This window comes from Symphalangus syndactylus, chromosome 7 (genome assembly GCF_028878055.3).
Source record: "Symphalangus syndactylus isolate Jambi chromosome 7, NHGRI_mSymSyn1-v2.1_pri, whole genome shotgun sequence".
NCBI classification, from domain to species: Eukaryota; Metazoa; Chordata; class Mammalia; order Primates; family Hylobatidae; genus Symphalangus; species Symphalangus syndactylus.
In genome coordinates this window covers 145740578-145812666 of record NC_072429.2, presented here as the reverse complement: position 1 = coordinate 145812666, position 72089 = coordinate 145740578, and positions in this window count along the sequence as shown.

Here is a 72089-nt window from a genome sequence, read left to right as displayed (position 1 = left end):
TCACACAATGCTTCTGTGTAGTTTTTATTTGAAGACATTATTTTTCCCAATAGAGGCCTCTTAGCGCTCAGAATGTCCAATTGCAGTTTCTACAGAAAGAGTGTTTCAGAAAGGCTCAATCAAAAGTAAGGTTCACCTCTGTTAGTTGAATGCACAGAACAGAAAGAAGTTTCATACAATGATTCTGTGTAGTTCATATTTGAACATATTCTTTTTTCCACTATTACCCACTTAGCGCTACGAATGTCCAGTTGCATTTTCTACAGACAGAGTGTTTCAAAACTGCTCAATCAAAAGTATGGTTTAACTCTGTTAGCTGAATGCTCAGATCAGAAAGAAGTTTCACAGAATGCTTCTGTGTCGTTTATATTTGAATATATTCCTTTTTCCACTATTACTCTCTTAGCGCTCCAAATGTCCAGTTGCATTTTCTACAGAAAGAGTGTTCAGATCTGCTCAATCAAAAGTATGGTTTAACTCTGTTAGCTGAATGCACAGATCAGAAAGAAGTTTCACAGAATGATTCTGTGTAGTTTATATTTGGAGACATTCCTTTTTCCACTATTACCCTCTTAGCGCTCCGAATCTCCACTTGCATTTTCTACAGAAAGAGTGTTTCAGAACGGCTCAATCAAAACTAAGGTTCAACTCTTTTAGTTGAACAAACAGAACAGAAAGAAGTTTCACACAATTCTTCTGTGTAGTTTTTATTTGTAGACATTCTTTTTCCCAATATAGGCCTCTTAGCGCTCAGAATGTCCAATTGCAGTTTCTACAGAAAGAGTGTTTCAGAACGGCTCAATCAAAAGTAAGGTTCAACTCTGTTAGTTGAATGCACAGAACAGAAAGAAGTTTCATACAATGCTTCTGTGTAGTTCATATTTGAACATATTCTTTTTTCCACTATTACCCACTTAGCGCTACGAATGTCCAGTTGCATTTTCTACAGACAGAGTGTTTCAAAACTGCTCAATCAAAAGTATGGTTTAATTCTGTTAGCTGAATGCTCAGATCAGAAAGAAGTTTCACAGAATGCTTCTGTGTAGTTTATATTTGAATATATTCCTTTTTCCACTACTACGCTCTTAGCGCTCCAAATGTCCAGTTGCATTTTCTACAGAAAGAGTGTTCAGATCTGCTCAATCAAAAGTATGGTTTAACACTGTTAGCTGAATGCACAGATCACAAAGAAGTTTCACCGAATGATTCTGTGTAGTTTATATTTGAAGACATTCCTTTTTCCACTATTACCCTCTTAGCGCTCCGAATCTCCACTTGCATTTTCTACAGAAAGAGTGTTTCAGAACGGCTCAATCAAAACTAAGGTTTAACTCTTTTAGTTGAACAAACAGAACAGAAAGAAGTTTCACGCAATTCTTCTGTGTAGTTTTTATTTGTAGACATTCTTTTTCCCAATATAGGCCTCTTAGCGCTCAGAATGTCCAATTGCAGTTTCTACAGAAAGAGTGTTTCAGAATGGCTCAATCAAAAGTAAGGTTCAACTCTGTTAGTTGAATGCACAGAACAGAAAGAAGTTTCATACAATGCTTCTGTGTAGTTCATATTTGAACATATTCTTTTTTCCACTATTACCCACTTAGCGCTACGAATGTCCAGTTGCATTTTCTTCAGACAGAGTGTTTCAAAACTGCTCAATCAAAAGTATGGTTTAACTCTGTTAGCTGAATGCTCAGATCAGAAAGAAGTTTCACAGAATGCTTCTGTGTAGTTTATATTTGAATATATTCCTTTTTCCACTACTACGCTCTTAGCGCTCCAAATGTCCAGTTGCATTTTCTACAGAAAGAGTGTTCAGATCTGCTCAATCAAAAGTATGGTTTAACTCTGTTAGCTTAATGCACAGATCAGAAGGAAGTTTCACCGAATGATTCTCTGTAGTTTATATTTGAAGACATTCCTTTTTCCACTATTACCCTCTTAGCGCTCCGAATCTCCACTTGCATTTTCTACAAAAAGAGTGTTTCATAACTGCTCAATCAAAAATATGTTTTATCTCTGTTAACTGAATTTACAGATCAGAAATAAGTTTCACAGAATGCATCTGTGTAGTTTTTATTTGAAGATATTCTTTTTCCCAATGTAGGCCTCTTAGCGCTTAGCATGTCCAAATGCAGTTTCTACAGAAAGAGTGTTTCAGAACGGCTCAATCAAAAGTAAGGTTCAACTCTGTTAGTTGAATGCACAGAACAGAAAGAATTTTCACAGAATGCTACTGTGTAGTTTATATTTGAATATATTCCTTTTTCCACTATTACCCTCTTAGCGCTCCGAATGTCCACTTGCATTTTCTACTGAAAGAGTGTTCAGAACTGTGCAATCCAAAGTATGGTTTAACTCTGTTAGCTTAATGAACATATCAGAAATAATTTTCACACAATGCTTCTGTGTAGTTTTTATCTGAAGATATTTTTTTTCCCAATAGAGGCCTCTTAGCGCTCAGAATGTCCAATTGCAGTTTCTACAGAAAGAGTGTTTCAGAAAGGCTCAATCAAAAGTAAGGTTCAACTCTGTTAGTTGAATGCACAGAACAGAAAGAAGTTTCATACAATGCTTCTGTGTAGTTTATATTTGAACATATTATTTTTTCCACTATTACCCACTTAGCGCTACGAATGTCCAGTTGCATTTTCTACAGACAGAGTGTTTCAAAACTGCTCAATCAAAAGTATGGTTTAACTCTGTTAGCTGAATGCTCAGATCAGAAAGAAGTTTCACAGAATGCTTCTGTGTAGTTTATATTTGAATATATTCCTTTTTCCACTACTACGCTCTTAGCACTCCAAATGTCCAGTTGCATTTTCTACAGAAAGAGTGTTCAGATCTGCTCAATCAAAAGTATGGTTTAACTCTGTTAGCTGAATGCACAGATCAGAAAGAAGTTTCACCGAATGATTCTGTGTAGTTTATATTTGAAGACATCCCTTTTTCCACTATTACTCTCTTAGCGCTCCGAATCTCCACTTGCATTTTCTACAAAAAGAGTGTTTCATAACTGCTCAATCAAAAATATGTTTTATCTCTGTTAACTGAATTTACAGATCAGAAATAAGTTTCACAGAATGCATCTGTGTAGTTTTTATTTGAAGATATTATTTTTCCCAATGTAGGCCTCTTAGCGCTTAGCATGTGCAATTGCAGTTTCTACAGAAAGAGTGTTTCAGAACGGCTCAATCAAAAGTAGGGTTCAACTCTGTTAGTTGAATGCACAGAACAGAAAGAATTTTCACAGAATGCTACTGTGTAGTTTATATTTGAATATATTCCTTTTTCCACTATTACCCTCTTAGCGCTCCGAATGTCCACTTGCATTTTCTACAGAAAGAGTGTTCAGAACTGCGCAATCAAAAGTATGGTTTAACTCTGTTAGCTTAATGAACATATCAGAAATAAGTTTCACACAATGCTTCTGTGTAGTTTTTACTTGAAGATATTATTTTTCCCAATAGAGGCCTCTTAGCGCTCAGAATGTCCAATTGCAGTTTCTACAGAAAGAGTGTTTCAGAAAGGCTCAATCAAAAGTAAGGTTCAACTCTGTTAGTTGAATGCACAGAACAGAAAGAAGTTTCATACAATTCTTCTGTGTAGCTTATATTTGAACGTATTCTTTTTTCCACTATTACCCACTTAGCGCTACGAATGTCCAGTTGCATTTTCTACAGACAGATTGTTTCAAAACTGCTCAATCAAAAGTATGGTTTAACTCTGTTAGCTGAATGCTCAGATCAGAAAGAAGTTTCACAGAATGCTTCTGTGTAGTTTATATTTGAATATATTCCTTTTTCCACTACTACTCTCTTAGCGCTCCAAATGTCCAGTTGCATTTTCTACAGAAAGAGTGTTCAGATCTGCTCAATCAAAGGTATGGTTTAACTCTGTTAGCTGAATGCACAGATCAGAAAGAAGTTTCACAGAATGATTCTGTGTAGTTTATATTTGGAGACACTCCTTTTTCCACTATTACCCTCTTAGCGCTCCGAATATCCACTTGCATTTTCTACAGAAAGAGTCTTTCAGAACGGCTCAATCAAAACTAAGGTTCAACTCTTTTAGTTGAACAAACAGAACAGAAAGAAGTTTCACACAATTCTTCTGTGTAGTTTTTATTTGTAGACATTCTTTTTCCCAATATAGGCCTCTTAGCGCTCAGAATGTCCAATTGCAGTTTCTACAGAAAGAGTGTTTCAGAACGGCTCAATCAAAATTAAGGTTCAACTCTGTTAGTTGAATGCACAGAACAGAAAGAAGTTTCATACAATGCTTCTGTGTAGTTTATATTTGAACATATTCTTTTTTCCACTATTACCCACTTAGCGCTACGAATGTCCAGTTGCATTTTCTACAGACAGAGTGTTTCAAAACTGCTCAATCAAAAGTATGGTTTAACTCTGTTAGCTGAATGCTCAGATCAGAAAGAAGTTTCACAGAATCCTTCTGTGTAGTTTATATTTGAATATATTCCTTTTTCCACTACTACTCTCTTAGCGCTCCAAATGTCCAGTTGCATTTTCTACAGAAAGAGAGTTCAGATCTGCTCAATCAAAAGTATGGTTTAACTCTGTTAGCTGAATGCACAGATCAGAAAGAAATTTCACAGAATGATTCTGTGTAGTTTATATTTGGAGACATTCCTTTTTCCACTATTACCCTCTTAGCGCTCCGAATCTCCACTTGCATTTTCTACAGAAAGAGTGTTTCAGAACGGCTCAATCAAAACTAAGGTTCAACTCTTTTAGTTGAACAAACAGAACAGAAAGAAGTTTCACACAATTCTTCTGTGTAGTTTTTATTTGTAGACATTCTTTTTCCCAATATAGGCCTCTTAGCGCTCAGAATGTCCAATTGCAGTTTCTACAGAAAGAGTGTTTCAGAACGGCTCAATCAAAAGTAAGGTTCAACTCTGTTAGTTGAATGCACAGAACAGAAAGAAGTTTCATACAATGCTTCTGTGTAGTTTATATTTGAACATATTCTTTTTTCCACTATTACCCACTTAGCACTACGAATGTCCAGTTGCATTTTCTACAGACAGAGTGTTTCAAAACTGCTCAATCAAAAGTATGGTTTAACTCTGTTAGATGAATGCTCAGATCAGAAAAAAGTTTCACAGAATGCTTCTGTGTAGTTTATATTTGAATATATTCCTTTTTCCACTACTACGCTCTTAGCGCTCCAAATGTCCAGTTGCATTTTCTACAGAAAGAGTGTTCAGATCTGCTCAATCAAAAGTATGGTTTAACTCTGTTAGCTGAATGCACAGATCAGAAAGAAGTTTCACCGAATGATTCTGTGTAGTTTATATTTGAAGACATTCCTTTTTCCACTATTACCCTCTTAGCGCTCCGAATCTCCACTTGCATTTTCTACAAAAAGAGTGTTTCATAACTGCTCAATCAAAAATATGTTTTATCTCTGTTAACTGAATTTACAGATCAGAAATAAGTTTCACAGAATGCATCTGTGTAGTTTTAATTTGAAGATATACTTTTTCCCAATGTAGGCCTCTTAGCGCTTAGCATGTACAATTGCAGTTTCTACAGAAAGAGTGTTTCAGAACGGCTCAATCAAAAGTAAGGTTCAACTCTGTTAGTTGAATGCACAGAAGAGAAAGAATTTTCACAGAATGCTACTGTGTAGTTTATATTTGAATATATTACTTTTTCCACTATTACCCTCTTAGCGCTCCGAATGTCCACTTGCATTTTCTACAGAAAGACTGTTCAGAACTGCGCAATCAAAAGTATGGTTTAACTCTGTTAGCTTAATGAACATATCAGAAATAAGTTTCACACAATGCTTCTGTGTAGTTTTTATTTGAAGATATTATTTTTCCCAATAGAGGCCTCTTAGCGCTCAGAATGTCCAATTGCAGTTTCTACAGAAAGAGTGTTTCAGAAAGGCTCAATCAAAAGTAAGGTTCAACTCTGTTAGTTGAATGCACAGAACAGAAAGAAGTTTCATACACTGCTTCTGTGTAGTTTATATTTGAACATATTCTTTTTTCCACTATTACCCACTTAGCGCTACGAATGTCCAGTTGCATTTTCTACAGACAGAGTGTTTCAAAACTGCTCAATCAAAAGTATGGTTTAACTCTGTTAGCTGAATGCTCATATCAGAAAGAAGTTTCACAGAATCCTTCTGTGTAGTTTATATTTGAATATATTCCTTTTTCCACTACTACTCTCTTAGCGCTCCAAATGTCCAGTTGCATTTTCTACAGAAAGAGAGTTCAGATCTGCTCAATCAAAAGTATGGTTTAACTCTGTTAGCTGAATGCACAGATCAGAAAGAAGTTTCACAGAATGATTCTGTGTAGTTTATATTTGGAGACATTCCTTTTTCCACTATTACCCTCTTAGCGCTCCGAATCTCCACTTGCATTTTCTACAGAAAGAGTGTTTCAGAACGGCTCAATCAAAACTAAGGTTCAACTCTTTTAGTTGAACAAACAGAACAGAAAGAAGTTTCACACAATTCTTCTGTGTAGTTTTTATTTGTAGACATTCTTTTTCCCAATATAGGCCTCTTAGCGCTCAGAATGTCCAATTGCAGTTTTAACAGAAAGTGTGTTTCAGAACGGCTCAATCAAAAGTAAGGTTCAACTCTGTTAGTTGAAGGCACAGAACAGAAAGAAGTTTCATACAATGCTTCTGTGTAGTTCATATGTGAACATATTCTTTTTTCCACTATTACCCACTTAGAGCTACGAATGTCCAGTTGCATTTTCTACAGACAGAGTGTTTCAAAACTGCTCAATCAAAAGTATGGTTTAACTCTGTTAGCTGAATGCTCAGATCAGAAAGAAGTTTCACAGAATGCTTCTGTGTAGTTTATATTTGAATATATTCCTTTTTCCACTACTACTCTCTTATCGCTCCAAATGTCCAGTTGCATTTTCTACAGAAAGAGTGTTCAGATCTGCTCAATCAAAAGTATGGTTTAACTCTGTTAGCTGAATGCACAGATCAGAAAGAAGTTTCACAGAATGATTCTGTGTAGTTTATATTTGGAGACATTCCTTTTTCCACTATTACCCTCTTAGCGCTCCGAATCTCCACTTGCATTTTCTACAGAAAGAGTGTTTCAGAACGGCTCAATCAAAACTAAGGTTCAACTCTTTTAGTTGAACAAACAGAACAGAAAGAAGTTTCACAGAATTCTTCTGTGTAGTTTTTATTTGTAGACATTCTTTTTCCCAATATAGGCCTCTTAGCGCTCAGAATGTCCAATTGCAGTCTCTACAGAAAGAGTGTTTCAGAACGGCTCAATCAAAAGTAAGGTTCAACTCTGTTAGTTGAATGCACAGAACAGAAAGAAGTTTCATACAATGCTTCTGTGTAGTTCATATTTGAACATATTCTTTTTTCCACTATTACCCACTTAGCGCTACGAATGTCCAGTTGCATTTTCTACAGACAGAGTGTCTCAAAACTGCTCAATCAAAAGTATGGTTTAACTCTGTTAGCTGAATGCTCAGATCAGAAAGAAGTTTCACAGAATGCTTCTGTGTAGTTTATATTTGAATATATTCCTTTTTCCACTACTACGCTCTTAGCGCTCCAAATGTCCAGTTGCATTTTCTACAGAAAGAGTGTTCAGATCTGCTCAATCAAAAGTATGGTTTAACTCTGTTAGCTGAATGCACAGATCAGAAAGAAGTTTCACCGAATGATTCTGTGTAGTTTATATTTGAAGACATTCCTTTTTCCACTATTACCCTCTTAGCGCTCCGAATCTCCACTTGCATTTTCTACAAAAAGAGTGTTTCATAACTGCTCAATCAAAAATATGTTTTATCTCTGTTAACTGAATTTACAGATCAGAAATAAGTTTCACAGAATGCATCTGTGTAGTTTTTATTTGAAGATATTCTTTTTCCCAATGTAGGCCTCTTAGCGCTTAGCATGTGCAATTGCAGTTTCTACAGAAAGAGTGTTTCAGAACGGCTCAATCAAAAGTAGGGTTCAACTCTGTTAGTTGAATGCACAGAACAGAAAGAATTTTCACAGAATGCTACTGTGTAGTTTATATTTGAATATATTCCTTTTTCCACTATTACCCTCTTAGCACTCCGAATGTCCACTTGCATTTTCTACAGAAAGAGTGTTCAGAACTGCGCAATCAAAAGTATGGTTTAACTCTGTTAGCTTAATGAACATATCAGAAATAAGTTTCACACAATGGTTCTGTGTAGTTTTTACTTGAAGATATTATTTTTCCCAATAGAGGCCTCTTAGCGCTCAGAATGTCCAATTGCAGTTTCTACAGAAAGAGTGTTTCAGAAAGGCTCAATCAAAAGTAAGGTTCAACTCTGTTAGTTGAATGCACAGAACAGAAAGAAGTTTCATACAATTCTTCTGTGTAGCTTATATTTGAACATATTCTTTTTTCCACTATTACCCACTTAGCGCTACGAATGTCCAGTTGCATTTTCTACAGACAGATTGTTTCAAAACTGCTCAATCAAAAGTATGGTTTAACTCTGTTAGCTGAATGCTCAGATCAGAAAGAAGTTTCACAGAATGCTTCTGTGTAGTTTATATTTGAATATATTCCTTTTTCCACTACTACTCTCTTAGCGCTCCAAATGTCCAGTTGCATTTTCTACAGAAAGAGTGTTCAGATCTGCTCAATCAAAGGTATGGTTTAACTCTGTTAGCTGAATGCAAAGATCAGAAAGAAGTTTCACAGAATGATTCTGTGTAGTTTATATTTGGAGACATTCCTTTTTCCACTATTACCCTCTTAGCGCTCCGAATCTCCACTTGCATTTTCTACAGAAAGAGTCTTTCAGAACGGCTCAATCAAAACTAAGGTTCAACTCTTTTAGTTGAACAAACAGAACAGAAAAAGTTTCACACAATTCTTCTGTGTAGTTTTTATTTGTAGACATTCTTTTTCCCAATATAGGCCTCTTAGCGCTCAGAATGTCCAATTGCAGTTTCTACAGAAAGAGTGTTTCAGAACGGCTCAATCAAAATTAAGGTTCAACTCTGTTAGTTGAATGCACAGAACAGAAAGAAGTTTCATACAATGCTTCTGTGTAGTTTATATTTGAACATATTCTTTTTTCCACTATTACCCACTTAGCGCTACGAATGTCCAGTTGCATTTTCTACAGACAGAGTGTTTCAAAACTGCTCAATCAAAAGTATGGTTTAACACTGTTAGCTGAATGCTCAGATCAGAAAAAGTTTCACAGAATGCTTCTGTGTAGTTTGTATTTGAATATATTCCTTTTTCCACTACTACTCTCTTATCGCTCCAAATGTCCAGTTGCATTTTCTACAGAAAGAGTGTTCAGATCTGCTCAATCAAAAGTATGGTTTAACTCTGTTAGCTGAATGCACAGATCAGAAAGAAGTTTCACAGAATGATTCTGTGTAGTTTATATTTGGAGACATTCCTTTTTCCACTATTACCCTCTTAGCGCTCCGAATCTCCACTTGCATTTTCTACAGAAAGAGTGTTTCAGAACGGCTCAATCAAAACTAAGGTTCAACTCTTTTAGTTGAACAAACAGAACAGAAAGAAGTTTCACACTATTCTTCTGTGTAGTTTTTATTTGTAGACATTCTTTTTCCCAATATAGGCCTCTTAGCGCTCAGAATGTCCAATTGCAGTTTTAACAGAAAGTGTGTTTCAGAACGGCTCAATCAAAAGTAAGGTTCAACTCTGTTAGTTGAAGGCACAGAACAGAAAGAAGTTTCATACAATGCTTCTGTGTAGTTCATATTTGAACATATTCTTTTTTCCACTATTACCCACTTAGCGCTACGAATGTCCAGTTGCATTTTCTACAGACAGAGTGTTTCAAAACTGCTCAACCAAAGTATGGTTTAACTCTGTTAGCTGAATGCTCAGATCAGAAAGAAGTTTCACAGAATGCTTCTGTGTAGTTTATATTTGAATATATTCCTTTTTCCACTACTACTCTCTTATCGCTCCAAATGTCCAGTTGCATTTTCTACAGAAAGAGTGTTCAGATCTGCTCAATCAAAAGTATGGTTTAACTCTGTTAGCTGAATGCACAGATCAGAAAGAAGTTTCACAGAATGATTCTGTGTAGTTTATATTTGGAGACATTCCTTTTTCCACTATTACCCTCTTAGCGCTCCGAATCTCCACTTGCATTTTCTACAGAAAGAGTGTTTCAGAACGGCTCAATCAAAACTAAGGTTCAACTCTTTTAGTTGAACAAACAGAACAGAAAGAAGTTTCACACAATTCTTCTGTGTAGTTTTTATTTGTAGACATTCTTTTTCCCAATATAGGCCTCTTAGCGCTCAGAATGTCCAATTGCAGTCTCTACAGAAAGAGTGTTTCAGAACGGCTCAATCAAAAGTAAGGTTCAACTCTGTTAGTTGAATGCACAGAACAGAAAGAAGTTTCATACAATGCTTCTGTGTAGTTCATATTTGAACATATTCTTTTTTCCACTATTACCCACTTAGCGCTACGAATGTCCAGTTGCATTTTCTACAGACAGAGTGTCTCAAAACTGCTCAATCAAAAGTATGGTTTAACTCTGTTAGCTGAATGCTCAGATCAGAAAGAAGTTTCACAGAATGCTTCTGTGTAGTTTATATTTGAATATATTCCTTTTTCCACTACTACGCTCTTAGCGCTCCAAATGTCCAGTTGCATTTTCTACAGAAAGAGTGTTTAGATCTGCTCAATCAAAAGTATGGTTTAACTCTGTTAGCTGAATGCACAGATCAGAAAGAAGTTTCACCGAATGATTCTGTGTAGTTTATATTTGAAGACATTCCTTTTTCCACTATTACCCTCTTAGCGCTCCGAATCTCCACTTGCATTTTCTACAAAAAGAGTGTTTCATAACTGCTCAATCAAAAATATGTTTTATCTCTGTTAACTGAATTTACAGATCAGAAATAAGTTTCACAGAATGCATCTGTGTAGTTTTTATTTGAAGATATTCTTTTTCCCAATGTAGGCCTCTTAGCGCTTAGCATGTCCAATTGCAATTTCTACAGAAAGAGTGTTTCAGAACGGCTCAATCAAAAGTAAGGTTCAACTCTGTTAGTTGAATGCACAGAACAGAAAGAATTTTCACAGAATGCTACTGTGTAGTTTATATTTGAATATATTCCTTTTTCCACTATTACCCTCTTAGCGCTCCGAATGTCCACTTGCATTTTCTACTGAAAGAGTGTTCAGAACTGCGCAATCCAAAGTATGGTTTAACTCTGTTAGCTTAATGAACATATCAGAAATAAGTTTCACACAATGCTTCTGTGTAGTTTTTATTTGAAGATATTATTTTTCCCAATAGAGGCCTCTTAGCGCTCAGAATGTCCAATTGCAGTTTCTACAGAAAGTGTGTTTCAGAACGGCTCAATCAAAAGTAAGGTTCAACTCTGTTAGTTGAAGGCACAGAACAGAAAGTAGTTTCATACAATGCTTCTGTGTAGTTCATATTTGAACATATTCTTTTTTCCACTATTACCCACTTAGCGCTACGAATGTCCAGTTGCATTTTCTACAGACAGAGTGTTTCAAAACTGCTCAATCAAAAGTATGGTTTAACTCTGTTAGCTGAATGCTCAGATCAGAAAGAAGTTTCACAGAATGCTTCTGTGTAGTTTATATTTGAATATATTCCTTTTTCCACTACTACTCTCTTAGCGCTCCAAATGTCCAGTTGCATTTTCTACAGAAAGAGTGTTCAGATCTGCTCAATCAAAAGTATGGTTTAACTCTGTTAGCTGAATGCACAGATCAGAAAGAAGTTTCACAGAATGATTCTGTGTAGTTTATATTTAGAGACATTCCTTTTTCCACTATTACCCTGTTAGCGCTCCGAATCTCCACTTGCATTTTCTACAGAAAGAGTGTTTCAGAACGGCTCAATCAAAACTAAGGTTCAACTCTTTTAGTTGAACAAACAGAACAGAAAGAAGTTTCACACAATTCTTCTGTGTAGTTTTTATTTGTAGACATTCTTTTTCCCAATATAGGCCTCTTAGCGCTCAGAATGTCCAATTGCAGTCTCTACAGAAAGAGTGTTTCAGAACGGCTCAATCAAAAGTAAGGTTCAACTCTGTTAGTTGAATGCACAGAACAGAAAGAAGTTTCATACAATGCTTCTGTGTAGTTCATATTTGAACATATTCTTTTTTCCACTATTACCCACTTAGCGCTACGAATGTCCAGTTGCATTTTCTACAGACAGAGTGTCTCAAAACTGCTCAATCAAAAGTATGGTTTAACTCTGTTAGCTGAATGCTCAGATCAGAAAGAAGTTTCACAGAATGCTTCTGTGTAGTTTATATTTGAATATATTCCTTTTTCCACTACTACGCTCTTAGCGCTCCAAATGTCCAGTTGCATTTTCTACAGAAAGAGTGTTCAGATCTGCTCAATCAAAAGTATGGTTTAACTCTGTTAGCTGAATGCACAGATCAGAAAGAAGTTTCACCGAATGATTCTGTGTAGTTTATATTTGAAGACATTCCTTTTTCCACTATTACCCTCTTAGCGCTCCGAATCTCCACTTGCATTTTCTACAAAAAGAGTGTTTCATAACTGCTCAATCAAAAATATGTTTTATCTCTGTTAACTGAATTTACAGATCAGAAATAAGTTTCACAGAATGCATCTGTGTAGTTTTTATTTGAAGATATTCTTTTTCCCAATGTAGGCCTCTTAGCGCTTAGCATGTGCAATTGCAGTTTCTACAGAAAGAGTGTTTCAGAACGGCTCAATCAAAAGTAGGGTTCAACTCTGTTAGTTGAATGCACAGAACAGAAAGAATTTTCACAGAATGCTACTGTGTAGTTTATATTTGAATATATTCCTTTTTCCACTATTACCCTCTTAGCGCTCCGAATGTCCACTTGCATTTTCTACAGAAAGAGTGTTCAGAACTGCGCAATCAAAAGTATGGTTTAACTCTGTTAGCTTAATGAACATATCAGAAATAAGTTTCACACAATGCTTCTGTGTAGTTTTTACTTGAAGATATTATTTTTCCCAATAGAGGCCTCTTAGCGCTCAGAATGTCCAATTGCAGTTTCTACAGAAAGAGTGTTTCAGAAAGGCTCAATCAAAAGTAAGGTTCAACTCTGTTAGTTGAATGCACAGAACAGAAAGAAGTTTCATACAATTCTTCTGTGTAGCTTATATTTGAACATATTCTTTTTTCCACTATTACCCACTTAGCGCTACGAATGTCCAGTTGCATTTTCTACAGACAGATTGTTTCAAAACTGCTCAATCAAAAGTATGGTTTAACTCTGTTAGCTGAATGCTCAGATCAGAAAGAAGTTTCACAGAATGCTTCTGTGTAGTTTATATTTGAATATATTCCTTTTTCCACTACTACTCTCTTAGCGCTCCAAATGTCCAGTTGCATTTTCTACAGAAAGAGTGTTCAGATCTGCTCAATCAAAGGTATGGTTTAACTCTGTTAGCTGAATGCACAGATCAGAAAGAAGTTTCACAGAATGATTCTGTGTAGTTTATATTTGGAGACATTCCTTTTTCCACTATTACCCTCTTAGCGCTCCGAATCTCCACTTGCATTTTCTACAGAAAGAGTCTTTCAGAACGGCTCAATCAAAACTAAGGTTCAACTCTTTTAGTTGAACAAACAGAACAGAAAGAAGTTTCACACAATTCTTCTGTGTAGTTTTTATTTGTAGACATTCTTTTTCCCAATATAGGCCTCTTAGCGCTCAGAATGTCCAATTGCAGTTTCTACAGAAAGAGTATTTCAGAACGGCTCAATCAAAATTAAGGTTCAACTCTGTTAGTTGAATGCACAGAACAGAAAGAAGTTTCATACAATGCTTCTGTGTAGTTTATATTTGAACATATTATTTTTTCCACTATTACCCACTTAGCGCTACGAATGTCCAGTTGCATTTTCAACAGACAGAGTGTTTCAAAACTGCTCAATCAAAAGTATGGTTTAACTCTGTTAGCTGAATGCTCAGATCAGAAAGAAGTTTCACAGAATGCTTCTGTGTAGTTTATATTTGAATATATTCCTTTTTCCACTACTACTCTCTTATCGCTCCAAATGTCCAGTTGCATTTTCTACAGAAAGAGTGTTCAGATCTGCTCAATCAAAAGTATGGTTTAACTCTGTTAGCTGAATGCACAGATCAGAAAGAAGTTTCACAGAATGATTCTGTGTAGTTTATATTTGGAGACATTCCTTTTTCCACTATTACCCTCTTAGCGCTCCGAATCTCCACTTGCATTTTCTACAGAAAGAGTGTTTCAGAACGGCTCAATCAAAACTAAGGTTCAACTCTTTTAGTTGAACAAACAGAACAGAAAGAAGTTTCACACTATTCTTCTGTGTAGTTTTTATTTGTAGACATTCTTTTTCCCAATATAGGCCTCTTAGCGCTCAGAATGTCCAATTGCAGTTTTAACAGAAAGTGTGTTTCAGAACGGCTCAATCAAAAGTAAGGTTCAACTCTGTTAGTTGAAGGCACAGAACAGAAAGAAGTTTCATACAATGCTTCTGTGTAGTTCATATTTGAACATATTCTTTTTTCCACTATTACCCACTTAGCGCTACGAATGTCCAGTTGCATTTTCTACAGACAGAGTGTTTCAAAACTGCTCAATCAAAAGTATGGTTTAACTCTGTTAGCTGAATGCTCAGATCAGAAAGAAGTTTCACAGAATGCTTCTGTGTAGTTTATATTTGAATATATTCCTTTTTCCACTACTACTCTCTTATCGCTCCAAATGTCCAGTTGCATTTTCTACAGAAAGAGTGTTCAGATCTGCTCAATCAAAAGTATGGTTTAACTCTGTTAGCTGAATGCACAGATCAGAAAGAAGTTTCACAGAATGATTCTGTGTAGTTTATATTTGGAGACATTCCTTTTTCCACTATTACCCTCTTAGCGCTCCGAATCCCCACTTGCATTTTCTACAGAAAGAGTGTTTCAGAACGGCTCAATCAAAACTAAGGTTCAACTCTTTTAGTTGAACAAACAGAACAGAAAGAAGTTTCACACAATTCTTCTGTGTAGTTTTTATTTGTAGACATTCTTTTTCCCAATATAGGCCTCTTAGCGCTCAGAATGTCCAATTGCAGTCTCTACAGAAAGAGTGTTTCAGAACGGCTCAATCAAAAGTAAGGTTCAACTCTGTTAGTTGAATGCACAGAACAGAAAAAGTTTCATACAATGCTTCTGTGTAGTTCATATTTGAACATATTATTTTTTCCACTATTACCCACTTAGCGCTACGAATGTCCAGTTGCATTTTCTACAGACAGAGTGTCTCAAAACTGCTCAATCAAAAGTATGGTTTAACTCTGTTAGCTGAATGCTCAGATCAGAAAGAAGTTTCACAGAATGCTTCTGTGTAGTTTATATTTGAATATATTCCTTTTTCCACTACTACGCTCTTAGCGCTCCAAATGTCCAGTTGCATTTTCTACAGAAAGAGTGTTCAGATCTGCTCAATCAAAAGTATGGTTTAACTCTGTTAGCTGAATGCACAGATCAGAAAGAAGTTTCACCGAATGATTCTGTGTAGTTTATATTTGAAGACATTCCTTTTTCCACTATTACCCTCTTAGCGCTCCGAATCTCCACTTGCATTTTCTACAAAAAGAGTGTTTCATAACTGCTCAATCAAAAATATATTTTATCTCTGTTAACTGAATTTACAGATCAGAAATAAGTTTCACAGAATGCATCTGTGTAGTTTTTATTTGAAGATATTCTTTTTCCCAATGAAGGCCTCTTAGCGCTTAGCATGTCCAATTGCAGTTTCTACAGAAAGAGTGTTTCAGAACGGCTCAATCAAAAGTAAGGTTCAACTCTGTTAGTTGAATGCACAGAACAGAAAGAATTTTCACAGAATGCTACTGTGTAGTTTATATTTGAATATATTCCTTTTTCCACTATTACCCTCTTAGCGCTCCGAATGTCCACTTGCATTTTCTACTGAAAGAGTGTTCAGAACTGCGCAATCCAAAGTATGGTTTAACTCTGTTAGCTTAATGAACATATCAGAAATAAGTTTCACACAATGCTTCTCTGTAGTTTTTATTTGAAGATATTATTTTTCCCAATAGAGGCCTCTTAGCGCTCAGAATGTCCAATTGCAGTTTCTACAGAAAGAGTGTTTCAGAAAGGCTCAATCAAAAGTAAGGTTCAACTCTGTTAGTTGAATGCACAGAACAGAAAGAAGTTTCATACAATGCTTCTGTGTAGTTCATATTTGAACATATTCTTTTTTCCACTATTACCCACTTAGCGCTACGAATGTCCAGTTGCATTTTCTACAGACAGAGTGTTTCAAAACTGCTCAATAAAAAGTATGGTTTAACTCTGTTAGCTGAATGCTCAGATCAGAAAGAAGTTTCACAGAATGCTTCTGTGTCATTTATATTTGAATATATTCCTTTTTCCACTACTACTCTCTTAGCGCTCCAAATGTCCAGTTGCATTTTCTACAGAAAGAGTGTTCAGATCTGCTCAATCAAAAGTATGGTTTAACACTGTTAGCTGAATGCACAGATCAGAAAGAAGTTTCACCGAATGATTCTGTGTAGTTTATATTTGAAGACATTCCTTTTTCCACTATTACCCTCTTAGCGCTCCGAATCTCCACTTGCATTTTCTACAAAAAGAGTGTTTCATAACTGCTCAATCAAAAATATGTTTTATCTCTGTTAACTGAATTTACAGATCAGAAATAAGTTTCACAGAATGCATCTGTGTAGTTTTTATTTGAAGATATTCTTTTTCCCAATGTAGGCCTCTTAGCGCTTAGCATGTCCAAATGCAGTTTCTACAGAAAGAGTGTTTCAGAACGGCTCAATCAAAAGTAAGGTTCAACTCTGTTAGTTGAATGCACAGAACAGAAAGAATTTTCACAGAATGCTACTGTGTAGTTTATATTTGAATATATTCCTTTTTCCACTATTACCCTCTTAGCGCTCCGAATGTCCACTTGCATTTTCTACTGAAAGAGTGTTCAGAACTGTGCAATCCAAAGTATGGTTTAACTCTGTTAGCTTAATGAACATATCAGAAATAAGTTTCACACAATGCTTCTGTGTAGTTTTTATCTGAAGATATTATTTTTCCCAATAGAGGCCTCTTAGCGCTCAGAATGTCCAATTGCTGTTTCTACAGAAAGAGTGTTTCAGAAAGGCTCAATCAAAAGTAAGGTTCAACTCTGTTAGTTGAATGCACAGAACAGAAAGAAGTTTCATACAATGCTTCTGTGTAGTTTATATTTGAACATATTCTTTTTTCCACTATTACCCACTTAGCGCTACGAATGTCCAGTTGCATTTTCTACAGACAGAGTGTTTCAAAACTGCTCAATCAAAAGTATGGTTTAACTCTGTTAGCTGAATGCTCAGATCAGAAAGAAGTTTCACAGAATGCTTCTGTGTAGTTTATATTTGAATATATTCCTTTTTCCACTACTACGCTCTTAGCGCTCCAAATGTCCAGTTGCATTTTCTACAGAAAGAGTGTTCAGATCTGCTCAATCAAAAGTATGGTTTAACTCTGTTAGCTGAATGCACAGATCAGAAAGAAGTTTCACCGAATGATTCTGTGTAGTTTATATTTGAAGACATTCCTTTTTCCACTATTACCCTCTTAGCGCTCCGAATCTCCACTTGCATTTTCTACAAAAAGAGTGTTTCGTAACTGCTCAATCAAAAATATATTTTATCTCTGTTAACTGAATTTACAGATCAGAAATAAGTTTCACAGAATGCATCTGTGTAGTTTTTATTTGAAGATATTCTTTTTCCCAATGAAGGCCTCTTAGCGCTTAGCATGTCCAATTGCAGTTTCTACAGAAAGAGTGTTTCAGAACGGCTCAATCAAAAGTAAGGTTCAACTCTGTTAGTTGAATGCACAGAACAGAAAGAATTTTCACAGAATGCTACTGTGTAGTTTATATTTGAATATATTCCTTTTTCCACTATTACCCTCTTAGCGCTCCGAATGTCCACTTGCATTTTCTACTGAAAGAGTGTTCAGAACTGCGCAATCCAAAGTATGGTTTAACTCTGTTAGCTTAATGAACATATCAGAAATAAGTTTCACACAATGCTTCTCTGTAGTTTTTATTTGAAGATATTATTTTTCCCAATAGAGGCCTCTTAGCGCTCAGAATGTCCAATTGCAGTTTCTACAGAAAGAGTGTTTCAGAAAGGCTCAATCAAAAGTAAGGTTCAACTCTGTTAGTTGAATGCACAGAACAGAAAGAAGTTTCATACAATGCTTCTGTGTAGTTCATATTTGAACATATTCTTTTTTCCACTATTACCCACTTAGCGCTACGAATGTCCAGTTGCATTTTCTACAGACAGAGTGTTTCAAAACTGCTCAATAAAAAGTATGGTTTAACTCTGTTAGCTGAATGCTCAGATCAGAAAGAAGTTTCACAGAATGCTTCTGTGTCATTTATATTTGAATATATTCCTTTTTCCACTACTACTCTCTTAGCGCTCCAAATGTCCAGTTGCATTTTCTACAGAAAGAGTGTTCAGATCTGCTCAATCAAAAGTATGGTTTAACTCTGTTAGCTGAATGCACAGATCAGAAAGAAGTTTCACAGAATGATTCTGTGTAGTTTATATTTGGAGACATTCCTTTTTCCACTATTACCCTCTTAGCGCTCCGAATCTCCACTTGCATTTCCTACAGAAAGAGTGTTTCAGAACGGCTCAATCAAAACTAAGGTTCAACTCTTTTAGTTGAACAAACAGAACAGAAAGAAGTTTCACACAATTCTTCTGTGTAGTTTTTATTTGTAGACATTCTTTTTCCCAATATAGGCCTCTTAGCGCTCAGAATGTCCAATTGCAGTTTCTACAGAAAGAGTGTTTCAGAACGGCTCAATCAAAAGTAAGTTTCAACTCTGTTAGTTGAATGCACAGAACAGAAAGAAGTTTCATACAATGCTTCTGTGTAGTTCATATTTGAACATATTCTTTTTTCCACTATTACCCACTTAGCGCTACGAATGTCCAGTTGCATTTTCTACAGACAGAGTGTTTCAAAACTGCTCAATCAAAAGTATGGTTTAATTCTGTTAGCTGAATGCTCAGATCAGAAAGAAGTTTCACAGAATGCTTCTGTGTAGTTTATATTTGAATATATTCCTTTTTCCACTACTACGCTCTTAGCGCTCCAAATGTCCAGTTGCATTTTCTACAGAAAGAGTGTTCAGATCTGCTCAATCAAAAGTATGGTTTAACTCTGTTAGCTGAATGCACAGATCACAAAGAAGTTTCACCGAATGATTCTGTGTAGTTTATATTTGAAGACATTACTTTTTCCACTATTATCCTCTTAGCGCTCCGAATCTCCACTTGCATTTTCTACAGAAAGAGTGTTTCAGAACGGCTCAATCAAAACTAAGGTTCAACTCTTTTAGTTGAACAAACAGAACAGAAAGAAGTTTCACACAATTCTTCTGTGTAGTTTTTATTTGTAGACATTCTTTTTCCCAATATAGGCCTCTTAGCGCTCAGAATGTCCAATTGCAGTTTCTACAGAAAGAGTGTTTCAGAATGGCTCAATCAAAAGTAAGGTTCAACTCTGTTAGTTGAATGCACTGAACAGAAAGAAGTTTCATACAATGCTTCTGTGTAGTTTATATTTGAACATATTCTTTTTTCCACTATTACCCACTTAGCGCTACGAATGTCCAGTTGCATTTTCTTCAGACAGAGTGTTTCAAAACTGCTCAATCAAAAGTATGGTTTAACTCTGTTAGCTGAATGCTCAGATCAGAAAGAAGTTTCACAGAATGCTTCTGTGTAGTTTATATTTGAATATATTCCTTTTTCCACTACTACGCTCTTAGCGCTCCAAATGTCGAGTTGCATTTTCTACAGAAAGAGTGTTCAGATCTGCTCAATCAAAAGTATGGTTTAACTCTGTTAGCTGAATGCACAGATCAGAAAGAAGTTTCACCGAATGATTCTGTGTAGTTTATATTTGAAGACATTCCTTTTTCCACTATTACCCTCTTAGCGCTCCGAATCTCCACTTGCATTTTCTACAAAAAGAGTGTTTCATAACTGCTCAATCAAAAATATGTTTTATCTCTGTTAACTGAATTTACAGATCAGAAATAAGTTTCACAGAATGCATCTGTGTAGTTTTTATTTGAAGATATTCTTTTTCCCAATGTAGGCCTCTTAGCGCTTAGCATGTCCAAATGCAGTTTCTACAGAAAGAGTGTTTCAGAACGGCTCAATCAAAAGTAAGGTTCAACTCTGTTAGTTGAATGCACAGAACAGAAAGAATTTTCACAGAATGCTACTGTGTAGTTTATATTTGAATATATTCCTTTTTCCACTATTACCCTCTTAGCGCTCCGAATGTCCACTTGCATTTTCTACTGAAAGAGTGTTCAGAACTGTGCAATCCAAAGTATGGTTTAACTCTGTTAGCTTAATGAACATATCAGAAATAAGTTTCACACAATGCTTCTGTGTAGTTTTTATCTGAAGATATTATTTTTCCCAATAGAGGCCTCTTAGCGCTCAGAATGTCCAATTGCTGTTTCTACAGAAAGAGTGTTTCAGAAAGGCTCAATCAAAAGTAAGGTTCAACTCTGTTAGTTGAATGCACAGAACAGAAAGAAGTTTCATACAATGCTTCTGTGTAGTTCATATTTGAACATATTCTTTTTTCCACTATTACCCACTTAGCGCTACGAATGTCCAGTTGCATTTTCTACAGACAGAGTGTTTCAAAACTGCTCAATCAAAAGTATGGTTTAATTCTGTTAGCTGAATGCTCAGATCAGAAAGAAGTTTCACAGAATGCTTCTGTGTAGTTTATATTTGAATATATTCCTTTTTCCACTACTACGCTCTTAGCGCTCCAAATGTCCAGTTGCATTTTCTACAGAAAGAGTGTTCAGATCTGCTCAATCAAAAGTATGGTTTAACTCTGTTAGCTGAATGCACAGATCAGAAAGAAGTTTCAACAAATGATTCTGTGTAGTTTATATTTGAAGACATTCCTTTTTCCACTATTACCCTCTTAGCGCTCCGAATCTCCACTTGCATTTTCTACAAAAAGAGTGTTTCATAACTGCTCAATCGAAAATATGTTTTATCTCTGTTAACTGAATTTAAGGATCAGAAATAAGTTTCACAGAATGCATCTGTGTAGTTTTTATTTGAACATATTCTTTTTCCCAATGTAGGCCTCTTAGCGCTTAGCATGTCCAATTGCAGTTTCTACAGAAAGAGTGTTTCAGAACGGCTCAATCAAAAGTAAGGTTCAACTCTGTTAGTTGAATGCACAGAACAGAAAGAATTTTCACAGAATGCTACTGTGTAGTTTATATTTGAATATATTCCTTTTTCCACTATTACCCTCTTAGCGCTCCGAATGTCCACTTGCATTTTCTACAGAAAGAGTGTTCAGAACTGCGCAATCCAAAGTATGGTTTAACTCTGTTAGCTTAATGAACATATCAGATATAAGTTTCACACAATGCTTCTGTGTAGTTTTTATTTGAAGATATTATTTTTCCCAATAGAGGCCTCTTAGCGCTCAGAATGTCCAATTGCAGTTTTTACAGAAAGAGTGTTTCAGAAAGGCTCAATCAAAAGTAAGGTTCAACTCTGTTAGTTGAATGCACAGAACAGAAAGAAGTTTCATACAATGCTTCTGTGTAGTTTATATTTGAACATATTATTTTTTCCACTATTACCCACTTAGCGCTACGAATGTCCAGTTGCATTTTCTACAGACAGAGTGTTTCAAAACTGCTCAATCAAAAGTATGGTTTAACTCTGTTAGCTGAATGCTCAGATCAGAATAAAGTTTCACAGAATGCTTCTGTGTAGTTTATATTTGAATATATTCCTTTTTCCACTACTACTCTCTTAGCGCTCCAAATGTCCAGTTGCATTTTCTACAGAAAGAGTGTTCAGATCTGCTCAATCAAAATTATGGTTTAACTCTGTTAGCTGAATGCACAGATCGGAAAGAAGTTTCACAGAATGATTCTGTGTAGTTTATATTTGTAGACATTCCTTTTTCCACTATTACCCTCTTAGCGCTCCGAATCTCGACTTGCATTTTCTACAGAAAGAGTGTTTCAGAACGGCTCAATCAAAACTAAGGTTCAACTCTTTTAGTTGAACAAACAGAACAGAAAGAAGTTTCACACAATTCTTCTGTGTAGTTTTTATTTGTAGACATTCTCTTTCCCAATATAGGCCTCTTAGCGCTCAGAATGTCCAATTGCAGTTTCTACAGAAAGAGAGTTTCAGAACGGCTCAATCAAAAGTAAGGTTCAACTCTGTTAGTTGAATGCACAGAACAGAAAGAAGTTTCATACAATGCTTCTGTGTAGTTCATATTTGAACATATTCTTTTTTCCACTATTACCCACTTAGCGCTACGAATGTCCAGTTGCATTTTCTACAGACAGAGTGTTTCAAAACTGCTCAATCAAAAGTATGGTTTAACTCTGTTAGCTGAATGCTCAGATCAGAAAGAAGTTTCACAGAATGCTTCTGTGTAGTTTATATTTGAATATATTCCTTTTTCCACTACTACGCTCTTAGCGCTCCAAATGTCCAGTTGCATGTTCTACAGAAAGAGTGTTCAGATCTGCTCAATCAAAAGTATGGTTTAACTCTGTTAGCTGAATGCACAGATCAGAAAGAAGTTTCACCGAATGATTCTGTGTAGTTTATATTTGAAGACATTCCTTTTTCCACTATTACCCTCTTAGCGCTCCGAATCTCCACTTGCATTTTCTACAAAAAGAGTGTTTCATAACTGCTCAATCAAAAATATGTTTTATCTCTGTTAACTGAATTTAAGGATCAGAAATAAGTTTCACAGAATGCATCTGTGTAGTATTTATTTGAACATATTCTTTTTCCCAATGTAGGCCTCTTAGCGCTTAGCATGTCCAATTGCAGTTTCTACAGAAAGAGTGTTTCAGAACGGCTCAATCAAAAGTAAGGTTCAACTCTGTTAGTTGAATGCACAGAACAGAAAGAAATTTCATACAATGCTTCTGTGTAGTTTATATTTGAACATATTCTTTTTTCCACTATTACCCTCTTAGCGCTCCGAATCTCCACTTGCATTTTCTACAGAAAGAATGTTTCAGAACAGCTCAATCAAAACTAAGGTTCAACTCTTTTAGTTGAACAAACAGAACAGAAAGAAGTTTCACACAATTCTTCTGTGTAGTTTTTATTTGTAGACATTCTTTTTCCCAATATAGGCCTCTTAGCGCTCAGAATGTCCAATTGCAGTTTCTACAGAAAGAGTGTTTCAGAACGGCTCAATCAAAAGTAAGGTTCAACTCTGTTAGTTGAATGCACAGAACAGAAAGAAATTTCATACAATGCTTCTGTGTAGTTTATATTTGAACATATTCTTTTTTCCACTATTACCCACTTAGCGCTACGAATGTCCAGTTGCATTTTCTACAGACAGAGTGTTTCAAAACTGCTCAATCAAAAGTATGGTTTAACTCTGTTAGCTGAATGCTCAGATCAGAAAGAAGTTTCACAGAATGCTTCTGTGTAGTTTATATTTGAATATATTCCTTTTTCCACTACTACGCTCTTAGCACTCCAAATGTCCAGTTGCATTTTCTACAGAAAGAGTGTTCAGATCTGCTCAATCAAAAGTATGGTTTAACTCTGTTAGCTGAATGCACAGATCAGAAAGAAGTTTCACCGAATGATTCTGTGTAGTTTATATTTGAAGACATCGCTTTTTCCACTATTACTCTCTTAGCGCTCCGAATCTCCACTTGCATTTTCTACAAAAAGAGTGTTTCATAACTGCTCAATCAAAAATATGTTTTATCTCTGTTAACTGTATTTACAGATCAGAAATAAGTTTCACAGAATGCATCTGTGTAGTTTTTATTTGAAGATATTATTTTTCCCAATGTAGGCCTCTTAGCGCTTAGCATGTGCAATTGCAGTTTCTACAGAAAGAGTGTTTCAGAACGGCTCAATCAAAAGTAGGGTTCAACTCTGTTAGTTGAATGCACAGAACAGAAAGAATTTTCACAGAATGCTACTGTGTAGTTTATATTTGAATATATTCCTTTTTCCACTATTACCCTCTTAGCGCTCCGAATGTCCACTTGCATTTTCTACAGAAAGAGTGTTCAGAACTGCGCAATCAAAAGTATGGTTTAACTCTGTTAGCTTAATGAACATATCAGAAATAAGTTTCACACAATGCTTCTGTGTAGTTTTTACTTGAAGATATTATTTTTCCCAATAGAGGCCTCTTAGCGCTCAGAATGTCCAATTGCAGTTTCTACAGAAAGAGTGTTTCAGAAAGGCTCAATCAAAAGTAAGGTTCAACTCTGTTAGTTGAATGCACAGAACAGAAAGAAGTTTCATACAATTCTTCTGTGTAGCTTATATTTGAACATATTCTTTTTTCCACTATTACCCACTTAGCGCTACGAATGTCCAGTTGCATTTTCTACAGACAGATTGTTTCAATACTGCTCAATCAAAAGTATGGTTTAACTCTGTTAGCTGAATGCTCAGATCAGAAAGAAGTTTCACAGAATGCTTCAGTGTAGTTTATATTTGAATATATTCCTTTTTCCACTACTACTCTCTTAGCGCTCCAAATGTCCAGTTGCATTTTCTACAGAAAGAGTGTTCAGATCTGCTCAATCAAAGGTATGGTTTAACTCTGTTAGCTGAATGCACAGATCAGAAAGAAGTTTCACAGAATGATTCTGTGTAGTTTATATTTGGAGACATTCCTTTTTCCACTATTACCCTCTTAGCGCTCCGAATCTCCACTTGCATTTTCTACAGAAAGAGTCTTTCAGAACGGCTCAATCAAAACTAAGGTTCAACTCTTTTAGTTGAACAAACAGAACAGAAAGAAGTTTCACACAATTCTTCTGTGTAGTTTTTATTTGTAGACATTCTTTTTCCCAATATAGGCCTCTTAGCACTCAGAATGTCCAATTGCAGTCTCTACAGAAAGAGTGTTTCAGAACGGCTCAATCAAAAGTAAGGTTCAACTCTGTTAGTTGAATGCACAGAACAGAAAGAAGTTTCATACAATGCTTCTGTGTAGTTCATATTTGAACATATTCTTTTTTCCACTATTACCCACTTAGCGCTACGAATGTCCAGTTGCATTTTCTACAGACAGAGTGTCTCAAAACTGCTCAATCAAAAGTATGGTTTAACTCTGTTAGCTGAATGCTCAGAACAGAAAGAAGTTTCACAGAATGCTTCTGTGTAGTTTATATTTGAATATATTCCTTTTTCCACTACTACGCTCTTAGCGCTCCAAATGTCCAGTTGCATTTTCTACAGAAAGAGTGTTCAGATCTGCTCAATCAAAAGTATGGTTTAACTCTGTTAGCTGAATGCACAGATCAGAAAGAAGTTTCACCGAATGATTCTGTGTAGTTTATATTTGAAGACATTCCTTTTTCCAATATTACCCTCTTAGCGCTCCGAATCTCCACTTGCATTTTCTACAAAAAGAGTGTTTCATAACTGCTCAATCAAAAATATGTTTTATCTCTGTTAACTGAATTTACAGATCAGAAATAAGTTTCACAGAATGCATCTGTGTAGTTTTTATTTGAAGATATTCTTTTTCCCAATGTAGGCCTCTTAGCGCTTAGCATGTCCAAATGCAGTTTCTACAGAAAGAGTGTTTCAGAACGGCTCAATCAAAAGTAAGGTTCAACTCTGTTAGTTGAATGCACAGAACAGAAAGAATTTTCACAGAATGCTACTGTGTAGTTTATATTTGAATATATTCCTTTTTCCACTATTACCCTCTTAGCGCTCCGAATGTCCACTTGCATTTTCTACTGAAAGAGTGTTCAGAACTGTGCAATCCAAAGTATGGTTGAACTCTGTTAGCTTAATGAACATATCAGAAATAAGTTTCACACAATGCTTCTGTGTAGTTTTTATCTGAAGATATTATTTTTCCCAATAGAGGCCTCTTAGCGCTCAGAATGTCCAATTGCTGTTTCTACAGAAAGAGTGTTTCAGAAAGGCTCAATCAAAAGTAAGGTTCAACTCTGTTAGTTGAATGCACAGAACAGAAAGAAGTTTCATACAATGCTTCTGTGTAGTTCATATTTGAACATATTCTTTTTTCCACTATTACCCACTTAGCGCTACGAATGTCCAGTTGCATTTTCTACAGACAGAGTGTTTCAAAACTGCTCAATCAAAAGTATGGTTTAATTCTGTTAGCTGAATGCTCAGATCAGAAAGAAGTTTCACAGAATGCTTCTGTGTAGTTTATATTTGTATATATTCCTTTTTCCACTACTACGCTCTTAGCGCTCCAAATGTCCAGTTGCATTTTCTACAGAAAGAGTGTTCAGATCTGCTCAATCAAAAGTATGGTTTAACTCTGTTAGCTGAATGCACAGATCACAAAGAAGTTTCACCGAATGATTCTGTGTAGTTTATATTTGAAGACATTCCTTTTTCCACTATTACCCTCTTAGCGCTCCGAATCTCCACTTGCATTTTCTACAGAAAGAGTGTTTCAGAACGGCTCAATCAAAACTAAGGTTCAACTCTTTTAGTTGAACAAACAGAACAGAAAGAAGTTTCACACAATTCTTCTGTGTAGTTTTTATTTGTAGACATTCTTTTTCCCAATATAGGCCTCTTAGCGCTCAGAATGTCCAATTGCAGTTTCTACAGAAAGAGTGTTTCAGAACGGCTCAATCAAAAGTAAGGTTCAACTCTGTTAGTTGAATGCACAGAACAGAAAGAAGTTTCATACAATGCTTCTGTGTAGTTCATATTTGAACATATTCTTTTTTCCACTATTACCCACTTAGCGCTACGAATGTCCAGTTGCATTTTCTACAGACAGAGTGTTTCAAAACTGCTCAATCAAAAGTATGGTTTAACTCTGTTAGCTGAATGCTCAGATCAGAAAGAAGTTTCACAGAATGCTTCTGTGTAGTTTATATTTGAATATATTCCTTTTTCCACTACTACTCTCTTAGCGCTCCAAATGTCCAGTTGCATTTTCTACAGAAAGAGTGTTCAGATCTGCTCAATCAAAAGTATGGTTTAACTCTGTTAGCTGAATGCACAGATCAGAAAGAAGTTTCACAGAATGATTCTGTGTAGTTAATATTTGGAGACATTCCTTTTTCCACTATTACCCTCTTAGCGCTCCGAATCTCCACTTGCATTTTCTACAGAAAGAGTGTTTCAGAACGTCTCAATCAAAACTAAGGTTCAACTCTTTTAGTTGAACAAACAGAACAGAAAGAAGTTTCACACAATTCTTCTGTGTAGTTTTTATTTGTAGACATTCTTTTTCCCAATATAGGCCTCTTAGCGCTCAGAATGTCCAATTGCAGTTTCTACAGAAAGAGTGTTTCAGAACGGCTCAATCAAAAGTAAGGTTCAACTCTGTTAGTTGAATGCACAGAACAGAAAGAAATTTCATACAATGCTTCTGTGTAGTTTATATTTGAACATATTCTTTTTTCCACTATTACCCTCTTAGCGCTCCGAATCTCCACTTGCATTTTCTACAGAAAGAATGTTTCAGAACAGCTCAATCAAAACTAAGGTTCAACTCTTTTAGTTGAACAAACAGAACAGAAAGAAGTTTCACACAATTCTTCTGTGTAGTTTTTATTTGTAGACATTCTTTTTCCCAATATAGGCCTCTTAGCGCTCAGAATGTCCAATTGCAGTTTCTACAGAAAGAGTGTTTCAGAACGGCTCAATCAAAAGTAAGGTTCAACTCTGTTAGTTGAATGCACAGAACAGAAAGAAATTTCATACAATGCTTCTGTGTAGTTTATATTTGAACATATTCTTTTTTCCACTATTACCCACTTAGCGCTACGAATGTCCAGTTGCATTTTCTACAGACAGAGTGTTTCAAAACTGCTCAATCAAAAGTATGGTTTAACTCTGTTAGCTGAATGCTCAGATCAGAAAGAAGTTTCACAGAATGCTTCTGTGTAGTTTATATTTGAATATATTCCTTTTTCCACTACTACGCTCTTAGCACTCAAAATGTCCAGTTGCATTTTCTACAGAAAGAGTGTTCAGATCTGCTCAATCAAAAGTATGGTTTAACTCTGTTAGCTGAATGCACAGATCAGAAAGAAGTTTCACCGAATGATTCTGTGTAGTTTATATTTGAAGACATTCCTTTTTCCACTATTACCCGCTTAGCGCTCCGAATCTCCACTTGCATTTTCTACAAAAAGAGTGTTTTATAACTGCTCAATCAAAAATATGTTTTATCTCTGTTAACTGAATTTACAGATCAGAATTAAGTTTCACAGAATGCATCTGTGTAGTTTTTATTTGAAGATATTCTTTTTCCCAATGTAGGCCTCTTAGCGCTTAGCATGTCCAATTGCAGTTTCTACAGAAAGAGTGTTTCAGAACGGCTCAATCAAAAGTAAGGTTCAACTCTGTTAGCTGAATGCACAGAACAGAAAGAGTTTTCACAGAATGCTACTGTGTAGTTTATATTTGAATATATTCCTTTTTCCACTATTACCCTCTTAGCGCTCCGAATGTCACTTGCATTTTCTACAGAAAGAGTGTTCAGAACTGCGCAATCAAAAGTATGGTTTAACTCTGTTAGCTTAATGAACATATCAGAAATAAGTTTCACACAATGCTTCTGTGTAGTTTTTATTTGAAGATATTATTTTTCCCAATAGAGTCCTCTTAGCGCTCAGAATGTCCAATTGCAGTTTCTACAGAAAGAGTGTTTCAGAAAGGCTCAATCAAAAGTAAGGTTCAACTCTGTTAGTTGAATGCACAGAACAGAAAGAAGTTTCATACAATGCTTCTGTGTAGTTTATATTTGAACATATTCTTTTCTCCACTATTACCCACTTAGCGCTACGAATGTCCAGTTGCATTTTCTACAGACAGAGTGTTTCAAAACTGCTCAATCAAAAGTATGGTTTAACTCTGTTAGCTGAATGCTCAGATCAGAAAGAAGTTTCACAGAATGCTTCTGTGTAGTTTATATTTGAATATATTCCTTTTTCCACTACTACGCTCTTAGCGCTCCAAAAGTCCAGTTGCATTTTCTACAGAAAGAGTGTTCAGATCTGCTCAATCAAAAGTATGGTTTAACTCTGTTAGCTGAATGCACAGATCAGAAAGAAGTTTCACCGAATGATTCTGTGTAGTTTATATTTGAAGACATTCCTTTTTCCACTATTACCCTCTTAGCGCTCCGAATCTCCACTTGCATTTTCTACAAAAAGAGTGTTTCATAACTGCTCAATCAAAAATATGTTTTATCTCTGTTAACTGAATTTACAGATCAGAAATAAGTTTCACAGAATGCATCTGTGTAGTTTTTATTTGAAGATATTCTTTTTCCCAATGTAGGCCTCTTAGCCCTTAGCATGTCCAATTGCAGTTTCTACAGAAAGAGTGTTTCAGAACGGCTCAATCAAAAGTAAGGTTCAACTCTGTTAGCTGAATGCACAGAACAGAAAGAGTTTTCACAGAATGCTACTGTGTAGTTTATATTTGAATATATTCCTTTTTCCACTATTACCCTCTTAGCGCTCCGAATGTCCACTTGCATTTTCTACAGAAAGAGTGTTCAGAACTGCGCAATCAAAAGTATGGTTTAACTCTGTTAGCTTAATGAACATATCAGAAATAAGTTTCACACAATGCTTCTGTGTAGTTTTTATTTGAAGATATTATTTTTCCCAATAGAGGCCTCTTAGCGCTCAGAATGTCCAATTGCAGTTTCTACAGAAAGAGTGTTTCAGAAAGGCTCAATCAAAAGTAAGGTTCAACTCTGTTAGTTGAATGCACAGAACAGAAAGAAGTTTCATACAATGCTTCTGTGTAGTTTATATTTGAACATATTCTTTTCTCCACTATTACCCACTTAGCGCTACGAATGTCCAGTTGCATTTTCTACAGACAGAGTGTTTCAAAACTGCTCAATAAAAAGTATGGTTTAACTCTGTTAGCTGAATGCTCAGATCAGAAAGAAGTTTCACAGAATGCTTCTGTGTAGTTTATATTTGAATATATTCCTTTTTACACTAATACTCTCTTAGCGCTCCAAATGTCCAGTTGCATTTTCTCCAGAAAGAGTGTTCAGATCTGCTGAATCAAAAGTATGGTTTAACTCTGTTAGCTGAATGCACAGATCAGAAATAAGTTTCACAGAATGATTCTGTGTAGTTTATATTTGGAGACATTCCTTTTTCCACTATTACCCTCTTAGCGCTCCGAATCTCCACTTGCATTTTCTACATAAAGAGTGTTTCAGAACGGCTCAATCAAAACTAAGGTTCAACTCTTTTAGTTGAACAAACAGAACAGAAAGAAGTTTCAAACAATTCTTCTGTGTAGTTTTTATTTGTAGACATTCTTTTTCCCAATATAGGCCTCTTAGCGCTCAGAATGTCCAATTGCAGTTTCTACAGAAAGAGTGTTTCAGAACGGCTCAATCAAAAGTAAGGTTCAACTCTGCTAGTTGAATGCACAGAACAGCAAGAAGTTTCACAGAATGCTTCTGTGTAGTTTATATTTGAACATATTCTTTTTTCCACTATTACCCACTTAGCGCTACGAATGTCCAGTTGCATTTTCTACAGACAGAGTGTTTCAAAACTGCTCAATCAAAAGCATGGTTTAACTCTGTTAGCTGAATGCTCAGATCAGAAAGAAGTTTCACAGAATGCTTCTGTGTAGTTTATATTTGAATATATTCCTTTTTCCACTAGTACTCTCTTAGCGCTCCAAATGTCCAGTTGCATTTTCTACAGAAAGAGTGTTCAGAACTGCTCAATCAAAAGTATGGTTTAACTCTGTTAGCTGAATGCACAGATCAGAAAGAAGTTTCACCGAATGATTCTGTGTAGTTTATATTTGAAGACATTCCTTTTTCCACTATTACCCTCTTAGCACTCCGAATCTCCACTTGCATTTTCTACAAAAAGAGTGTTTCATAACTGCTCAATCAAAAATATGTTTTATCTCTGTTAACTGAATTTACAGATCAGAAATAAGTTTCACAGAATGCATCTGTGTAGTTTTTATTTGAAGATATTCTTTTTCCCAATGTAGGCCTCTTAGCGCTTAGCATGTCCAATTGCAGTTTCTACACAAAGAGTGTTTCAGAACGGCTCAATCAAAAGTAAGGTTCAACTCTGTTAGCTGAATGCACAGAACAGTAAGAGTTTTCACAGAATGCTACTGTGTAGTTTATATTTGAATATATTCCTTTTTCCACTATTACCCTCTTAGCGCTCCGAATGTCCACTTGCATTTTCTACAGAAAGAGTGTTCAGAACTGCGCAATCAAAAGTATGGTTTAACTCTGTTAGCTTAATGAACATATCAGAAATAAGTTTCACACAATGCTTCTGTGTAGTTTTTATTTGAAGATATTATTTTTCTCAATAGAGGCCTCTTAGCGCTCAGAATGTCCAATTGCAGTTTCTACAGAAAGAGTGTTTCAGAAAGGCTCAATCAAAAGTAAGGTTCAACTCTGTTAGTTGAATGCACAGAACAGAAAGAAATTTCATACAATGTTTCTGTGTAGTTTATATTTGAACATATTCTTTTCTCGACTATTACCCACTTAGCGCTAGGAATGTCCGGTTGCATTTTCTACAGACAGGGTGTTTCAAAACTGCTCAATCAAAAGTATGGTTTAACTCTGTTAGCTGAATGCTCAGATCAGAAAGAAGTTTCACAGAATGCTTCTGTGTAGTTTATATTTGAATATATTCCTTTTTCCACTACTACTCTCTTAGCGCTCCAAATGTCCAGTTGCATTTTCTACAGAAAGAGTGTTCAGATCTGCTCAATCAAAAGTATGGTTTAACTCTGTTAGCTGAATGCACAGATCAGAAAGAAGTTTCACAGAATGATTCTGTGTAGTTTATATTTGGAGACATTCCTTTTTCCACTATTACCCTCTTAGCGCTCCGAATCTCCACTTGCATTTTCTACAGAAAGAGTTTCTCAGAACGGCTCAATCAAAACTAAGGTTCAACTCTTTTAGTTGAACAAACAGAACAGAAAGAAGTTTCACACAATTCTTCTGTGTAGTTTTTATTTGTAGACATTCATTTTCCCAATATAGGCCTCCTAGCGCTCAGAATGTCCAATTGCAGTTTCTACAGAAACAGTGTTTCAGAACGGCTCAATCAAAAGTAAGGTTCAACTCTGTTAGTTGAATGCACAGAACAGAAAGAAGTTTCATACAATGCTTCTGTGTAGTTTATATTTGAACATATTCTTTTTTCCACTATTACCCACTTAGCGCTACGAATGTCCAGTTGTATTTTCTACAGACAGAGTGTTTCAAAACTGCTCAATCAAAAGTATGGTTTAACTCTGTTAGCTGAATGCTCAGATCAGAAAGAAGTTTCACAGAATGCTTCTGTGTAGTTTATATTTGAATATATTCCTTTTTCCACTACTACGCTCTTAGCGCTCCAAATGTCCAGTTGCATTTTCTACAGAAAGAGTGTTCGGATCTGCTCAATCAAAAGTATGGTTTAACTCTGTTAGCTGAATGCACAGATCAGAAAGAAGTTTCACCGAATGATTCTGTGTAGTTTATATTTGAAGACATTCCTTTTTCCACTATTACCCCCTTAGCGCTCCGAATCTCCACTTGCATTTTCTACAAAAAGAGTGTTTCATAACTGCTCAATCAAAAATATATTTTATCTCTGTTAACTGAATTTACAGATCAGAAATAAGTTTCACAGAATGCATCTGTGTAGTTTTTATTTGAAGATATTCTTTTTCCCAATGTAGGCCTCTTAGCGCTTAGCATGTCCAATTGCAGTTTCTACAGAAAGAGTGTTTCAGAACGGCTCAATCAAAAGTAAGGTTCAACTCTGTTAGTTGAATGCACAGAACAGAAAGAATTTTCACAGAATGCTACTGTGTAGTTTATATTTGAATATATTCCTTTTTCCACTATTACCCTCTTAGCGCTCCGAATGTCCACTTGCATTTTCTACAGAAAGAGTGTTCAGAACTGCGCAATCAAAAGTATGGTTTAACTCTGTTAGCTTAATGAACATATCAGAAATAAGTTTCACACAATGCTTCTGTGTAGTTTTTATTTGAAGATATTATTTTTCCCAATATAGGCCTCTTAGCGCTCAGAATGTCCAATTGCAGTTTCTACAGAAAGAGTGTTTCAGAAAGGCTCAATCAAAAGTAAGGTTCAACTCTGTTAGTTGAATGCACAGAACAGAAAGAAGTTTCATACAATGCTTCTGTGTAGTTTATATTTGAACATATTCTTTTTTCCACTCTTACCCACTTAGCGCTACGAATGTCCAGTTGCATTTTCTACAGACACAGTGTTTCAAAACTGCTCAATCAAAAGTATGGTTTAACTCTGTTAGCTGAATGCTCAGATCAGAAAGAAGTTTCACAGAATGCTTCTGTGTAGTTTATATTTGAATATATTCCTTTTTCCACTACTACTCTCTTAGCGCTCCAAATGTCCAGTTGCATTTTCTACAGAAAGAGTGTTCAGATCTGCTCTATCAAATGTATGGTTTAACTCTGTTAGCTGAATGCACAGATCAGAAAGAAGTTTCACAGAATGATTCTGTGTAGTTTATATTTGGAGACATTCCTTTTTCCACTATTACCCTCTTAGCGCTCCGAATCTCCACTTGCATTTTCTACAGAAAGTGTGTTTCAGAACGGCTCAATCAAAACTAAGTTTCAACTCTTTTAGTTGAACAAACAGAACAGAAAGAAATTTCACACAATTCTTCTGTGTAGTTTTTATTTGTAGACATTCTTTTTCCCAATATAGGCCTCCTAGCGCTCAGAATGTCCAATTGCAGTTTCTACAGAAAGAGTGTTTCAGAACGGCTCAATCAAAAGTAAGGTTCAACTCTGTTAGTTGAATGCACAGAACAGAAAGAAGTTTCATACAATGCTTCTGTGTAGTTTATATTTGAACATATTCTTTTTTCCACTATTACCCACTTAGCGCTACGAATGTCCAGTTGCATTTTCTACAGACAGAGTGTTTCAAAACTGCTCAATCAAAAGTATGGTTTAACTCTGTTAGCTGAATGCTCAGATCAGAAAGAAGTTTCACAGAATGCTTCTGTGTAGTTTATATTTGAATATATTCCTTTTTCCACTACTACGCTCTTAGCGCTCCAAATGTCCAGTTGCATTTTCTACAGAAAAAGTGTTCAGATCTGCTCAATCAAAAGTATGGTTTAACTCTGTTAGCTGAATGCACAGATCAGAAAGAAGTTTCACCGAATGATTCTGTGTAGTTTATATTTGAAGACATTCCTTTTTCCACTATTACCCTCTTAGCGCTCCGAATCTCCACTTGCATTTTCTACAAAAAGAGTCTTTCATAACTGCTCAATCAAAAATATGTTTTATCTCTGTTAACTGAATTTACAGATCAGAAATAAGTTTCACAGAATGCATCTGTGTAGTTTTTATTTGAAGATATTCTTTTTCCCAATGTAGGCCTCTTAGCGCTTAGCATGTCCAATTGCAGTTTCTACAGAAAGAGTGTTTCAGAACGGCTCAATCAAAAGTAAGGTTCAACTCTGTTAGTTGAATGCACAGAACAGAAAGAATTTTCACAGAATGCTACTGTGTAGTTTATATTTGAATATATTCCTTTTTCCACTATTACCCTCTTAGCGCTCCGAATGTCCACTTGCATTTTCTACAGAAAGAGTGTTCAGAACTGCGCAATCAAAAGTATGGTTTAACTCTGTTAGCTTAATGAACATATCAGAAATAAGTTTCACACAATGCTTCTGTGTAGTTTTTATTTGAAGATATTATTTTTCTCAATAGAGGCCTCTCAGCGCTCAGAATGTCCAATTGCAGTTTCTACAGAAAGAGTGTTTCAGAAAGGCTCAATCAAAAGTAAGGTTCAACTCTGTTAGTTGAATGCACAGAACAGAAAGAAATTTCATACAATGTTTCTGTGTAGTTTATATTTGAACATATTCTTTTCTCGACTATTACCCACTTAGCGCTACGAATGTCCAGTTGCATTTTCTACAGACAGGGTGTTTCAAAACTGCTCAATCAAATGTATGGTTTAACTCTGTTAGCTGAATGCTCAGATCAGAAAGAAGTTTCACAGAATGCTTCTGTGTAGTTTATATTTGAATATATTCCTTTTTACACTACTACTCTCTTAGCGCTCCAAATGTCCAGTTGCATTTTCTACAGAAAGAGTGTTCAGATCTGCTCAATCAAAAGTATGGTTTAACTCTGTTAGCTGAATGCACAGATCAGAAAGAAGTTTCACAGAATGATTCTGTGTAGTTTATATTTGGAGACATTCCTTTTTCCACTATTACCCTCTTAGCGCTCCGAATGTCCACTTGCATTTTCTACAGAAAGTGTGTTTCAGAACGGCTCAATCAAAACTAAGTTTCAACTCTTTTAGTTGAACAAACAGAACAGAAAGAAGTTTCACACAATTCTTCTGTGTAGTTTTTATTTGTAGACATTCTTTTTCCCAATATAGGCCTCCTAGCGCTCAAAATGCCCAATTGCAGTTTCTACAGAAAGAGTGTTTCAGAACGGCTCAATCAAAAGTAAGGTTCAACTCTGTTAGTTGAATGCACAGATCAGAAAGAAGTTTCATACAATGCTTCTGTGTAGTTTATATTTGAACATATTCTTTTTTCCACTATACCCACTTAGCGCTACGAATGTCCAGTTGCATTTTCTACAGACAGAGTGTTTCAAAACTGCTCAATCAAAAGTATGGTTTAACTCTGTTAGCTGAATGCTCAGATGAGAAAGAAGTTTCACAGAATGCTTCTGTGTTGTTTATATTTGAATATATTCCTTTTTCCACTACTACGCTCTTAGCGCTCCAAAAGTCCAGTTGCATTTTCTACAGAAAGAGTGTTCTGATCTGCTCAATCAAAAGTATGGTTTAACTCTGTTAGCTGAATGCACAGATCAGAAAGAAGTTTCACCGAATGATTCTGTGTAGTTTATATTTGAAGACATTCCTTTTTCCACTGTTACCCTCTTGGCGCTCCGAATCTCCACTTGCATTTTCTACAAAAAGAGTGTTTCATAACTGCTCAATCAAAAATATGTTTTATCTCTGTTAACTGAATTTACAGATCAGAAATAAGTTTCACAGAATGCATCTGTGTAGTTTTTATTTGAAGATATTCTTTTTCCCAATGTAGGCCTCTTAGCGCTTAGCATGTCCAATTGCAGTTTCTACAGAAAGAGTGTTTCAGAACGGCTCAATCAAAAGTAAGGTTTATCTCTGTTAGTTGAATGCACAGAACAGAAAGAATTTTCACAGAATGCTACTGTGTAGTTTATATTTGAATATATTCCTTTTTCCACTATTACCCTCTTAGCGCTCCGAATGTCCACTTGCATTTTCTACAGAAAGAGTGTTCAGAACTGCGCAATCAAAAGTATGGTTTAACTCTGTTAGCTTAATGAACATATCAGAAATAAGTTTCACACAATGCTTCTGTGTAGTTTTTATTTGAAGATATTATTTTTCCCAATAGAGGCCTCTTAGCGCTCAGAATGTCCAATTGCAGTTTCTACAGAAAGAGTGTTTCAGAAAGGCTCAATCAAAAGTAAGGTTCAACTCTGTTAGTTGAATGCACAGAACAGAAAGGAGTTTCATACAATGCTTCTGTGTAGTTTATATTTGAACATATTCTTTTTTCCACTATTACCCACTTAGCGCTACGAATGTCCAGTTGCATTTTCTACAGACAGAGTGTTTCAAAACTGCTCAATCAAAAGTATAGTTAAACTCTGTTAGCTGAATGCTCAGATCAGAAAGAAGTTTCACAGAATGCTTCTGTGTAGTTTATATTTGAATATATTCCTTTTTCCACTAGTTCTCTCTTAGCGCTCCAAATGTCCAGTTGCATTTTCTACAGAAAGAGTGTTCAGATCTGCTAAATCAAAAGTATGGTTTAACTCTGTTAGCTGAATGCACAGATCAGAAAGAAGTTTCACAGAATGATTCTGTGTAGTTTATATTTGGAGACATTCCTTTTTCCACTATTACCCTCTTAGTGCTCCGAATCTCCACTTGCATTTTCTACAGAAAGAGTGTTTCAGAACGGCTCAATCAAAACTAAGGTTCAACTCTTTTAGTTGAACAAACAGAACAGAAAGAAGTTTCACACAATTCTTCTGTGTAGTTTTTATTTGTAGACATTCTTTTTCCGAATATAGGCCTCCTAGCGCTCAGAATGTCCAATTGCAGTTTCTACAGAAAGAGTGTTTCAGAACGGCTCAATCAAAAGTAAGGTTCAACTCTGTTAGTTGAATGCACAGAACAGAAAGAAGTTTCATACAATGCTTCTGTGTAGTTTATATTTGAACATATTCTTTTTTCCACTATACCCACTTAGCGCTACGAATGTCCAGTTGCATTTTCTACAGACAGAGTGTTTCAAAACTGCTCAATCAAAAGTATGGTTTAACTCTGTTAGCTGAATGCTCAGATCAGAAAGAAGTTTCACAGAATGCTTCTGTGTTGTTTATATTTGAATATATTCCTTTTTCCACTACTACGCTCTTAGCGCTCCAAATGTCCAGTTGCATTTTCTACAGAAAGAGTGTTCTGATCTGCTCAATCAAATGTATGGTTTAACTCTGTTAGCTGAATGCACAGATCAGAAAGAAGTTTCACCGAATGATTCTGTGTAGTTTATATTTGAAGACATTCCTTTTTCCACTGTTACCCTCTTAGCGCTCCGAATCTCCACTTGCATTTTCTACAAAAAGAGTGTTTCATAACTGCTCAATCAAAAATATGTTTTATCTCTGTTAACTGAATTTACAGATCAGAAATAAGTTTCACAGAATGCATCTGTGTAGTTTTTATTTGAAGATATTCTTTTTCCCAATGTAGGCCTCTTAGCGCTTAGCATGTCCAATTGCAGTTTCTACAGAAAGAGTGTTTCAGAACGGTTCAATCAAAAGTAAGGTTCAACTCTGTTAGTTGAATGCACAGAACAGAAAGAATTTTCACAGAATGCTACTGTGTAGTTTGTATTTGAATATATTCCTTTTTCCACTATTACCCTCTTAGCGCTCCGAATGTCCACTTGCATTTTCTACAGAAAGAGTGTTCAGAACTGCGCAATCAAAAGTATGGTTCAACTCTGTTAGCTTAATGAACATATCAGAAATAAGTTTCACACAATGCTTCTGTGTAGTTTTTATTTGAAGATATTATTTTTCCCAATAGAGGCCTCTTAGCGCTCAGAATGTCCAATTGCAGTTTCTACAGAAAGAGTGTTTCAGAAAGGCTCAATCAAAAGTAAGGATCAACTCTGTTAGTTGAATGCACAGAACAGAAAGAAGTTTCATACAATGTTTCTGTGTAGTTTATATTTGAACATATTCTTTTTTCCACTATTACCCACTTAGCGCTACGAATGTCCAGTTGCATTTTCTACAGACAGAGTGTTTCAAAACTGCTCAATCAAAAGTATTGTTTAACTGTGTTAGCTGAATGCTCAGATCAGAAAGAAGTTTCACAGAATGCTTCTGTGTAGTTTATATTTGAATATATTCCTTTTTCCACTAGTACTCTCTTAGCGCTCCAAATGTCCAGTTGCATTTTCTACAGAAAGAGTGTTCAGATCTGCTCAATCAAAAGTATGGTTTAACTCTGTTAGCTGAATGCACAGATCAGAAAGAAGTTTCACAGAATTATTCTGTGTAGTTTATATTTGGAGACATTCCTTTTTCCACTATTACCCTCTTAGCGCTCCGAATTTCCACTTGCATTTTCTACAGAAAGAGTGTTTCAGAACGGCTCAATCAAAACTAATGTTCAACTCTTTTAGTTGAACAAACAGAACAGAAAGAAGTTTCACACAATTCTTCTCTGTAGTTTTTATTTGTAGACATACTTTTTCCCAATATAGGCCTCCTAGCGCTCAGAATGTCCAATTGCAGTTTCTACAGAAAGAGTGTTTCAGAACGGCTCAATCAATAGTAAGGTTCAACTCTGATAGTTGAATGCACAGAACAGAAAGAAGTTTCATACAATGCTTCTGTGTAGTTTATATTTGAACATATTCTTTTTTCCGCTATTACCCACTTAGCGCTACGAATGTCCAGTTGCATTTTCTACAGACAGAGTGTTTCAAAACTGCTCAATCAAAAGTATGGTTTAACTCTGTTAGCTGAATGCTCAGATCACAAAGAAGTTTCACAGAATGCTTCTGTGTAGTTTATATTTGAATATATTCCTTTTTCCACTACTACTCTCTTAGCGCTCCAAATGTCCAGTTGCATTTTCTACAGAAAGAGTGTTCAGATCTGCTCTATCAAAAGTATGGTTTAACTCTGTTAGCTGAATGCACAGATCAGAAAAAAGTTTCACAGAATGATTCTGTGTAGTTTATATTTGAAGACATTCCTTTTTCCACTATTACCCTCTTATCGCTCCGAATCTCCACTTGCATTTTCTACAGAAAGAGTTTCTCAGAACGGCTCAATCAAAACTAAGGTTCAACTCTTTTAGTTGAACAAACAGAACAGAAAGAAGTTTCACACAATTCTTCTCTGTAGTTTTTATTTGTAGACATTCTTTTTCCCAATATAGGCCTCCTAGCGCTCAGAATGTCCAATTGCAGTTTCTACAGAAAGAGTGTTTCAGAACGGCTCAATCAAAAGTAAGGTTCAACTCTGTTAGTTGAATGCACAGAGCAGAAAGAAGTTTCATACAATGCTTCTGTGTAGTTTATATTTGAACATATTCTTTTTTCCACTATTACCCACTTAGCGCTACGAATGTCCAGTTGCATTTTCTACAGACAGAGTGTTTCAAAACTGCTCAATCAAAATATGGTTTAACTCTGTTTGCTGAATGCTCAGATAAGAAAGAAGTTTCACTGAATGCTTCTGTGTAGTTTATATTTGAATATATTCCTTTTTCCACTACTACGCTCTTAGCGCTCCAAATGTCCAGTTGCATTTTCTACAGAAAGAGTGTTCAGATCTGCTCAATCAAAAGTATGGTTTAACTCTGTTAGCTGAATGCACAGATCAGAAAGAAGTTTCACCGAATCATTCTGTGTAGTTTATATTTGAAGACATTCCTTTTTCCACTATTACCCTCTTAGCGCTCCGAATCTCCACTTGCATTTTCTACAAAAAGAGTGTTTCATAACTGCTCAATCAAAAATATGTTTTATCTCTGTTAACTGAATTTACAGATCAGAAATAAGTTTCACAGAATGCATCTGTGTAGTTTTTATTTGAAGATATTCTTTTTCCCAATGTAGGCCTCTTAGCGCTTAGCATGTCCAATTGCAGTTTCTACAGAAAGAGTGTTTCAGAACGGCTGAATCAAAAGTAAGGTTCAACTCTGTTAGTTGAATGCACAGAACAGGAAGAATTTTCACAGAATGCTACTGTGTAGTTTATATTTGAATATATTCCTTTTTCCACTATTACCCTCTTAGCGCTCCGAATGTCCACTTGCATTTTCTACAGAAAGAGTGTTCAGAACTGCGCAATCAAAAGTATGGTTTAACTCTGTTAGCTTAATGAACATATCAGAAATAAGTTTCACACAATGCTTCTGTGTAGTTTTTATTTGAAGATATTATTTTTCCCAATATAGGCCTCTTAGCGCTCAGAATGTCCAATTGCAGTTTCTACAGAAAGAGTGTTTCATAAAGGCTCTATCAAAAGTAAGGTTCAACTCTGTTAGTTGAATGCACAGAACAGAAAGAAGTTTCATACAATGCTTCTGTGTAGTTTATATTTGAACATATTCTTTTTTCCACTATTACCCACTTAGCGCTACGAATGTCCAGTTGCATTTTCTACAGACAGAGTGTTTCAAAACTGCTCAATCAAAAGTATGGTTTAACTCTGTTAGCTGAATGCTCAGATCAGAAAGAAGTTTCACAGAATGCTTCTGTGTAGTTTATATTTGAATATATTCCTTTTTCCACTACTACTCTCTTAGCGCTCCAAATGTCCAGTTGCATTTTCTACAGAAAGAGTGTTCAGATCTGCTCAATCAAAAGTATGGTTTAACTCTGTTAGCTGAATGCACAGATCAGAAAGAAGTTTCACAGAATGATTCTGTGTAGTTTATATTTGGAGACATTCCTTTTTCCACTATTACCGTCTTAGCGCTCCGAATCTCCACTTGCATTTTCTACAGAAAGAGTGTTTCAGAACGGCTCAATCAAAACTAAGGTTCAACTCTTTTAGTTGAACAAACAGAACAGAAAGAAGTTTCACACAATTCTTCTGTGTAGTTTTTATTTGTAGACATTCTTTTTCCCAATATAGGCCTCCTAGCGCTCAGAATGTCCAATTGCAGTTTCTACAGAAAGAGTGTTTCAGAACGGCTCAATCAAAAGTAAGGTTCAACTCTGTTAGTTGAATGCACAGAACAGAAAGGAGTTTCATACAATGCTTCTGTGTAGTTTATATTTGAACATATTCTTTTTTCCACCATACCCAATTAGCGCTACGAATGTCCAGTTGCATTTTCTACAGACAGAGTGTTTCAAAACTGCTCAATCAAAAGTATGGTTTAACTCTGTTAGCTGAATGCTCAGATCAGAAAGAAGTTTCACAGAATGCTTCTGTGTAGTTTATATTTGAATATATTGCTTTTTCCACTACTACTCTCTTAGCGCTCCAAATGTCCAGTTGCATTTTCTACAGAAAGAGTGTTCAGATCTGCTCAATCAAAAGTATTTTTTAATTCTGTTAGCTGAATGCACAGATCAGAAAGAAGTTTCACAGAATAATTCTGTGTAGTTTATATTTGGAGACATTCCTTTTTCCACTATTACCCTCTTAGCTCTCCGAATCTCCACTTGCATTTTCTACAGAAAGAGTGTTTCAGAACGGCTCAATCAAAACTAAGGTTCAACACTTTTAGTTGAACAAACAGAACAGAAAGAAGTTTCACACAATTCTTCTCTGTACTTTTTATTTGTAGACATTCTTTTTCCCAATATAGGCCTCCTAGCGCTCAGAATGTCCAATTGCAGTTTCTACAGAAAGAGTGTTTCAGAATGGCTCAATCAAAAGTAAGGTTCAACTCTGTTAGTTGAATGCACAGAACAGAAAGAAGTTTCATACAATGCTTCTGTGTAGTTTATATTTGAACATATTCTTTTTTCCACTATTACCCACTTAGCGCTACGAATGTCCAGTTGCATTTTCTACAGACAGAGTGTTTCAAAACTGCTCAATCAAAAGTATGGTTTATCTCTGTTAGCTGAATGCTCAGATCAGAAATTAGTTTCACAGAATGCTTCTGTGTAGTTTATATTTGAATATATTCCTTTTTCCACTACTACGCTCTTAGCGCTCCAAATGTCCAGTTGCATTTTCTACAGAAAGAGTGTTCAGATCTGCTCAATCAAAAGTATGGTTTAACTCTGTTAGCTGAATGCACAGATCAGAAAGTAGTTTCACCGAATGATTCCGTGTAGTTTATATTTGAAGACATACCTTTTTCCACTATTACCATCTTAGCGCTCCGAATCTCCACTTGCATTTTCTACAAAAAGTGTGTCTCATAACTGCTCAATCAAAAATATGTTTTATCTCTGTTAACTGAATTTACAGATCAGAAATAAGTTTCACAGAATGCATCTGTGTAGTTTTTATTTGAAGATATTCTTTTTCCCAATGTAGGCCTCTTAGCGCTTAGCATGTCCAATTGCAGTTTCTACAGAAAGAGTGTTTCAGAACGGCTGAGTCAAAAGTTAGGTTCAACTCTGTTAGTTGAATGCACAGAACAGAAAGGATTTTCACAGAATGCTACTGTGTAGTTTATATTTCAATATATTCCTTTTTCCAATATTACCCTCTTAGCGCTCCGAATGTCCACTTGCATTTTCTACAGAAAGAGTGTTCAGAACTGCGCAATCAAAAGTATGGTTTAACTCTGTTAGCTTAATGAACATATCAGAAATAAGTTTCACACAATGCTTCTGTGTAGTTTTTATTTGAAGATATTATTTTTCCCAATAGAGGCCTCTTAGCTCTCAGAATGTCCAATTGCAGTTTCTACAGAAAGAGTGTTTCAGAAAGGCTCAATCAAAAGTAAGGTTCAACTCTGTTAGTTGAATGCACAGAACAGAAAGAAGTTTCATACACTGCTTCTGTGTAGTTTATATTTGAACGTATTCTTTTTTCCACAATTACCCACTTAGTGCTACGAATGTCCAGTTGCATTTTCTACAGACAGAGTGTTTCAAAACTGCTCAATCAAAAGGATGGTTTAACTCTGTTAGCTGAATGCTCAGATCAGAAAGAAGTTTCACAGAATGCTTCTGTGTAGTTTATATTTGAATATATTCCTTTTTCCACTACTACGCTCTTAGCGCTCCAAATGTCCATTTGCATTTTCTACAGAAAGAGTGTTCAGATCTGCTCAATCAAAAGTATGGTTTAACTCTGTTAGCTGAATGCACAGATCAGAAAGAAGTTTCACCGAATGCTTCTGTGTAGTTTATATTTGAATATATTCCTTTTTCCACTACTACTCTCTTAGCGCTCCAAATGTCCAGTTGCATTTTCTACAGAAAGAGAGTTCAGATCTGCTCAATCAAAGGTATGGTTTAACTCTGTTAGCTGTATGCACAGATCAGAAAGAATTTTCACAGAATGCTACTGTGTAGTTTATATTTGAATATATTCCTTTTTCCACTATTACCCTCTTAGCGCTCCGAATGTCCACTTGCATTTTCTACAGAAAGAGTGTTCAGAACTGCGCAATCAAAACTAAGGTTCAACTCTTTTAGTTGAACAAACAGAACAGAAAGAAGTTTCACACAATGCTTCTGTGTAGTTTTTATTTGTAGACATTCTTTTTCCCAATATAGGCCTCTTAGCGCTCAGAATGTCCAATTGCAGTTTCTACAGAAAGAGTGATTCAGAACGGCTCAATCAAACGTAAGGTTCGACTCTGTTAGTTGAATGCACAGAACAGAAAGAAGTTTCATACAATGCTTCTGTGTAGTTTATATTTGAACATATTCTTTTTTCCACTATTACCCACTTAGCGCTACGAATGTCCAGTTGCATTTTCTACAGACAGAGTGTTTCAAAACTGCTCAATCAAAAGTATGGTTTAACTCGGTTAGCTGAATGCTCAGATCACAAAGAAGTTTCACAGAATGCTTCTGTGTAGTTTATATTTGAATATATTCCTTTTTCCACTACTACTCTCTTAGCGCTCCAAATGTCCAGTTGCATTTTCTACAGAAAGAGTGTTCAGATCTGCTCAATCAAAAGTATGGTTTAAGTCTGTTAGCTGAATGCACAGATCAGAAAGAAGTTTCACAGAATGATTCTGTGTAGTTTATATTTGGAGACATTCCTTTTTCCACTATTACCCTCTTAGCGCTCCGAATCTCCACTTGCATTTTCTACAGAAAGAGTGTTTCAGAACGGCTCAATCAAAACTAAGGTTCAACTCTTTTAGTTGAACAAACAGAACAGAAAGAAGTTTCACACAATTCTTCTGTGTAGTTTTTATTTGTAGACATTCTTTTTCCAAATATAGGCCTCTTAGCGCTCAGAATGTCCAATTGCAGTTTCTACAGAAAGAGTGTTTCAGAACGGCTCAATCAAAAGTAAGGTTCAACTCTGTTAGTTGAATGCACAGAACAGAAAGAAGTTTCATACAATGCTTCTGTGTAGTTTATATTTGAACATATTCTTTTTTCCACTATTACCCACTTAGCGCTACGAATGTCCAGTTGCATTTTCTACAGACAGAGTGTTTCAAAACTGCTCAATCAAAAGTATGGTTTAACTCTGTTAGCTGAATGCTCAGATCAGAAAGAAGTTTCACAGAATGCTTCTGTGTAGTTTATATTTGAATATATTCCTTTTTCCACTACTACGCTCTTAGCGCTCCAAATGTCCAGTTGCATTTTCTACAGAAAGAGTGTTCAGATCTGCTCAATCAAAAGTATGGTTTAACTCTGTTAGCTGAATGCACAGATCAGAAAGTAGTTTCACCGAATGATTCCGTGTAGTTTATATTTGAAGACATACCTTTTTCCACTATTACCATCTTAGCGCTCCGAATCTCCACTTGCATTTTCTACAAAAAGAGTGTTTCATAACTGCTCAATCAAAAATATGTTTTATCTCTGTTAACTGAATTTACAGATCAGAAATAAGTTTCACAGAATGCATCTGTGTAGTTTTTATTTGAAGATATTCTTTTTCCCAATGTAGGCCTCTTAGCGCTTAGCATGTCCAATTGCAGTTTCTACAGAAAGAGTGTTTCAGAACGGCTGAGTCAAAAGTTAGGTTCAACTCTGTTAGTTGAATGCACAGATCAGAAAGGATTTTCACAGAATGCTACTGTGTAGTTTATATTTCAATATATTCCTTTTTCCAATATTACCCTCTTAGCGCTCCGAATGTCCACTTGCATTTTCTACAGAAAGAGTGTTCAGAACTGCGCAATCAAAAGTATGGTTTAACTCTGTTAGCTTAATGAACATATCAGAAATAAGTTTCACACAATGCTTCTGTGTAGTTTTTATTTAAAGATATTATTTTTCCCAATAGAGGCCTCTTAGCTCTCAGAATGTCCAATTGCAGTTTCTACAGAAAGAGTGTTTCAGAAAGGCTCAATCAAAAGTAAGGTTCAACTCTGTTAGTTGAATGCACAGAACAGAAAGAAGTTTCATACACTGCTTCTGTGTAGTTTATATTTGAACGTATTCTTTTTTCCACAATTACCCACTTAGCGCTACGAATGTCCAGTTGCATTTTCTACAGACAGAGTGTTTCAAAACTGCTCAATCAAAAGTATGGTTTAACTCTGTTAGCTGAATGCTCAGATCAGAAAGAAGTTTCACAGAATGCTTCTGTGCAGTTTATATTTGAATATATTCCTTTTTCCACTACTACTCTCTTAGCGCTCCAAATGTCCAGTTGCATTTTCTACAGAAAGAGAGTTCAGATCTGCTCAATCAAAAGTATGGTTTAACTCTGTTAGCTGAATGCACAGATCAGAAAGAAGTTTCACAGAATGATTCTGTGTAGTTTATATTTGGAGACATTCCTTTTTCCACTATTACCCTCTTAGCGCTCCGAATCTCCACTTGCATTTTCTACAGAAAGAGTGTTTCAGAACGGCTCAATCAAAACTAAGGTTCAACTCTTTTAGTTGAACAAACAGAACAGAAAGAAGTTTCACACAATTCTTCTGTGTAGTTTTTATTTGTAGACATTCTTTTTCCCAATATAGGCCTCTTAGCGCTCAGAATGTCCAATTGCAGTTTCTACAGAAAGAGTGTTTCAGAACGGCTCAATCAAAAGTAAGGTTCAACTCTGTTAGTTGAATGCACAGAACAGAAAGAAGTTTCATACAATGCTTCTGTGTAGTTTATATTTGAACATATTTTTTTTCCACTATTACCCACTTAGCGCTACGAATGTCCAGTTGCATTTTCTACAGACAGAGTGTTTCAAAACTGCTCAATCAAAAGGATGGTTTAACTCTGTTAGCTGAATGCTCAGATCAGAAAGAAGTTTCACAGAATGCTTCTGTGTAGTTTATATTTGAATATATTCCTTTTTCCACTACTACGCTCTTAGCGCTCCAAATGTCCAGTTGCATTTTCTACAGAAAGAGTGTTCAGATCTGCTCAATCAAAAGTATGGTTTAACTCTGTTAGCTGAATTCACAGATCAGAAAGAAGTTTCACCGAATGCTTCTGTGTAGTTTATATTTGAATATATTCCTTTTTCCACTACTACTCTCTTAGCGCTCCAAATGTCCAGTTGCATTTTCTACAGAAAGAGAGTTCAGATCTGCTCAATCAAAGGTATGGTTTAACTCTGTTAGCTGTATGCACAGATCAGAAAGAATTTTCACAGAATGCTACTGTGTAGTTTATATTTGAATATATTCCTTTTTCCACTATTACCCTCTTAGCGCTCCGAATGTCCACTTGCATTTTCTACAGAAAGAGTGATCTGAACTGCGCAATCAAAACTAAGGTTCAACTCTTTTAGTTGAACAAACAGAACAGAAAGAAGTTTCACACAATGCTTCTGTGTAGTTTTTATTTGTAGACATTCTTTTTCCCAATATAGGCCTCTTAGCGCTCAGAATGTCCAATTGCAGTTTCTACAGAAAGAGTGATTCAGAACGGCTCAATCAAACGTAAGGTTCGACTCTGTTAGTTGAATGCACAGAACAGAAAGAAGTTTCATACAATGCTTCTGTGTAGTTTATATTTGAACATATTCTTTTTTCCACTATTACCCACTTAGCGCTACGAATGTCCAGTTGCATTTTCTACAGACAGAGTGTTTCAAAACTGCTCAATCAAAAGTATGGTTTAACTCGGTTAGCTGAATGCTCAGATCACAAAGAAGTTTCACAGAATGCTTCTGTGTAGTTTATATTTGAATATATTCCTTTTTCCACTACTACTCTCTTAGCGCTCCAAATGTCCAGTTGCATTTTCTACAGAAAGAGTGTTCAGATCTGCTCAATCAAAAGTATGGTTTAAGTCTGTTAGCTGAATGCACAGATCAGAAATAAGTTTCACAGAATGATTCTGTGTAGTTTATATTTGGAGACATTCCTTTTTCCACTATTACCCTCTTAGCGCTCCGAATCTCCACTTGCATTTTCTACAGAAAGAGTGTTTCAGAACGGCTCAATCAAAACTAAGGTTCAACTCTTTTAGTTGAACAAACAGAACAGAAAGAAGTTTCACACAATTCTTCTGTGTAGTTTTTATTTGTAGACATTCTTTTTCCAAATATAGGCCTCTTAGCGCTCAGAATGTCCAATTGCAGTTTCTACAGAAAGAGTGTTTCAGAACGGCTCAATCAAAAGTAAGGTTCAACTCTGTTAGTTGAATGCACAGAACAGAAAGAAGTTTCATACAATGCTTCTGTGTAGTTTATATTTGAACATATTCTTTTTTCCACTATTACCCACTTAGCGCTACGAATGTCCAGTTGCATTTTCTACAGACAGAGTGTTTCAAAACTGCTCAATCAAAAGTATGGTTTAACTCTGTTAGCTGAATGCTCAGGTCAGAAAGTAGTTTCACAGAATGCTTCTGTGTAGTTTATATTTGAATATATTCCTTTTTCCACTACTACGCTCTTAGCGCTCCAAATGTCCAGTTGCATTTTCTACAGAAAGAGTGTTCAGATCTGCTCAATCAAAAGTATGGTTTAACTCTGTTAGCTGAATGCACAGATCAGAAAGAAGTTTCACCGAATGATTCTGTGTAGTTTATATTTGAAGACATTCCTTTTTCCACTATTACCCTCTTAGCGCTCCGAATCTCCACTTGCATTTTCTTCAAAAAGAGTGTTTCATAACTGCTCAATCAAAAATATGTTTTATCTCTGTTAACTGAATTTACAGATCAGAAATAAGTTTCACAGAATGCATCTGTGTAGTTTTTATTTGAAGATATTCTTTTTCCCAATGTAGGCCTCTTAGCGCTTAGCATGTCCAATTGCAGTTTCTACAGAAAGAGTGTTTCAGAACGGCTCAATCAAAAGTAAGGTTCAACTCTGTTAGTTGAATGCACAGAACAGAAAGAATTTTCACAGAATGCTACTGTGTAGTTTATATTTGAATATATTCCTTTTACCACTATTACCCTCTTAGCGCTCCGAATGTCCACTTGCATTTTCTACAGAAAGAGTGTTCAGAACTGCGCAATCAAAACTAAGGTTCAACTCTTTTAGTTGAACAAACAGAACAGAAAGAAGTTTCACACAATGCTTCTGTGTAGTTTTTATTTGTAGACATTCTTTTTCCCAATATAGGCCTCTTAGCGCTCAGAATGTCCAATTGCAGTTTCTACAGAAAGAGTGATTCAGAACGGCTCAATCAAACGTAAGGTTCAACTCTGTTAGTTGAATGCACAGAACAGAAAGAAGTTTCATACAATGCTTCTGTGTAGTTTATATTTGAACATATTCTTTTTTCCACTATTACCCACTTAGCGCTACGAATGTCCAGTTGCATTTTCTACAGACAGAGTGTTTCAAAACTGCTCAATCAAAAGGATGGTTTAACTCTGTTAGCTGAATGCTCAGATCAGAAAGAAGTTTCACAGAATGCTTCTGTGTAGTTTATATTTGAATATATTCCTTTTTCCACTACTACTCTCTTAGCGCTCCAAATGTCCAGTTGCATTTTCTACAGAAAGAGTGTTCAGATCTGCTCAATCAAAAGTATGGTTTAACTCTGTTAGCTGAATGCACAGATCAGAAAGAAGTTTCACCGAATGCTTCTGTGTAGTTTATATTTGAATATATTCCTTTTTCCACTACTACTCTCTTAGCGCTCCAAATGTCCAGTTGCATTTTCTAAAGAAAGAGAGTTCAGATCTGCTCAATCAAAGGTATGGTTTAACTCTGTTAGCTGTATGCACAGATCAGAAAGAATTTTCACAGAATGCTACTGTGTAGTTTATATTTGAATATATTCCTTTTTCCACTATTACCCTCTTAGCGCTCCGAATGTCCACTTGCATTTTCTACAGAAATAGTGTTCAGAACTGCGCAATCAAAACTAAGGTTCAACTCTTTTAGTTGAACAAACAGAACAGAAAGAAGTTTCACACAATGCTTCTGTGTAGTTTTTATTTGTAGACATTCTTTTTCCCAATATAGGCCTCTTAGCGCTCAGAATGTCCAATTGCAGTTTCTACAGAAAGAGTGATTCAGAACGGCTCAATCAAACGTAAGGTTCGACTCTGTTAGTTGAATGCACAGAACAGAAAGAAGTTTCATACAATGCTTCTGTGTAGTTTATATTTGAACATATTCTTTTTTCCACTATTACCCACTTAGCGCTACGAATGTCCAGTTGCATTTTCTACAGACAGAGTGTTTCAAAACTGCTCAATCAAAAGTATGGTTTAACTCGGTTAGCTGAATGCTCAGATCACAAAGAAGTTTCACAGAATGCTTCTGTGTAGTTTATATTTGAATATATTCCTTTTTCCACTACTACTCTCTTAGCGCTCCAAATGTCCAGTTGCATTTTCTACAGAAAGAGTGTTCAGATCTGCTCAATCAAAAGTATGGTTTAAGTCTGTTAGCTGAATGCACAGATCAGAAAGAAGTTTCACAGAATGATTCTGTGTAGTTTATATTTGGAGACATTCCTTTTTCCACTATTACCCTCTTAGCGCTCCGAATCTCCACTTGCATTTTCTACAGAAAGAGTGTTTCAGAACGGCTCAATCAAAACTAAGGTTCAACTCTTTTAGTTGAACAAACAGAACAGAAAGAAGTTTCACACAATTCTTCTGTGTAGTTTTTATTTGTAGACATTCTTTTTCCAAATATAGGCCTCTTAGCGCTCAGAATGTCCAATTGCAGTTTCTACAGAAAGAGTGTTTCAGAACGGCTCAATCAAAAGTAAGGTTCAACTCTGTTAGTTGAATGCACAGAACAGAAAGAAGTTTCATACAATGCTTCTGTGTAGTTTATATTTGAACATATTCTTTTTTCCACTATTACCCACTTAGCGCTACGAATGTCCAGTTGCATTTTCTACAGACAGAGTGTTTCAAAACTGCTCAATCAAAAGTATGGTTTAACTCTGTTAGCTGAATGCTCAGATCAGAAAGAAGTTTCACAGAATGCTTCTGTGTAGTTTATATTTGAATATATTCCTTTTTCCACTACTACGCTCTTAGCGCTCCAAATGTCCAGTTGCATTTTCTACAGAAAGAGTGTTCAGATCTGCTCAATCAAAAGTATGGTTTAACTCTGTTAGCTGAATGCACAGATCAGAAAGTAGTTTCACCGAATGATTCCGTGTAGTTTATATTTGAAGACATACCTTTTTCCACTATTACCATCTTAGCGCTCCGAATCTCCACTTGCATTTTCTACAAAAAGAGTGTTTCATAACTGCTCAATCAAAAATATGTTTTATCTCTGTTAACTGAATTTACAGATCAGAAATAAGTTTCACAGAATGCAACTGTGTAGTTTTTATTTGAAGATATTCTTTTTCCCAATGTAGGCCTCTTAGCGCTTAGCATGTCCAATTGCAGTTTCTACAGAAAGAGTGTTTCAGAACGGCTGAGTCAAAAGTTAGGTTCAACTCTGTTAGTTGAATGCACAGAACAGAAAGGATTTTCACAGAATGCTACTGTGTAGTTTATATTTCATATATTCCTTTTTCCAATATTACCCTCTTAGCGCTCCGAATGTCCACTTGCATTTTCTACAGAAAGAGTGTTCAGAACTGCGCAATCAAAAGTATGGTTTAACTCTGTTAGCTTAATGAACATATCAGAAATAAGTTTCACACAATGCTTCTGTGTAGTTTTTATTTGAAGATATTATTTTTCCCAATAGAGGCCTCTTAGCGCTCAGAATGTCCAATTGCAGTTTCTACAGAAAGAGTGTTTCAGAAAGGCTCAATCAAAAGTAAGGTTCAACTCTGTTAGTTGAATGCACAGAACAGAAAGAAGTTTCATACACTGCTTCTGTGTAGTTTATATTTGAACGTATTCTTTTTTCCACAATTACCCACTTAGCGCTACGAATGTCCAGTTGCATTTTCTACAGACAGAGTGTTTCAAAACTGCTCAATCAAAAGTATGGTTTAACTCTGTTAGCTGAATGCTCAGATCAGAAAGAAGTTTCACAGAATGCTTCTGTGCAGTTTATATTTGAATATATTCCTTTTTCCACTACTACTCTCTTAGCGCTCCAAATGTCCAGTTGCATTTTCTACAGAAAGAGAGTTCAGATCTGCTCAATCAAAAGTATGGTTTAACTCTGTTAGCTGAATGCACAGATCAGAAAGAAGTTTCACAGAATGATTCTGTGTAGTTTATATTTGGAGACATTCCTTTTTCCACTATTACCCTCTTAGCGCTCCGAATCTCCACTTGCATTTTCTACAGAAAGAGTGTTTCAGAACGGCTCAATCAAAACTAAGGTTCAACTCTTTTAGTTGAGCAAACAGAACAGAAAGAAGTTTCACACAATTCTTCTGTGTAGTTTTTATTTGTAGACATTCTTTTCCCAATATAGGCCTCCTAGCGCTCAGAATGTCCAATTGCAGTTTCTACAGAAAGAGTGTTTCAGAACGGCTCCATCAAAAGTAAGGTTCAACTCTGTTAGTTGAATGCACAGAACAGAAAGAAGTTTCATACAATGCTTCTGTGTAGTTTATATTTGAACATATTCTTTTTTCCACTATTACCCACTTAGCGCTACGAATGTCCAGTTGCATTTTCTGCAGACAGAGTGTTTCAAAACTGCTCAATCAAAAGGATGGTTTAACTCTGTTAGCTGAATGCTCAGATCAGAAAGAAGTTTCACAGAATGCTTCTGTGTAGTTTATATTTGAATATATTCCTTTTTCCACTACTACGCTCTTAGCGCTCCAAATGTCCAGTTGCATTTTCTACAGAAAGAGTGTTCAGATCTGCTCAATCAAAAGTATGGTTTAACTCTGTTAGCTGAATGCACAGATCAGAAAGAAGTTTCACCGAATGCTTCTGTGTAGTTTATATTTGAATATATTCCTTTTTCCACTACTACTCTCTTAGCGCTCCAAATGTCCAGTTGCATTTTCTACAGAAAGAGAGTTCAGATCTGCTCAATCAAAGGTATGGTTTAACTCTGTTAGCTGTATGCACAGATCAGAAAGAATTTTCACAGAATGCTACTGTGTAGTTTATATTTGAATATATTCCTTTTTCCACTATTACCCTCTTAGCGCTCCGAATGTCCACTTGCATTTTCTACAGAAAGAGTGTTCAGAACTGCGCAATCAAAACTAAGGTTCAACTCTTTTAGTTGAACAAACAGAACAGAAAGAAGTTTCACACAATGCTTCTGTGTAGTTTTTATTTGTAGACATTCTTTTTCCCAATATAGGCCTCTTAGCGCTCAGAATGTCCAATTGCAGTTTCTACAGAAAGAGTGATTCAGAACGGCTCAATCAAACGTAAGGTTCGACTCTGTTAGTTGAATGCACAGAACAGAAAGAAGTTTCATACAATGCTTCTGTGTAGTTTATATTTGAACATATTCTTTTTTCCACTATTACCCACTTAGCACTACGAATGTCCAGTTGCATTTTCTACAGACAGAGTGTTTCAAAACTGCTCAATCAAAAGTATGGTTTAACTCGGTTAGCTGAATGCTCAGATCACAAAGAAGTTTCACAGAATGCTTCTGTGTAGTTTATATTTGAATATATTCCTTTTTCCACTACTACTCTCTTAGCGCTCCAAATGTCCAGTTGCATTTTCTACAGAAAGAGTGTTCAGATCTGCTCAATCAAAAGTATGGTTTAAGTCTGTTAGCTGAATGCACAGATCAGAAAGAAGTTTCACAGAATGATTCTGTGTAGTTTATATTTGGAGACATTCCTTTTTCCACTATTACCCTCTTAGCGCTCCGAATCTCCACTTGCATTTTCTACAGAAAGAGTGTTTCAGAACGGCTCAATCAAAACTAAGGTTCAACTCTTTTAGTTGAACAAACAGAACAGAAAGAAGTTTCACACAATTCTTCTGTGTAGTTTTTATTTGTAGACATTCTTTTTCCAAATATAGGCCTCTTAGCGCTCAGAATGTCCAATTGCAGTTTCTACAGAAAGAGTGTTTCAGAACGGCTCAATCAAAAGTAAGGTTCAACTCTGTTAGTTGAATGCACAGAACAGAAAGAAGTTTCATACAATGCTTCTGTGTAGTTTATATTTGAACATATTCTTTTTTCCACTATTACCCACTTAGCGCTACGAATGTCCAGTTGCATTTTCTACAGCCAGAGTGTTTCAAAACTGCTCAATCAAAAGTATGGTTTAACTCTGTTAGCTGAATGCTCAGATCAGAAAGAAGTTTCACAGAATGCTTCTGTGTAGTTTATATTTGAATATATTCCTTTTTCCACTACTACGCTCTTAGCGCTCCAAATGTCCAGTTGCATTTTCTACAGAAAGAGTGTTCAGATCTGCTCAATCAAAAGTATGGTTTAACTCTGTTAGCTGAATGCACAGATCAGAAAGAAGTTTCACCGAATGCTTCTGTGTAGTTTATATTTGAATATATTCCTTTTTCCACTACTACTCTCTTAGCGCTCCAAACGTCCAGTTGCATTTTCTACAGAAAGAGAGTTCAGATCTGCTCAATCAAAGGTATGGTTTAACTCTGTTAGCTGTATGCACAGATCAGAAAGAATTTTCACAGAATGCTACTGTGTAGTTTATATTTGAATATATTCCTTTTTCCACTATTACCCTCTTAGCGCTCCGAATGTCCACTTGCATTTTCTACAGAAAGAGTGTTCAGAACTGCGCAATCAAAACTAAGGTTCAACTCTTTTAGTTGAACAAGCAGAACAGAAAGAAGTTTCACACAATGCTTCTGTGTAGTTTTTATTTGTAGACATTCTTTTTCCCAATATAGGGCTCTTAGCGCTCAGAATGTCCAATTGCAGTTTCTACAGAAAGAGTGATTCAGAACGGCTCAATCAAACGTAAGGTTCGACTCTGTTAGTTGAATGCACAGAACAGAAAGAAGTTTCATACAATGCTTCTGTGTAGTTTATATTTGAACATATTCTTTTTTCCACTATTACCCACTTAGCGCTACGAATGTCCAGTTGCATTTTCTACAGACAGAGTGTTTCAAAACTGCTCAATCAAAAGTATGGTTTAACTCGGTTAGCTGAATGCTCAGATCACAAAGAAGTTTCACAGAATGCTTCTGTGTAGTTTATATTTGAATATATTCCTTTTTCCACTACTACTCTCTTAGCGCTCCAAATGTACAGTTGCATTTTCTACAGAAAGAGTGTTCAGATCTGCTCAATCAAAAGTATGGTTTAAGTCTGTTAGCTGAATGCACAGATCAGAAATAAGTTTCACAGAATGATTCTGTGTAGTTTATATTTGGAGACATTCCTTTTTCCACTATTACCCTCTTAGCGCTCCGAATCTCCACTTGCATTTTCTACAGAAAGAGTGTTTCAGAACGGCTCAATCAAAACTAAGGTTCAACTCTTTTAGTTGAACAAACAGAACAGAAAGAAGTTTCACACAATTCTTCTGTGTAGTTTTTATTTGTAGACATTCTTTTTCCAAATATAGGCCTCTTAGCGCTCAGAATGTCCAATTGCAGTTTCTACAGAAAGAGTGTTTCAGAACGGCTCAATCAAAAGTAAGGTTCAACTCTGTTAGTTGAATGCACAGAACAGAAAGAAGTTTCATACAATGCTTCTGTGTAGTTTATATTTGAACATATTCTTTTTTCCACTATTACCCACTTAGCGCTACGAATGTCCAGTTGCATTTTCTACAGCCAGAGTGTTTCAAAACTGCTCAATCAAAAGTATGGTTTAACTCTGTTAGCTGAATGCTCAGATCAGAAAGAAGTTTCACAGAATGCTTCTGTGTAGTTTATATTTGAATATATTCCTTTTTCCACTACTACGCTCTTAGCGCTCCAAATGTCCAGTTGCATTTTCTACAGAAAGAGTGTTTCATAACTGCTCAATCAAAAATATGTTTTATCTCTGTTAACTGAATTTACAGATCAGAAATAAGTTTCACAGAATGCAACTGTGTAGTTTTTATTTGAAGATATTCTTTTTCCCAATGTAGGCCTCTTAGCGCTTAGCATGTCCAATTGCAGTTTCTACAGAAAGAGTGTTTCAGAACGGCTGAGTCAAAAGTTAGGTTCAACTCTGTTAGTTGAATGCACAGAACAGAAAGGATTTTCACAGAATGCTACTGTGTAGTTTATATTTCATATATTCCTTTTTCCAATATTACCCTCTTAGCGCTCCGAATGTCCACTTGCATTTTCTACAGAAAGAGTGTTCAGAACTGCGCAATCAAAAGTATGGTTTAACTCTGTTAGCTTAATGAACATATCAGAAATAAGTTTCACACAATGCTTCTGTGTAGTTTTTATTTGAAGATATTATTTTTCCCAATAGAGGCCTCTTAGCGCTCAGAATGTCCAATTGCAGTTTCTACAGAAAGAGTGTTTCAGAAAGGCTCAATCAAAAGTAAGGTTCAACTCTGTTAGTTGAATGCACAGAACAGAAAGAAGTTTCATACACTGCTTCTGTGTAGTTTATATTTGAACGTATTCTTTTTTCCACAATTACCCACTTAGCGCTACGAATGTCCAGTTGCATTTTCTACAGACAGAGTGTTTCAAAACTGCTCAATCAAAAGTATGGTTTAACTCTGTTAGCTGAATGCTCAGATCAGAAAGAAGTTTCACAGAATGCTTCTGTGCAGTTTATATTTGAATATATTCCTTTTTCCACTACTACTCTCTTAGCGCTCCAAATGTCCAGTTGCATTTTCTACAGAAAGAGAGTTCAGATCTGCTCAATCAAAAGTATGGTTTAACTCTGTTAGCTGAATGCACAGATCAGAAAGAAGTTTCACAGAATGATTCTGTGTAGTTTATATTTGGAGACATTCCTTTTTCCACTATTACCCTCTTAGCGCTCCGAATCTCCACTTGCATTTTCTACAGAAAGAGTGTTTCAGAACGGCTCAATCAAAACTAAGGTTCAACTCTTTTAGTTGAGCAAACAGAACAGAAAGAAGTTTCACACAATTCTTCTGTGTAGTTTTTATTTGTAGACATTCTTTTTCCCAATATAGGCCTCCTAGCGCTCAGAATGTCCAATTGCAGTTTCTACAGAAAGAGTGTTTCAGAACGGCTCCATCAAAAGTAAGGTTCAACTCTGTTAGTTGAATGCACAGAACAGAAAGAAGTTTCATACAATGCTTCTGTGTAGTTTATATTTGAACATATTCTTTTTTCCACTATTACCCACTTAGCGCTACGAATGTCCAGTTGCATTTTCTGCAGACAGAGTGTTTCAAAACTGCTCAATCAAAAGGATGGTTTAACTCTGTTAGCTGAATGCTCAGATCAGAAAGAAGTTTCACAGAATGCTTCTGTGTAGTTTATATTTGAATATATTCCTTTTTCCACTACTACGCTCTTAGCGCTCCAAATGTCCAGTTGCATTTTCTACAGAAAGAGTGTTCAGATCTGCTCAATCAAAAGTATGGTTTAACTCTGTTAGCTGAATGCACAGATCAGAAAGAAGTTTCACCGAATGCTTCTGTGTAGTTTATATTTGAATATATTCCTTTTTCCACTACTACTCTCTTAGCGCTCCAAATGTCCAGTTGCATTTTCTACAGAAAGAGAGTTCAGATCTGCTCAATCAAAGGTATGGTTTAACTCTGTTAGCTGTATGCACAGATCAGAAAGAATTTTCACAGAATGCTACTGTGTAGTTTATATTTGAATATATTCCTTTTTCCACTATTACCCTCTTAGCGCTCCGAATGTCCACTTGCATTTTCTACAGAAAGAGTGTTCAGAACTGCGCAATCAAAACTAAGGTTCAACTCTTTTAGTTGAACAAACAGAACAGAAAGAAGTTTCACACAATGCTTCTGTGTAGTTTTTATTTGTAGACATTCTTTTTCCCAATATAGGCCTCTTAGCGCTCAGAATGTCCAATTGCAGTTTCTACAGAAAGAGTGATTCAGAACGGCTCAATCAAACGTAAGGTTCGACTCTGTTAGTTGAATGCACAGAACAGAAAGAAGTTTCATACAATGCTTCTGTGTAGTTTATATTTGAACATATTCTTTTTTCCACTATTACCCACTTAGCACTACGAATGTCCAGTTGCATTTTCTACAGACAGAGTGTTTCAAAACTGCTCAATCAAAAGTATGGTTTAACTCGGTTAGCTGAATGCTCAGATCACAAAGAAGTTTCACAGAATGCTTCTGTGTAGTTTATATTTGAATATATTCCTTTTTCCACTACTACTCTCTTAGCGCTCCAAATGTCCAGTTGCATTTTCTACAGAAAGAGTGTTCAGATCTGCTCAATCAAAAGTATGGTTTAAGTCTGTTAGCTGAATGCACAGATCAGAAAGAAGTTTCACAGAATGATTCTGTGTAGTTTATATTTGGAGACATTCCTTTTTCCACTATTACCCTCTTAGCGCTCCGAATCTCCACTTGCATTTTCTACAGAAAGAGTGTTTCAGAACGGCTCAATCAAAACTAAGGTTCAACTCTTTTAGTTGAACAAACAGAACAGAAAGAAGTTTCACACAATTCTTCTGTGTAGTTTTTATTTGTAGACATTCTTTTTCCAAATATAGGCCTCTTAGCGCTCAGAATGTCCAATTGCAGTTTCTACAGAAAGAGTGTTTCAGAACGGCTCAATCAAAAGTAAGGTTCAACTCTGTTAGTTGAATGCACAGAACAGAAAGAAGTTTCATACAATGCTTCTGTGTAGTTTATATTTGAACATATTCTTTTTTCCACTATTACCCACTTAGCGCTACGAATGTCCAGTTGCATTTTCTACAGCCAGAGTGTTTCAAAACTGCTCAATCAAAAGTATGGTTTAACTCTGTTAGCTGAATGCTCAGATCAGAAAGAAGTTTCACAGAATGCTTCTGTGTAGTTTATATTTGAATATATTCCTTTTTCCACTACTACGCTCTTAGCGCTCCAAATGTCCAGTTGCATTTTCTACAGAAAGAGTGTTCAGATCTGCTCAATCAAAAGTATGGTTTAACTCTGTTAGCTGAATGCACAGATCAGAAAGAAGTTTCACCGAATGCTTCTGTGTAGTTTATATTTGAATATATTCCTTTTTCCACTACTACTCTCTTAGCGCTCCAAATGTCCAGTTGCATTTTCTACAGAAAGAGAGTTCAGATCTGCTCAATCAAAGGTATGGTTTAACTCTGTTAGCTGTATGCACAGATCAGAAAGAATTTTCACAGAATGCTACTGTGTAGTTTATATTTGAATATATTCCTTTTTCCACTATTACCCTCTTAGCGCTCCGAATGTCCACTTGCATTTTCTACAGAAAGAGTGTTCAGAACTGCGCAATCAAAACTAAGGTTCAACTCTTTTAGTTGAACAAGCAGAACAGAAAGAAGTTTCACACAATGCTTCTGTGTAGTTTTTATTTGTAGACATTCTTTTTCCCAATATAGGGCTCTTAGCGCTCAGAATGTCCAATTGCAGTTTCTACAGAAAGAGTGATTCAGAACGGCTCAATCAAACGTAAGGTTCGACTCTGTTAGTTGAATGCACAGAACAGAAAGAAGTTTCATACAATGCTTCTGTGTAGTTTATATTTGAACATATTCTTTTTTCCACTATTACCCACTTAGCGCTACGAATGTCCAGTTGCATTTTCTACAGACAGAGTGTTTCAAAACTGCTCAATCAAAAGTATGGTTTAACTCGGTTAGCTGAATGCTCAGATCACAAAGAAGTTTCACAGAATGCTTCTGTGTAGTTTATATTTGAATATATTCCTTTTTCCACTACTACTCTCTTAGCGCTCCAAATGTACAGTTGCATTTTCTACAGAAAGAGTGTTCAGATCTGCTCAATCAAAAGTATGGTTTAAGTCTGTTAGCTGAATGCACAGATCAGAAATAAGTTTCACAGAATGATTCTGTGTAGTTTATATTTGGAGACATTCCTTTTTCCACTATTACCCTCTTAGCGCTCCGAATCTCCACTTGCATTTTCTACAGAAAGAGTGTTTCAGAACGGCTCAATCAAAACTAAGGTTCAACTCTTTTAGTTGAACAAACAGAACAGAAAGAAGTTTCACACAATTCTTCTGTGTAGTTTTTATTTGTAGACATTCTTTTTCCAAATATAGGCCTCTTAGCGCTCAGAATGTCCAATTGCAGTTTCTACAGAAAGAGTGTTTCAGAACGGCTCAATCAAAAGTAAGGTTCAACTCTGTTAGTTGAATGCACAGAACAGAAAGAAGTTTCATACAATGCTTCTGTGTAGTTTATATTTGAACATATTCTTTTTTCCACTATTACCCACTTAGCGCTACGAATGTCCAGTTGCATTTTCTACAGCCAGAGTGTTTCAAAACTGCTCAATCAAAAGTATGGTTTAACTCTGTTAGCTGAATGCTCAGATCAGAAAGAAGTTTCACAGAATGCTTCTGTGTAGTTTATATTTGAATATATTCCTTTTTCCACTACTACGCTCTTAGCGCTCCAAATGTCCAGTTGCATTTTCTACAGAAAGAGTGTTCAGATCTGCTCAATCAAAAGTATGGTTTAACTCTGTTAGCTGAATGCACAGATCAGAAAGAAGTTTCACCGAATGATTCTGTGTAGTTTATATTTGAAGACATTCCTTTTTCCACTATTACCCTCTTAGCGCTCCGAATCTCCACTTGCATTTTCTACAAAAAGAGTGTTTCATAACTGCTCAATCAAAAATATGTTTTATCTCTGTTAACTGAATTTACAGATCAGAAATAAGTTTCACAGAATGCATCTGTGTAGTTTTTATTTGAAGATATTCTTTTTCCCAATGTAGGCCTCTTAGCGCTTAGAATGTCCAATTGCAGTTTCTACAGAAAGAGTGTTTCAGAACGGCTCAATCAAAAGTAAGGTTCAACTCTGTTAGTTGAATGCACAGAACAGGAAGAATTTTCACAGAATGCTACTGTGTAGTTTATATTTGAATATATTCCTTTTTCCACTATTACCCTCTTAGCGCTCCGAATGTCCACTTGCATTTTCTACAGAAAGAGTGTTCAGAACTGCGCAATCAAAACTAAGGTTCAACTCTTTCAGTTGAACAAACAGAACAGAAAGAAGTTTCACACAATGCTTCTGTGTAGTTTTTATTTGTAGACATTCTTTTTCCCAATATAGGCCTCTTAGCGCTCAGAATGTCCAATTGCAGTTTCTACAGAAAGAGTGATTCAGAACGGCTCAATCAAACGTAAGGTTCAACTCTGTTAGTTGAATGCACAGAACAGAAAGAAGTTTCATACAATGCTTCTGTGTAGTTTATATTTGAACATATTCTTTTTTCCACTATTACCCACTTAGCGCTACGAATGTCCAGTTGCATTTTCTACAGACAGAGTGTTTCAAAACTGCTCAATCAAAAGTATGGTTTAACTCTGTTAGCTGAATGCTCAGGTCAGAAAGTAGTTTCACAGAATGCTTCTGTGTAGTTTATATTTGAATATATTCCTTTTTCCACTACTACGCTCTTAGCGCTCCAAATGTCCAGTTGCATTTTCTACAGAAAGAGTGTTCAGATCTGCTCAATCAAAAGTATGGTTTAACTCTGTTAGCTGAATGCACAGATCAGAAAGAAGTTTCACCGAATGATTCTGTGTAGTTTATATTTGAAGACATTCCTTTTTCCACTATTAAGCTCTTAGCTCTCCGAATCTCCACTTGCATTTTCTTCAAAAAGAGTATTTCATAACTGCTCAATCAAAAATATGTTTTATGTCTGTTAACTGAATTTACAGATCAGAAATAAGTTTCACAGAATGCATCTGTGTAGTTTTTATTTGAAGATATTCTTTTTCCCAATGTAGGCCTCTTAGCGCTTAGCATGTCCAATTGCAGTTTCTACAGAAAGAGTGTTTCAGAACGGCTCAATCAAAAGTAAGGTTCAACTCTGTTAGTTGAATGCACAGAACAGAAAGAATTTTCACAGAATGCTACTGTGTAGTTTATATTTGAATATATTCCTTTTACCACTATTACCCTCTTAGCGCTCCGAATGTCCACTTGCATTTTCTACAGAAAGAGTGTTCAGAACTGCGCAATCAAAACTAAGGTTCAACTCTTTTAGTTGAACAAACAGAACAGAAAGAAGTTTCACACAATGCTTCTGTGTAGTTTTTATTTGTAGACATTCTTTTTCCCAATATAGGCCTCTTAGCGCTCAGAATGTCCAATTGCAGTTTCTACAGAAAGAGTGATTCAGAACGGCTCAATCAAACGTAAGGTTCAACTCTGTTAGTTGAATGCACAGAACAGAAAGAAGTTTCATACAATGCTTCTGTGTAGTTTATATTTGAACATATTCTTTTTTCCACTATTACCCACTTAGCGCTACGAATGTCCAGTTGCATTTTCTACAGACAGAGTGTTTCAAAACTGCTCAATCAAAAGGATGGTTTAACTCTGTAAGCTGAATGCTCAGATCAGAAAGAAGTTTCACAGAATGCTTCTGTGTAGTTTATATTTGAATATATTCCTTTTTCCACTACTACGCTCTTAGCGCTCCAAATGTCCAGTTGCATTTTCTACAGAAAGAGTGTTCAGATCTCCTCAATCAAAAGTATGGTTTAACTCTGTTAGCTGAATGCACAGATCAGAAAGAAGTTTCACCGAATGATTCTGTGTAGTTTATATTTGAAGACATTCCTTTTTCCACTATTACCCACTTAGCGCTCCGAATCTCCACTTGCATTTTCTACAAAAAGAGTGTTTCATAACTGCTCAATCAAAAATATGTTTTATCTCTGTTAACTGAATTTACAGATCAGAAATAAGTTTCACAGAATGCATCTGTGTAGTTTTTATTTGAAGATATTCTTTTTCCCAATGTAGGCCTCTTAGCGCTTAGCATGTCCAATTGCAGTTTCTACAGAAAGAGTGTTTCAGAACGGCTCAATCAAAAGTAAGGTTCAACTCTGTTATTTGAATGCACAGAACAGGAAGAATTTTCACAGAATCCTACTGTGTAGTTTATATTTGAATATATTCCTTTTTCCACTATTACCCTCTTAGCGCTCCGAATGTCCACTTGCATTTTCTACAGAAAGAGTGTTCAGAACTGCGCAATCAAAACTAAGGTTCAACTCTTTTAGTTGAACAAAGAGAACAGAAAGAAGTTTCACACAATGCTTCTGTGTAGTTTTTATTTGAAGATATTATTTTTCCCATTAGAGGCCTCTTAGCGCTCAGAATGTCCAATTGCAGTTTCTACAGAAAGAGTGTTTCAGAAAGGCTCAATCAAAAGTAAGGTTCAACTCTGTTAGTTGAATGCACAGAACAGAAAGACGTTTCATACAATGCTTCTGTGTAGTTTATATTTGAACATATTCTTTTTTCCACTATTACCCACTTAGCGCTACGAATGTCCAGTTGCATTTTCTACAGACAGAGTGTTTCAAAACTGCTCAATCAAAAGTATGGTTTAACTCTGTTAGCTGAATGCTCAGATCAGAAAGAAGTTTCACAGAATGCTTCTGTGTAGTTTATATTTGAATATATTCCTTTTTCCACTACTACTCTCTTAGCGCTCCAAATGTCCAGTTGCATATTCTACAGAAAGAGTGTTCAGATCTGCTCAATCAAAAGTATGGTTTAACTCTGTTAGCTGAATGCACAGATCAGAAAGAAGTTTCACAGAATGATTCTGTGTAGTTTATATTTGGAGAAATTCCTTTTTCCACTATTACCCTCTTAGCACTCCGAATCTCCACTTGCATTTTCTACAGAAAGAGTGTTTCAGAACGGCTCAATCAAAACTAAGGTTCAACTCTTTTAGTTGAACAAACAGAACAGAAAGAAGTTTCACACAATTCTTCTGTGTAGTTTTTATTTGTAGACATTCTTTTTCCAAATATAGGCCTCTTAGCGCTCAGAATGTCCAATTGCAGTTTCTACAGAAAGAGTGTTTCAGAACGGCTCAATCGAAAGTAAGGTTCAACTCTGTTAGTTGAATGCACAGAACAGAAAGAAGTTTCATACAATGCTTCTGTGTAGTTTATATTTGAACATATTCTTTTTTCCACTATTACCCCCTTAGCGCTACGAATGTCCAGTTGCATTTTCTACAGACAGAGTGTTTCAAAACTGCTCAATCAAAAGTATGGTTTAACTCTGTTAGCTGAATGCTCAGATCTGAAAGAAGTTTCACAGAATGCTTCTGTGTAGTTTATATTTGAATATATTCCTTTTTCCACTACTACGCTCTTAGCGCTCCAAATGTCCAGTTGCATTTTCTACAGAAAGAGTGTTCAGATCTGCTCAATCAAAAGTATGGTTTAACTCTGTTAGCTGAATGCACAGATCAGAAAGAAGTTTCACCGAATGATTCTGTGTAGTTTATATTTGAAGACATTCCTTTTTCCACTATTACCCTCTTAGCGCTCCGAATCTCCACTTGCATTTTCTACAAAAAGAGTGTTTCATAACTGCTCAATCAAAAATATGTTTTATCTCTGTTAACTGAATTTACAGATCAGAAATAAGTTTCACAGAATGCATCTGTGTAGTTTTTATTTGAAGATATTCTTTTTCCCAATGTAGGCCTCTTAGCGCTTAGCATGTCCAATTGCAGTTTCTACAGAAAGAGTGTTTCAGAACGGCTCAATCAAAAGTAAGGTTCAACTCTGTTAGTTGAATGCACAGAACAGGAAGAATTTTCACAGAATGCTACTGTGTAGTTTATATTTGAATATATTCCTTTTTCCACTATTACCCTCTTAGCGCTCCGAATGTCCACTTGCATTTTCTACAGAAAGAGTGTTCAGAACTGCGCAATCAAAAGTATGGTTTAACTCTGTTAGCTTAATGAACATATCAGAAATAAGTTTCACACAATGCTTCTGTGTAGTTTTTATTTGAAGATATTATTTTTCCCAATAGAGGCCTCTTAGCGCTCAGAATGTCCAATTGCAGTTTCTACAGAAAGAGTGTTTCAGAAAGGCTCAATCAAAAGTAAGGTTCAACTCTGTTAGTTGAATGCACAGAACAGAAAGGAGTTTCATACAATGCTTCTGTGTAGTTTATATTTGAACATATTCTTTTTTCCACTATTACCCACTTAGCGCTACGAATGTCCAGTTGCATTTTCTACAGACAGAGTGTTTCAAAACTGCTCAATCAAAAGTATGGTTTAACTCTGTTAGCTGAATGCTCAGATCAGAAAGAAGTTTCACAGAATGCTTCTGTGTAGTTTATATTTGAATATATTCCTTTTTCCACTACTACTCTCTTAGCGCTCCAAATGTCCAGTTGCATTTTCTACAGAAAGAGAGTTCAGATCTGCTCAATCAAAAGTGTGGTTTAACTCTGTTAGCTGAATGCACAGATCAGAAAGAAGTTTCACAGAATGATTCTGTGTAGTTTATATTTGGAGACATTCCTTTTTCCACTATTACACTCTTAGCGCTCCGAATCTCCACTTGCGTTTTCTACAGAAAGAGTGTTTCAGAACGGCTCAATCAAAACTAAGGTTCAACTCTTTTAGTTGAACAAACAGAACAGAAAGAAGTTTCACACAATTCTTCTGTGTAGTTTTTATTTGTAGACATTCTTTTTCCCAATATAGGCCTCTTAGCGCTCAGAATGTCCAATTGCAGTTTCTACAGAAAGAGTGTTTCAGAACGGCTCAATCAAAAGTAAGGTTCAACTCTGTTAGTTGAATGCACAGAACAGAAAGAAGTTTCATACAATGCTTCTGTGTAGTTTATATTTGAACATATTCTTTTTTCCACTATTACCCACTTAGCGCTACGAATGTCCAGTTGCATTTTCTACAGACAGAGTGTTTCAAAACTGCTCAATCAAAAGTATGATTTAACTCTGTTAGCTGAATGCTCAGATCAGAAAGAAGTTTCACAGAATGCTTCTGTGTAGTTTATATTTGAATATATTCCTTTTTCCACTACTACGCTCTTAGTGCTCCAAATGTCCAGTTGCATTTTCTACAGAAAGTGTGATCAGATCTGCTGAATCAAAAGTATGTTTTAACTCTGTTAGCTGAATGCACAGATCAGAAAGAAGTTTCACCGAATGATTCTGTGTAGTTTATATTTGAAGACATTCCTTTTTCCACTATTACCCTCTTAGCGCTCCGAATCTCCACGTGCATTTTCTACAAAAAGAGTGTTTCATAACTGCTCAATCAAAAATATGTTTTATCTCTGTTAACTGAATTTACAGATCAGAAATAAGTTTCACAGAATGCATCTGTGTAGGTTTTATTTGAAGATATTCTTTTTCCCAATGTAGGCCTCTTGGCGCTTAGCATGTCCAATTGCAGTTTCTACAGAAAGAGTGTTTCAGAACGGCTCAATGAAAGTAAGGTTCAACTCTGTTAGTTGAATGCACAGAACAGAAAGAATTTTCACAGAATGCTACTGTGTAGTTTATATTTGAATATATTCCTTTTTCCACTATTACCCTCTTAGCGCTCCGAATGTCCACTTGTATTTTCTACAGAAAGAGTGTTCAGAACTGCGCAATCAAAAGTATGGTTTAACTCTGTTAGCTTAAAGAACATATCAGAAATATGTTTCACACAATGCTTCTGTGTAGTTTTTATTTGAAGATATTATTTTTCCCAATAGAGGCCTCTTAGCGCTCAGAATGTCCAACTGCAGTTTCTACAGAAAGAGTGTTTCAGAACGGCTCAATCAAAAGTAAGGTTCAACTCCGTTAGTTGAATGCACAGAACAGAAAGAAGTTTCATACAATGCTTCTGTGTAGTTTATATTTGAACATATTCTTTTTTCCACTATTACCCACTTAGCGCTACGAATGTCCAGTTGCATTTTCTACAGACAGAGTGATTCAAAACTGCTCAATCAAAAGTATGGTTTAACTCTGTTAGCTGAATGCACAGATCAGAAAGAAGTTTCACAGAATGATTCTGTGTAGTTTATATTTGGAGACATTCCTTTTTCCACTATTACACTCTTAGCGCTCCGAATCTCCACTTGCATTTTCTACAGAAAGAGTGTTTCAGAACGGCTCAATCAAAACTAACGTTCAACTCTTTTAGTTGAACAAACAGAACAGAAAGAAGTTTCACACAATTCTTCTGTGTAGTTTTTATTTGTAGACATTCTTTTTCCCAATATAGGCCTCTTAGCGCTCAGAATGTCCAATTGCAGTTTCTACAGAAAGAGTGTTTCAGAACGGCTCAATCAAAAGTAAGGTTCAACTCTGTTAGTTGAATGCACAGAACAGAAAGTAGTTGCATACAATGCTTCTGTGTAGTTTATATTTGAACATATTCTTTTTTCCACTATTACCCACTTAGCGCTAAGAATGTCCAGTTGCATTTTCTACAGACAGAGTGTTTCAAAACTGCTCAATCAAAAGTATGATTTAACTCTGTTAGCTGAATGCTCAGATCAGAAAAAAGTTTCACAGAATGCTTCTGTTTAGTTTATATTTGAATATATTCCTTTTTCCACTACTACGCTCTTAGTGCTCAAAATGTCCAGTTGCATTTTCTACAGAAAGAGTGATCAGATCTGCTCAATCAAAAGTATGGTTTAACTCTGTTAGCTGAATGCACAGATCAGAAAGAAGTTTCACCGAATGATTCTGTGTAGTTTATATTTGAAGACATTCTTTTTTCCACTATTACCCTCTTAGCGCTCCGAATCTCCACTTGCATTTTCTACAAAAAGAGTGTTTCATAACTGCTCAATCAAAAATATGTTTTATCTCTGTTAACTGAATTTACAGATCAGAAATAAGTTTCACAGAATGCATCTGTGTAGTTTTTATTTGAAGATATTCTTTTTCCCAATGTAGGCCTCTTAGCGCTTAGCATGTCCAATTGCAGTTTCTACAGAAAGAGTGTTTCAGAACGGCTCAATCAAAAGTAAGGTTCAACTCTGTTAGTTGAATGCACAGAACAGAAAGAATTTTCACAGAATGCTACTGTGTAGTTTATATTTGAATATATTCCTTTTTCCACTATTACCCTCTTAGCACTCCGAATGTCCACTTGCATTTTCTACAGAAAGAGTGTTCAGAACTGCGCAATCAAAAGTATGGTTTAACTCTGTTAGCTTAAAGAACATATCAAAAATAGGTTTCACACAATGCTTCTGTGTAGTTTTTATTTGAAGATATTATTTTTCCCAATAGAGGCCTCTTAGCGCTCAGAATGTCCAATTGCAGTTTCTACAGAAAGAGTGTTTCAGAACGGCTCAATCAAAAGTAAGGTTCAACACCGTTAGTTGAATGCACAGAACAGAAAGTAGTTTCATACAATGCTTCTGTGTAGTTTATATTTGAACATATTATTTTTTCCACTATTACCAACTTAGCGCTACGAATGTCCAGTTGCATTTTCTACAGACAGAGTGTTTCAAAACTGCTCAATCAAAAGTATGGTTTAACTCTGTTAGCTGAATGCTCAGATCAGAAAGAAGTTTCACCGAATGCTTCTGTGTAGTTTATATTTGAATATATTCCTTTTTCCACTACTACGCTCTTAGCGCTCCAAATGTCCAGTTGCATTTTCTACAGAAAGAGGGTTCAGATCTGCTCAATCAAAAGTATGGTTTAACTCTGTTAGCTGAATGCACAGACCAGAAAGAAGTTTCACTGAATGATTCTGTGTAGTTTATATTTGAAGACATTCCTTTTTCCACTATTACCCTCTTAGCGCTCCGAATCTCCACTTGCATTTTCTACAAAAAGAGTGTTTCATAACTGCTCAATCAAAAATATGTTTTATCTCTGTTAACTGAATTTACAGATCAGAAATAAGTTTCACAGAATGCATCTGTGTAGTTTATATTTGAAGATATTCTTTTTCCCAATGTAGGCCTCTTAGCGCTTAGCATGTCCAATTGCAGTTTCTACAGAAAGAGTGTTTCAGAACGGCTCAATCAAAAGTAAGGTTCAACTCTGTTAGTTGAATGCACAGAACAGGAAGAATTTTCACAGAATGCTACTGTGTAGTTTATATTTGAATATATTCCTTTTTCCACTATTACCCTCTTAGCGCTCCGAATGTCCACTTGCATTTTCTACAGAAAGAGTGTTCAGAACTGCGCAATCAAAACTAAGGTTCAACTCTTTTAGTTGAACAAACAGAACAGAAAGAAGTTTCACACAATGCTTCTGTGTAGTTTTTATTTGAAGATATTATTTTTCCCAATAGAGGCCTCTTAGCCCTCAGAATGTCCAATTGCAGTTTCTACAGAAAGAGTGATTCAGAAAGGCTCAATCAAAAGTAAGTTTCAACTCTGTTAGTTGAATGCACAGAACAGAAAGAAGTTTCATACAATGCTTCTGTGTAGTTTATATTTGAACATATTCTTTTTTCCACTATTACCCAGTTAGCGCTACGAATGTCCAGTTGCATTTTCTACAGACAGAGTGTTTCAAAACTGCTCAATCAAAAGTATGGTTTAAATCTGTTAGCTGAATGCTCAGATCAGAAAGAAGTTTCACAGTATGCTTCTGTGTAATTTATATTTGAATATATTCCTTTTTCCACTACTACCCTCTTAGCGCTCCGAATGTCCACTTGCATTTTCTACAGAAAGAGTGTTCAGAACTGCGCAATCAAAAGTATGGTTTAACTCTGTTAGCTTAATGAACATATCAGAAATAAGTTTCACACAATGCTTCTGTGTAGTTTTTATTTGAAGATATTATTTTTCCCAATAGAGGCCTCTTAGCGCTCAGAATGTCCAATTGCAGTTTCTACAGAAAGAGTGTTTCAGAAAGGCTCAATCAAAAGTAAGGTTCAACTCTGTTAGTTGAATGCACAGAACAGAAAGAAGTTTCATACAATGCTTCTGTGTAGTTTATATTTGAACATATTCTTTTTTCCACTATTACCCACTTAGCGCTACGAATGTCCAGTTGCATTTTCTACAGACAGAGTGTTTCAAAACTGCTCAATCAAAAGTATGGTTTAACTCTGTTAGCTGAATGCTCAGATCAGAAAGAAGTTTCACAGAATTCTTCTGTGTAGTTTATATTTGAATATATTCCTTTTTCCACTACTACTCTTTTAGCGCTCCAAATGTCCAGTTGCATTTTCTACAGAAAGAGAGTTCAGATCTGCTCAATCAAAAGTGTGGTTTAACTCTGTTAGCTGAATGCACAGATCAGAAAGAAGTTTCACAGAATGATTCTGTGTAGTTTATATTTGGAGACATTCCTTTTTCCACTATTACCCTCTTAGCGCTCCGAATCTCCACTTGCATTTTCTACAGAAAGATTGTTTCAGAACGGCTCAATCAAAACTAAGGTTCAACTCTTTTAGTTGAACAAACAGAACAGAAAGAAGTTTCACACAATTCTTCTGTGTAGTTTTTATTTGTAGACATTCTTTTTCCCAATATAGGCCTCTTAGCGCTCAGAATGTCCAATTGCAGTTTCTACAGAAAGAGTGTTTCAGAACGGCTCAATCAAAAGTAAGGTTCAACTCTGTTAGTTGAATGCACAGAACAGAAAGTAGTTTCATACAATGCTTCTGTGTAGTTTATATTTGAACATATTCTTTTTTCCAATATTACCCACTTAGCGCTACGAATGTCCAGTTGCATTTTCTACAGACAGAGTGTTTCAAAACTGCTCAATCAAAAGTATGATTTAACTCTGTTAGCTGAATGCTCAGATCAGAAAGAAGTTTCACAGAATGCTTCTGTGTAGTTTATATTTGAATATATTCCTTTTTCCACTACTACGCTCTTAGTGCTCCAAATGTCCAGTTGCATTTTCAACAGAAAGAGTGATCAGATCTGCTCAATCAAAAGTATGTTTTAACTCTGTTAGCTGAATGCACAGATCAGAAAGAAGTTTCACCGAATGATTCTGTGTAGTTTATATTTGAAGACATTCCTTTTTCCACTATTACCCCCTTAGCGCTCCGAATCTCCACTTGCATTTTCTACAAAAAGAGGGTTTCATAACTGCTCAATCAAAAATATGTTTTATCTCTGTTAACTGAATTTACAGATCAGAAATAAGTTTCACAGAATGCATCTGTGTAGTTTTTATTTGAAGATATTCTTTTTCCCAATGTAGGCCTCTTAGCGCTTAGCATGTCCAATTGCAGTTTCTACAGAAAGAGTGTTTCAGAACGGCTCAATCAAAAGTAAGGTTCAACTCTGTTAGTTGAATGCACAGAACAGAAAGAATTTTCACAGAATGCTACTGTGTAGTTTATATTTGAATGTATTCCTTTTTCCACTATTACCCTCTTAGCGCTCCGAATGTCCACTTGCATTTTCTACATTAAGAGTGTTCAGAACTGCGCAATCAAAAGTATGGTTTAACTCTGTTAGCTTAAAGAACATATCAAAAATATGTTTCACACAATGCTTCTGTGTAGTTTTTATTTGAAGATATTATTTTTCCCAATAGAGGCCTCTTAGCGCTCAGAATGTCCAATTGCAGTTTCTACAGAAAGAGTGTTTCAGAACGGCTCAATCAAAAGTAAGGTTCAACACCGTTAGTTGAATGCACAGAACAGAAAGTAGTTTCATACAATGCTTCTGTGTAGTTTATATTTGAACATATTCTTTTTTCCACTATTACCAACTTAGCGCTACGAATGTCCAGTTGCATTTTCTACAGACAGAGTGTTTCAAAACTGCTCAATCAAAAGTATGGTTTAACTCTGTTAGCTGAATGCTCAGATCAGAAAGAAGTTTCACCGAATGCTTCTGTGTAGTTTATATTTGAATATATTCCTTTTTCCACTACTACGCTCTTAGCGCTCCAAATGTCCAGTTGCGTTTTCTACAGAAAGAGGGTTCAGATCTGCTCAATCAAAAGTATGGTTTAACTCTGTTAGCTGAATGCACAGACCAGAAAGAAGTTTCACCGAATGATTCTGTGTAGTTTATATTTGAAGACATTCCTTTTTCCACTATTACCCTCTTAGCGCTCCGAATCTCCACTTGCATTTTCTACAAAAAGAGTGTTTCATAACTGCTCAATCAAAAATATGTTTTATCTCTGTTAACTGAATTTACAGATCAGAAATAAGTTTCACAGAATGCATCTGTGTAGTTTATATTTGAAGATATTCTTTTTCCCAATGTAGGCCTCTTAGCGCTTAGCATGTCCAATTGCAGTTTCTACAGAAAGAGTGTTTCAGAACGGCTCAATCAAAAGTAAGGTTCAACTCTGTTAGTTGAATTCACAGAACAGGAAGAATTTTCACAGAATGCTACTGTGTAGTTTATATTTGAATATATTCCTTTTTCCACTATTACCCTCTTAGCGCTCCGAATGTCCACTTGCATTTTCTACAGAAAGAGTGTTCAGAACTGCGCAATCAAAACTAAGGTTCAACTCTTTTAGTTGAACAAACAGAACAGAAAGAAGTTTCACACAATGCTTCTGTGTAGTTTTTATTTGAAGATATTATTTTTCCCAATAGAGGCCTCTTAGCGCTCAGAAT